We start from the raw sequence: 58,596 nt of genomic DNA on the forward strand, positions 1-58,596 counted from the left end.
TTTTGTATCTGGATTGTCTGGGTTTTTACTGGTGAAAGGTACCTTCTTGAATTCATGAATGATGCGTTTTTGAATCAGTTTATCACCTTTGGTGAGACCTGTAATTCCAGCCCCATCAGGATCTTGTAAAAATGGATTGTTTAAAGGATTCAACAACTCCAGATTTGATTTGAACATCCGATCTCGCCTTAAGAAATCGCTCTTCTTTTCAAACCAATCTCCCCAACCTTCCCTTAATGGCGAAACCCTATGCCCCACTGTCAACAGAAGTGCATCCTCGATCCCCTTCACTTCCGCTACTTTCCTCCTCACATTATCATCCAAAGCAACATCGTCCGAACTAAATGCCAGATTAATGCTGGTTGTACTACTATCCCAATTCGAATCGAAACTAGCATAATCTTCCCACTGATCGATCGACCTCTTATCAAAAGAGCGTCGAATCACACCCTGAACGTGATCGAAGTAGTATTTTGAAACCCTAGACTGATCATTTTCATCCTCGTCAGCATCTAGATTTCTGAGAATGTCCTCCTCATCCTGAACCCTAGAATCTGGATCTTCCTGTACGCCATCGTCTAGCTCGTCGATCCGGTCGTCGGAGGAGTTCCTATCATTAGGGTCGGCTTCTTCGAGGAGGGGATCGAAAGTTAGTTCGTTGGAGTTATGGTGTCGGGAATGATGGGAATGGCGATCGGTGCTGAGGCGATTGTAGAGAATAGAAACGGAGAGAAGTAGGAGGAAGGCTGCGATGAAGGCGCAGACATGGGTGCCGTAGCGGGGCCGCCGCCGTGATCGGAGTTTTCTCAACATTTTCTTAAGACGGCGGTGGACCGTGACATTGTCTGAATTTCCGTTAAAAGCTTCGTTTATCTCGTGTTTGATAATATGCCTTACAATTCTTTATCGTACTAAAATTGTTTATGCATGCCTTTTGAATATCTCATGACAATGAGTCAATAAATTTACAAAAGTATTTTGCATAAAACAAAGATAAACAAAAAAATATATGTATATAGAAGCCATGGTTTAATTAAAAAAAGTATATTGAAGCCATGGTTTAATTTTGTAATTGAGAAGAATGAGGATTGGCATGGAGTAGTGTCGGCATAGCAATTATCTTATGTAAAATCGTTTGATAATCAAAAACCAAGTTACTCATGATGACAATTGAAATAGCTAACAAAGATAATAAAAAGAAGATTATACTAGGACTTTTGATAAGTAAGTTGATCATTTGATGAGGTGCAAAAGAAAACTTTTTATCTGATTTTGGTTGGATCCGATTCGAAAACGGTTTAGCTCAAGAAAAGGTCATATAGAAACTATTAGAATAAAATGTCATTTCATCCGATTTTGGTTGATCATATATTTTTTGCTTTATATTGTTAGCATCTGTCATCCGTTTAATTGTTAGTATTTATGTTCATTACCGTATCTACTCAACAATCTTCATTCTTATTTATAACTTCAAAGCTTAAATATATATTTTTTTTCTTTAGTTACTCTAATATATATTTTTTTTCTTTAGTTACTCTATATTGTTTTTTTTTTTTTCTCAACTTGTGTGGTGACGTTTTTATATACATGATTTTCATGCGACATGAGCCTTCTTATCACCTTCTCCCTTTTGCTGGTTGTGTAGGAGACCATTCAAACGCATTATTATCTTTATTCTTTTTATTTATTTTCTTTATTTTTATTTTATGCATTATTATCTTTATTCTTTTTATTTATTTTCTTTATTTTTATTTTATGTTGAATGTCATCGATGGAAACATCCCCTCTTGGTAGAGTCTTGCATGAGTCCTAACCTTCCTCTTACCCTATTCATACGGTAATCGGGTTTTTTTTTAGTTTAGGGATTTAACATGATCATGTTCTAGATGTTCTGACGTAAATTGGGAGTGTAAAGTTGAAATTAGCTACGAATAAAGTATCAAAAAGTTCGTTGGTCAATTGTATTAAAAAAATTGCCCCGATGTAAACAAAACAAATAGATAAATATTACCCTCCTAAGTCATAAGTCATTTAGCAAAAACAACTTGATGTTACACATGTTCAAAATGAGGAAACTTTAAACGATTAGCTACCATATAGCTAAAACAACTTGACGTTACAAAAATTTTGTTCTAAACATAAGACCTAAGTGGGTTACTTTACATTTCTTGTCAACACAATAAAGTATGAAAAACACATCAACCTTTTAAAGTTCCCTCATGTCACAATGAAAGATCACTCATCGATCCAACCACACATCTTGTGCTCATATTTAGACAAAACTACCCACGCCATGTCATCAAAACCCCATATCTCTTCATGTTTTTCCGGATCTACTGCATTTCCATTTTGTTCAACTTGCAAACAACTTTCAATATTATCTTTCTGACCTTCAATCTTTTTCACACTTTCGCATGCTTTTCTTAAAGAGGAATCGTCTTTCAAAGGTACATTTTCATCATTAGAAACATTCGACTCTTTTTTAACAAAAACTGGTCTAACAAGTCTCCTGCGCTTACAACACATCCCCACATCCGAATCTGTCCCTGATGTGTTATTTTCTTTAAATTCATCATCAAGATTCTTCTTGTTTGTTCTCTTGCGACGTTTAAAATCCACAACCCTTGTTTCCTCAACTATATCTATTCCTTCACACTCTACCTTCACATCGGATTCCTTCTTTACAACCTCATAATCTACATTCTTATCATCTTGTTCAAAAGTTGATTCTTTTTCTTCTCTTACAACTTTCTCCAACATTGTAGATGCATCTAGCTCACTTTTTTCATCACTTTCATGTTCTTGTTTATGGATTAGTGGTTTTGGAGCCGAAATTAAGCGATCAAAAACACTAGCTTTACGCACATATTTTTTGCTTCTAGGTTTTCTAAAATGTGGTGGAATTGTTTCACTTGGATAAATTGAAGGATCACAAGATGTTAAATTCAGAAACTTGTGTTCATATGAGTTTTCGATATTGTTAGCTTCAAAAGGATTTTGAAAATGCTTGGATGCTTCAGAAACAGGGATAAAATCTGAAAGATTTTGGTTGACATTTTCAAAGTCAAATTCTTCATCAGAACAAAGTTTTATCCCAAAATCTTCCTCTCTTGGTTCAAATGGTGGTGTTCTTGGCTCATATTTAGGGTTTTGACAAACATCAGTAGTGAGAGTGACCCCTTTAGGGTGATTGGTCAACCTTCTTTGTTGACTTTCTACTGTTGGAAAAAACCATCCATCAACAATCTTTTGAGTTCCTTTGTTAGGGGTAATACCAAGGTTATTCAGTGCTGAATGATTTTGACTGAAATCATTAAGAACATGATATTCATCATGTACTCTATTGTAATCCCTAAAATATTTGTTTTTGTAGGCAATACCATCTTCCAAAATGTTTTCATTCCCATTATTTATATCACACTGAAAATGCAAACTTTCATCACTCACTCTTCTTAATCCCCTTAATGAATGATCAAGGCGTCTATCTAACTTCCTATAATCACGATAATCAAAATCATCGATTTCCTTCATACAATTTGTTAAGAACACCTCTTTGTTATCTTTTTGTGCTCTTTTCTTCATAAGAGTCTTATAGCCCTGATCATCTATTTCTTTAACTTCATCAATTTCAAAACCATGGCCATCTTCTTCTTCTATAAATTTCATCCTCTCTCTAACCTTTTTCCTATTATCTCCATATCTTGTGTCTCTCTTTCCTGAGTTATCATCATATCTCAAGCAAGTTCTGGGAGGGTAAGGGTTGTTTTTAGATATTCTTTTGGAACGGAATAATGCCATAAGTTTATATACCTGAAAAGTTTTATATCAAAAAGGATACACAAGATATGATAACATTTCTAGAATATATGTATATGAGTGAAAGAACATTACAATATGTAAGGGTAAAGAGACCTACCTGATCCTTGGACAAACCAAATTTGAACTTCTTCCATGAGAAGTAATTATCTCTAATAGCATCCTTGAATTCATGTTCATATAGTGGATAGCAATTCCATACAGAAGTAAAGGGAACCTGCATAATAATTGGCATCTACAAAATCAATGGCTTTATATTACTTTATTCACACCCTTATCCTTAACATAAAAGTCTTCTTTATATATAAAATACTGAATACATAAACCATGAAAATCATAATTAATTGTTAGCAGTGTAGAAAGTAGAAACCAGTACCTGAGCAGGAAAGCATTTTTGTGATGATCTAAATGCATGGGGTTCAATGTCGATTTCACCATTAGAGGTAGCACGAAATACACCATGTAATTGCCTCTTTTCAAACTCAAAAAGGAATAGAAACATTCCTTTTTTCACATGCAACACAAAATCAGACTGAGCTAAAGGTAGCCCAAATAACTTACGTTGGAAACACTCTTTCTTTGTTCCTGAATTTGACATGAATATTGCACCATAGCCAGGAAGCTCTCCTGGAACAATGTTACTTCTATACCCCATATCCTCAGTGAACTTCCTAAACATACAAAAATAGAAACAAAAGGCATGTAAAGTTTGTAAAATAGTAGTGCCTAATCAGATGATACTTAGAGTAAAGAATCATAATCAGAGAATGAGTTGATTAAAGCAAGATTCAGAGAATTTTACATTAATCGTAATGATTTTATACATAAAGAATCGGTTAATCAGAATTGAAACGAAGTTCTATGAAACCCCAAAAACAGTTCAAGTCAGTGCGATAATCACCTTACATGAACGTCCAAACACCAGAAGGAGTAATAAGCAACTTCGAACTTCAGTGGCTGAAGAAAAAAAGAATCTAAGTTCAGTATCGTACATTAGAATCGGACTCACAGTAAGAATTTTAGTAATCATCAACTAGGGTTAACCAGACTAAGACGTTATAATAATCAAACATGATAATCATGTCATAAGTTATGATAATTAAAAAAATATTTACAAAATATATAGCAAACGAAGACGGAAAATTTTTGAGAACAAATAAATCGAAAATCAAGCCATGTTCAGACTGAAACAGGAAAACAGTTATCTCGATCTTCAATCGGAGAAAGAATGCAATGTAAACACAAAAAAATGACGATTCGATCAATAAATGAAGAAGAATTAGGGTTTTGACCGATGAAAATACGAGACGCTGCCGTGATTTGGTGCTCGAGTTTACGAAGATTGTGGAAACTGTATCGTCGGCACCCTTTAATATACGTGGCGGGAGAGGAGATGACGCGATGGAATCGAATTTCAGTCAATTTAAGTATTAAAGGGAGACTGACCCACAACAAAAAGTTAAAACGAAAAAAAAAAAAAAAGACAATGATATTTGTATTTTTGAGAAATGAATAAAAAACAACTCAAAGAATTTCATAAGACTAACCGGAAAAAAAAAAATTGTCAAAAAAATCATTCTTAAGTTATTTGTGTTAAAAATATTTAAAAATCATTTTCATGGCAAAAGAAAAGAAAACGAGATTATAGTTTTGACCTAGCAAAAATGTTATAGTTTTTAAAGGGTTTTAAAATTATCATCTGCAAAATACTTTAATACCATCTTAAAACTCATTTTTATTTTCCTTTTTAAATAGACGAGCCTATTTTGTAGCCCATTTTGCAGCCAATAAGGATTTCTTACAATTTTTCATTATCTCGTTTGGTGATATCTCACGTGAACCGGTCACAACTTTTCATTGTCTCATAAGATTAAGGGTAAACATTTTGATCTTTGGATCATATCGGACCGTGAACCGGATCTGGACCAGCCTCAACGGCTCTAGTCCAAGGTTCATCAATTTCTGTAAAATCGGTCCAATCCAAAATACTCACCCCTAAAATCATAATAGATAAACTAACATTTTGTAGGCTTCGACGAGTTGTACCATATACACTCCGATCTGATAACGATACTGAGTATACAGAAGGTGTCTTCAAGGAATTTTGTGCTCAGAAAGAAAATTGCTAAATATTAGACAATCAGGAAAACACCACAGCAAAATGGGGTCGCATAGATGTTGAATCGCATATTGAGAGAGAGATCAATGTGTATGTGATCATATGTTGGTTTGGGCATAGAATGGTAGGCAGAGTCAGTTGCTACAACTTACTACATTATCAATCGGTCTCCTCATGTGTCTCTAGATGGATGTATACCCTATAAGGTATGGTCAGTGTAACATGCAGATTATGAGAAGCTCATAATCTTCGGGTGCACAACCTATTACCATGTTAGTGAGGGAAAACTTGAGGCAAGAGTCAATAAGGCAATTTTCTTTGGATATGCATCAGGTGTGAAAGGCTACCATCTTTGGTGTTTGGGAGATTCCAAGTTTATAATTAGTAGAGATGTTACCTTTGACGAGAACTCAAATGTAGCTTCTTCGAAAGCTACGATGTCAAATGGTGATGACATTGAGACGGTTAAGCATCAGGTAGTTGATATAGAACCTAAAGGATAACAAGGTTCTAGTCATGTTCACGAGGAAGAACATGGTGGTTTTCATGATGATATTAAACATGAGACGATTCAGCAATAAATGTACACGAACCAAAGAAACAAGAGCTCGAGGACAATTTAGTCTCTACTAGGCCGAGGCAAGCATATAAGAAATTTCATAAGTTGTGGTCTGATCAACCCTTGAAGCACTACGGGCAAGCAAATTTGGTTGAGTATGCACTCTCGATGGAGGAGGATGAGTCGATATCCTTCAAGGAAGCTATTCAAAATGGCAATAACGAGAGTTAGTTGGCTACAATGGAAGAAAGGATGGAGTCTCTTTAGAAGAACCAAACTTGGGAGGTGGTCTCATTGTACACAGGGAAGAAAGCTATTAGTTGTAAGTGGGTATACAAGAAAAAATAGGATCCTTCCGAACTCGGTGATATAAGGTATGAGGTAAGACTAGTAGCAAAAGGGTATGCACAAAAGTAGGGAGTAGACTATAATGATATATTTTCTCCGGTAGTGAAACACACTTCCATCTGGGTGTTGTTGAGTATTGTTGCTCAGGTGATTTGGAGTTGGAACAACTCGATGTAAAAATTGTTTTCTTGCATGGAGAAATGGACGAGAAAATTTATATGCATCGGCTTGAGGGATTCAAGGTTCTTGATAAGGAAAGTCAAGTATGTCGCTTGAGGAAATCACTATATGGATTGAAGCAATCTCCTTGACAGTGGAACAAGCGATTTGACTATTTCATGTTGAAGCATGGGTTCTCCAAAAGTTTGTATGATTGTTGTGTTTACATGCGGAAGCTTCATGGAGGTGATTAATATTTATCTTCTTTTGTATGTGGATGACATGCTTATTGCTTCGAAGAGCAAGGTGGAGACAAATAGACTAAAATCTCAACATGGTAAAGCGTTTGAGATGAAGAACATGGGAATTGCCAAGAGAATATTGGGTATGGAGATTAAAAAAAGGAGGTCGAACCATCAATTGTTCTTGAGCCATAAAGGCTACATTGAGAAGGTTATTGCGAGGTTCGGGATGCAAGATGTCAAGTCAGTGTTGAATCCATTGGCACCACATTTTAAGCTCTCTAATAGACAATCTCCCACTATAGCAAAAGATAAGACATTTATGGAGTGTGTGCCTTATGCCAGTGCAGTCGACAGTTTGATGTATGGCATGGTGTGTACACATCCAGATATTTCTCAGGCGGTCAGTGTGGTGAGTAGGTTCATGGAGAACCCGGGGAAGGCACATTAGGAAGTTGTGAAATGGGTCTTGAGGTATTTGAAAGGAACCACTGATATTGGTTTATGCTTTGGTGGAAATACATGTCGAATTATTGGATTTTTGGACTCAGATCATGTTGGTGATCTGGATAGATGTCGATCTATAGTTGGTTATGTGTTTAATGGTTCTCAAGTTAGTTGGTGATCGATACGACAAGCAACATTGACACTTTCTACTATAGATGATGAGTACATGGCTATAACAGAGGGTGTAAAAGGAAGCACCGTGGTTGTGGGGTTTTTTATATGATTTAAGGTTTGAGCAAGATTGTGTAGACTTGTGGTGTGATAGTCAAAGTGCAATTCACTTAGCTAATAATCAAGTTTATCATGCATGTACCAAACATATAAATGTCATATATCATTTTGTGTAGGATGTCATATAGGATGGTGATATATCTTTTATGAAGGTGCATACAGATTAGAACCCGATAAACATGTTAACCAAGGTGGTATCATGTGACAAGTTTAAGCATTGCTTGAAGTTGCTTAATATTTATCAGTGTTGATTGCCCTTAAGGCCAATGACCTTATAGGGCGGTGTCAGGGTGAGGTGGAGTTATTGTTGGATTAGTGTTTAAGTTCATAACTATTTTGGTATGTACTTGACCAGATGGTGCATGGTCCTTTTGGGTTGCCTTCACCAAAGCAACTTGATAGGATGAATTATGGAGAGAAAGGATTAAATATGATTTATTAATATATTATGAGAATAATATATTAAATGAGAAATCATATTGTGTGATTAATATTAGTCAATAATTAATTGGTAATTAGTTTTGTGACTAAAAGAGATTAATTAAACTTTAGGGGACTGGAATTGTAATTATAGGATGATTGCAATTTGGGCCATGGATTGCCTTGTATTAAGGAGTGGACGAATTCTATGGGGAAACCCATATGGAAATCGTCCAAGGCCTTAAGAAAAGGGATCCATGGGTTGCTTAGGGCTTAAGCATCCAAATTAGGGTTTCCTTGTTAGATTACCATAATAGCCTCCTATATATATAGACCCCTTAAGGACCAAAAACGTGGCCAAGCTTTATTCTAGGGTTTCACACGTTTTTGGGCAACCTCCATCCTCTCTCCTCTTCATCCTCTTGTTATGGTGTTTGTGAACCATTAGAGGAGTGACATTTGTGACTCTAAGTTTTCTAAAGTCAATACAAGCCAATAACGGCGGAAACGTTCTGGGGCGGAGGATGTCATGTAATTTATCACAACAATGCAAAGTAGTAAACAACCAACAACATCATCCATTGCATTAATAGTATAATTTTAAGTACATGTGAATTCTTTCATAGTATAGATCTACATAATGAATATTCAAAATAAAAGACGAGTCTTGACTGCTCTGTCTTCACAAAACCTAGTCGTCGTACCTGTCTATTTGTGACCTGAGAATACAAGTTAGTTTGAAAGCGAGTATCAACAATAAAGCTGGTGAGTTCATAAGTATTTATGTGACTTTGATTTGTAAAACTGTAAAGAAAGACCTGTAAATGTTTGAAGGAAAGTTTGTATCAATGAACATGTTTGTAAGTAGTTGTAAACATTTGAAAACCCTAGAAAATCTCATATTTCCTACTAGTATAAAAAGTAGCCTTCTACCAAGACCCGACTACTTTGAACGTTTACTTTTAGAAATCCAATATTTGTCCATAAGTGGGTGGTAGTTTAAAAGTCCCCCAAAACTGAAATGCAATAGTATTTTTCATGCCTAAAATAGTAGATTTATGTATGTATAAAATCACTAAGGCATTTGATAACCCCGTAAATCAACGTGTTTTTAATACTCCATGTGAGTTTTATAACCATACTAATGACCCAAACTGCCTGTAACAACGTTCTTCAGGCGTTGGAATGTTATGACGTTCGTCACCCCAGACCTGCCGGTCTAACTGTAGCTAACAGTTTAGGTGCGGGATTGTCAATCTCGTATAGATCTATACACAAGTATCACGCTTTCCTCCAAGAGATTATGGTTTATAATACAGGACTTGAAATGCATACTTGAGAGTACGTGAAGCTAAATGTCTCACAGATCTTAGTATTAAATAGATTTACATATGAAAGTCCATTTGTTTTTGTATATGAAAGTATTTTCTTGACATAGTACTTGTAGTATGTAAAATTTCATGAATATCTAGTAAACTATCTATGTATTTGTATCTTTTGTGATGTGTTTGTATTTCATATAGTCTGTAATGTATTAGTATAGACTCATGAATGAACTGACTCTTGTATGACTCCTTGTACTTGGAATAGTAAGTAGTATCTCCTAACTATACCTATTATATGTAACATCCCGAAATATCAAGAGTAGAGTAGAAGGGCTAAAAGAGTAATTTGGGAAAGAGTGACTCGGCGAGTCCATGGGTGGACTCGGCGAGTAGAGTCGCAACTGGGTCACGTGTTAAGTAGCCGACTCGGCAAGTCAGTAAGATGGACTCAGCGAGTAGGCGCTGAGTGGAGAAAACCCTAATTCTCGGGGTTGAGCCCTATATAAAGAACATAACAGCCCACTCTCAGCCTTTTTATTCATCCTCAAGTCCAGTATCCCTTAGCCTTCGTGTGTGAGTGATCATATCTCATTTGGGAGCTTGAAGGAGGTGTTTGTTAAAGGAATTTTGGGAGTTTGAAGGCTTGGGGCAAGGGGCTTTGCTTGGATTCGAGTTTCATTGCAGTTGGGGCGTTCCTTGGAGGTAATATCTCATTCTTGGGCTGTTGTTATGTTGTTTCTTCATTTTGGGGTTTGTGGGAACTTGTCTTTGGATGTAATTGGAGTCTAGAGGTTAGATCTGAGGTTGCTACCTCAGATCTGGAATGGAGAAGGATCAAAGAGCATGAAAGTCCCTGTGTTGGAGTGTTTTGTGGAGCCATCATGTCCCAAACCCTAGCCCAATGTGCAAATGGCCTAGATCTCTATGGATTCACGTAAAGTTTGCCACTTTACGTGATGGATGAGTTGTAGGAGGCTAGATCTATGTCTTGGAGCAATTGCATGGCCTGGAATGCTTCTGAATGGATTCAAATCGGTGGTACTCGGCGAGTCACATGGGTGTACTCGACGAGTTGCTTGAAGATGAACTGGGACTCGGCGAGTTGGAAGAACAACTCGGCGAGTTGGATGAAGATGGCCTGGAACTCGGCGAGTTGTATGAACAACTCGGCGAGTAGGTTGAAGATAGCCTTAGACTCGGCGAGTCTGTTCTTGGGCTCGATGAGTCTTGTCGAAGAGTTCCAATATTTGCTGGTCGGGTCGGGAATCGGTGAGTCAAGGGATGACTCGGTGAGTTTTGTGCGAGTGGGCTCGGAGTTGTTGAGCTCGACGAGTCTCGGGGTGACTCGGCGAGTTAGGTCGCGGATTGAGGGAAGTTCTGAGTATGGGGACTCGACGAGTCATCGGGTTGACTCGGCGAGTAGAGTCAGTCAGGGGTTGACTTTGACCTTGTCTTGGACCAAGAGTGGACCAGTGGTTTCCAGGGGCATTTTGGTAATTGTTGATTATTGTTTCGAGTTCAGTGCATTGGTAGTTTTCCAGCGGTGGAGATCGTATCAGGGATCGGAGCAGCTTGGGTTATCTGCTCAGTCGGCAGTTTCGAGGTGAGTTATCCTCACTATATCAATAGGGTTTAAGGCACCAAGGCCGACCCTTTATCGGATGGAAATCCGGGTAGTTGTCTGTTGTTATGATATTGCGGGATATGGGTCGAAAGACATTATGATATGGGCCGGAAGGCATTATATGTAGAGGGCCGGAAGGCATTATATGTTGTGGGCCGGAAGGCATTGTGATGTGGACCGGAAGGTCATGGCCTGGAAAGGCGTATGTGCGTAATTAGTATGTTGGCTGAGTCGTAGGGTGATGTTATGCTAGTGATCGGCTAGGTCGGTATCCTGGTTACGGTGATCATATGCTATGTGATCTGTTTGATCGATTTGCTGACTGTGAACTGTTATATGATTATATGTTATGTGCACACGGTTGCTTGGACTGGAGTTTGATCCGATATGCCTGGCTGTTCTATGTTCTGTATGCTTTTTATGTTATGGGCCGGAAGGCAATATGTTATGGGCCGGAAGGCAATATGTTAGGGGCCGGAAGGCAATACGATTTGGACCGGAAGGTCGTGGTCTGGAAGGGCGTATGTGTGGTTGGTATTTTGGGGATATCTCACTAAGCTTTCGGGCTTACAGTTGTGGTTTCATGTTTTTCAGGTTCTTCAGGAGGCTGTGGCAAGGCGAAGGCGTGATCGTGCCGCTCCTCATGATTTCATAGTATTGTGATTCTGGGAAACGTTAAATGTTTTGTATTGAAAACCTTTTTGTAAAGAATTAATGGAATCGAGATGTTTTTGAAAAAGTTAAAATTGGTTGTATTTTTCGGTCGTTACAAGTTACTAGTATTGTATGTGTATAACCGAGTATGCCTTTGCTACTCAAAGGTATTGAACCAACTGATGGAACTTATATAACTATACATATATAAGCATGCATTTGACAATATAAAAGTATAAAAGAAGTTTTGTAACACCTTTGAAAAGTTGAATAACTAAGAAATAATGACTTGAAAGCAGTTTGTTTGATAAGAACAGTTTTAAGTATAAGAAAACTTTTATTTGAAACACGATTCTAACAGCGTTTGAAAGGAAACATAAAGTATGTAAGACAGTTTGATAAAGAGTTTTAACATGTAAAAACGTTTGAGAAAGTCCTTTGAAGTAATATGTTTGGTGAAACAGCTAAACGTGTAGTAAATCCATTTGTATACTAGTCATAAATCGCATAAGATTGATTAAATAATAATATCGAATACATAGAAAAGGATAGATATTTTCACACGATAATAACCGGGTGTTTACTTGTATTCCCCCCCCCCCTTTAAAAGTATTTAAAAAGCATTTAAAATGTATTTAAAGTGTGTTTGTAGGGTATGAACTCACTTGATAGATTGAAGAAAGCGAGACGAAAACCGAGCAGAACTTCTACTCGAGAAAGCAGATTTCTCGGGATTTTTGGGAATCTCGGGAGCGTAAAACTTCCTTCCGAACTTTGGATATGAAAACCGGGACTTTGGGATGGCTCCGAGGGTTTAAACGCAAAGCTTCGGCGCGAGAAATGGAGGAAATGAGCAAAAATGGTCGACACACTCGCATCCTATTTATAGGGTGCTAAAAGAGGGATTACGCTGGGCGTAAATTCGGAGTACGTTGGGCGTACTTCGGTTACGTTGGGCGTTCGCATGAATCATGGCTTACCGCATCCTCGGATGGAGCATTGGAGCGATGTGGACGAACCGAGGCCTAGCACCCGAGTACGCTGGGCGTAAATCGTCTTAGTGTGTGTGCCTCAAACTTATAAAATTTGTAACTTTTGCATACGATCTCCGTTTTTGACGTTCTTTATATGCACGCGTAGGTGAGAATGTACTATATAACTCTCGTTTAGACTTCGTTGGTAAATTTTGACTTTATTTTTAATTATATATTTTTAATAGGCCGGGACACGAAAAGTCTGTTTAAAATCCATAACTTCTTCATCCGATGTCCGTTTCTGTCAGACTTTTTACCGTTGTGCTACCATTGACGAGATCTTCGATTCTCGATTAGGTTGTGTCGACCACAAATCACTCGATCACTGTTTCGAGTTTTTAGCTGTCTACTGCCACTTCGGAACTTAGAAAAATCATAACTTCCTCATGCGAAGTCAGATTTAGGCGTTCTTTTTATGCATGCTCACGGTTTAACGTAATCTACGACTTTCGTTTAGACACCTAAGGCTAATAATTATTGTAGTGAAACTTCGCGTTTTACGTTTACAAGTTTTGCCGGTTTTTACACAAATCTTCGGTTGGTCATAACTTATTCGTTATAACTCGGAGTCGAGTGATCTGGATATCCCTGAAAACCTTGAAACGATATCTATCATTTAGACAACCTAGTTGAGACTTTTTGAACATTTTATTTTCCAAGATATTTTATTAACTTAAAACGGGTTACCAGGTTCGACTGGGATTCGTTATATTGGCTAGAAATTTCAGGTTGTCACAGCTTGATCTCAAATGAGGGTATGTAGGACACCATGGTCAAATGGTTCATCTAGGTTGAGTTTTACATTTCAAGATTGTGTAATTTCTTCTTTGGTGTATCGTCCAAAACTTAAGGTCTATCAAATGTTGTTCAAGGTGGAGAATTTTTAGTGGTCAACCTAAGTGGTCTATCTAGTAAGATCGAGACAACTCTAGCGAGTTTGGGACGACTCTAGTAAGCTTGAAATAGCTCTAGTAACTTAAGTTTATGGACCAACTATTTTGGACCAAGTTAATAGGACAATGTATCCTTGTTATGTAATATTTAGTGAAGAAAGTTAGGGTTAGTGTGTTAGAAAAACATTACGTATGTTGTAGAGGGAAAAGCGAGGTCAATCTCTTAACCTAATACAAAAATGACTATCTCTTCTAGTGTGGATGTAAGCAATCGTGTTGAACCACGTAAATTTCTTGTTTGTTTCCTATTTACTTTCATTGCTTGGTTGTTCTCATTGTTTGCTTTTGGGTCCAAAAGCCAAGAACGGGAATCTCAAATATAGAAGGTTAGTTGTTGTTTTTCTTTTGATTTATGCATTGTTTTTGTTTGAACAACATTTTCTACCGATATTCACCTAAATACCATATTATGTAATCAATATCATAATATAACAATATTTTCTTAAGAAAATACAAGGGGCCATCTTTTTTAAAAGAATATGAATTTTATGAAGATCACTAACAATTTCTCAAATAAAGTTGTTTAAAAAAAAATCCTCTAATGCGTCTAAATTTTATGTTGATTTTTTTATATGGAGCATATTTGAAAATTGCTTATTTTGATATTTTTTTATCCGGTACATTTTTGACCAACGTAGTTTAAAATTTCGAAGATGACAAGAAAGAAGTGTGAATACTTATATATTTAATGGTGTTGTTTTTGTGGTTTCATGTGTACATTCCAAATTCTAAATTTCTTAGATAGCTATAGAAAAAATTCCATAAGTTATTTTTGTAGAATATCATCAGTTAATTTATCTAGTCACGTGGGAGTTGCATGCTAAGGATGTGCAATACATGGTATGAAAGAATGACCTATCGACTGTGACGATACTTCATATCAATAACAAAGTTATTAGAAAAAAAAGTCTTGTTGACAACTAAGTGATCATCAAATCAATAAAATGAAATTCAAGCACAAAAGAAAAACCAAGAAGCAATTTTTAAGAACATAATCTTGAACTATATAGACTTGATCTCAACGAGTTGAAGGTTATATTGAACTTGGAAATTGATTTCACAAAGTTTGGATTGAGTTCCAAACCCTAACTCGATCTAAGAGTAGAGATGAAGTAGTTTTCTATCTTGCAATGCTTCAATGGTGAAAACATAGATTTAATTCATTAGATAACACTCTGAGCCGACATTAATCTCCTTAGATATGAAGAAATAACCATCGAGAGCTTCCTCTTCCCTCTTTTATCGTTAATCGGTTAACGAGGACAACGATAAGCTTATTCAACCCGTTTAAGAGTTTTGACAACTAAAATCTCATCCTAAGTTTATTCTTTCAACTAAGTTGCTAGTTGACCTATATACTTGGTTAACACCTCATATGTTATAAACTAACCCCGTATCCATATAATTCTTGTCATCTTGGTCCGTATATTAAGTTAATACTAATTAACATAGGTTTGGCTAATTGTTAGTAAAACAAAAACCGAGTGATGTAATTTGAATATATTTATTGTATTCAAAGACATTGTTTTTTTTTTTTTTTTTGGATTTCATACTTTTGTAATCATTCCAGACATGTCCATTGAAGTCTAACTACCGAGAAACAAACACCTATTACATATTTGAAATGAAAACCCTATCCATTTAGGACAAGTTCTTTGGATTCCATACAAAGGCTCTTGTTTCATACTATTGTTTTTTCAAATTTAATCATATGATAAATGTAACGAAGATGTGCAAGCTAGAAAAAACTAAATCCTACATAAGAATCTCTTATGCATTTAAATCATGTTGGTTGTTGTTGAGAGAAGCTAAAATGATATTCCAGAATATAATGGGTACCATATTTCAGATTTTTTTTAAATAGAAGACCCTTAAACGGGTGAGTACAAATCAAATCGCGGATCCAAAATAACATATTTCTTATTCAATGGTTAAGTTTTGTAAGATGCAAAAGATGGGTTATTTTGTGTAAAGTGATAAATTATTGAATATCCTTGTTATATCCTAATTGATGGGCGAGTATATCATTAACTTTTTGTTTGTTTTGTCTTTTTCCTCATTTCTACATCAAACGGATTCACTCATTTACATTCGATCCCATCGTTTCGCCCCTTCTCCCTTCACGTATTTAAGGGTGCAGACGATACGGTTTCCATAATTTTCGTAAACTCAAGCACGAACTTCTGGCAGCGTCTCCGCCTTTTTTTCATCGGTGAAAACCCTAATTCTCTTACTTATTTGTTGATCGAATCATCAGTGTCGTATTTACATTGTATTCCATTTCCGATTGAAGACCGAGATTTGAGTTTTTTAGGTTTAAATCTGCATGATGGCTTGATTTTCGACTTATCTTTTCATATTTCCATCTTTCGTCATTTGCTATATGCTTAGTTAAAATCCTAGCTGACGATTACTAGATTTCTGTCTGTGCGTCGGGTTCTAATAGGTTTTTATGATACCGAGCTTAATTTTCCCCGCTTCACCCGGTATTATCTCTTCCTTTTCTGTCAATGGTTGCTCATTTGCCTTTGAAGTTGCTTATTACTACCTCGGTTCGTAGATTGATTTGTTATTTAATAAGTACATTTTCTCTTCTTTTATTTGCGACATGAACTATTTTTAGTGTTTGATCGAAATCTGTCCTAATTATGATTTCTGATTCTTTGTATTCAAGATCATTACGATTATTGTATAATTATCTAGCTCCTGCTTTAATTAACCCATTGTCTGATTTTGATCATTTATGTCCAAGTATTACTTTGATAAGGCACATAGAAACACCTCTAAGATGTCTTGAAAACCTGTACAAATTATGCAAACCTGTCGACCATTTCAATTTCTTAGAGGGTGTTTGGATGTGCATTTTCTGAGTATTGTCAATTATGACATGAATAATCAGTATAACTAGCTGATTGATTGTGACTAGGGCTTGTTATATAGTTTAACATATATTATTAGTATTCAGTTTCATACAACTACATTACATTGGTATCAAATTCAAGTTATCTGGACCTTAATGATACAAAAATGTAAACCAATATCTGCAATGCATTTCCCAAACACTTAAACATGGTTGCTCTTACATCTTATCACTATAGTCACTTTAGACGCACATACATGAAAGAACAAAAAACAAACCATTTAAAGAAATCATTCAAAAAAGAGTTGTTAGTATTTTCTTGAACAAATCAACATAGAAAATGTTGCATGTTTATGAGACAGAGGGAGCATTTGTTTTGTAACTAGTTGTATATATGACTTATGCATTACCATGGTACTTCTTATGCTCCTGAACAAATGCTTCACATATGTGCAAGGCACAAAATCACAGTATGATTTGGTTGCCTATTGATGATCATTTAGATTGACTTTGATTGAGATTATTCCTTTAGCTTTTGTATGACATGGTAAGTACACATATCTCAAACTGTTGGCTATGATAGATTAGAAAACGAATTAAATGTTCATGTTTAATCTGGAAACCAGTATCTGGGTTGACACTTGTATGTGGCCCTACTTTTGTTACTCCTATATACAGAAACATAATTAACCACACACATGTCTATTTGACTATTTGTGTTTTCTAGATTCAAGAACTTGGTTTTTTGGAACCTTTTCCTAGTTTTCTACACCACTACTTAACATGCCATGGTGTTCCCATTTTTGAATATCTTGGCAGTTTGCAGAGGATAAATGGGGTATAAAGGTAAAACTGATCCAGGAGATGTTCCAAGCTATGGTGCAATATTTATGTCAAATGCTGGAACAAAGAAAGAGTGTTTTCAACGTAAGTTGCTTGGGCTACCTTTAGCTCAATCTAATTTTGTGTTGAATGTGAAAAAAGGAATGATTCTGTTTCTTTTTGAGTTTGAGAGGAGGCAACTTCATGGTGTATTTCGTGCTACTTCTAATGGTGAAATCGACATTGAACCTAATGCTTTCAAATCATCAGGAAAAAGCTTTCCTGCTCAGGTATGTGTTTCCATTTCATTATTTGTATATGATTGTATGCTCTAAACAAGGCTCACAATTCGAATGCCACATGTTGATGTCATGTAAAGTTTAAATCTTTTGTTATGCAAGCATTCAAGAATCACAAAGGCTCTAACAATTATGATTCTTTATCTCTTATTTTTACTTCCACTAGATTTTATTTATTATGCAGGTTCGTTTTGCCCCTGTCTGGAAATGCAATCCTCTTTCTGAACATGAGTTCAAAGTTGCTATTAAAGAAAATTACTTCTCATGGAAGAAGTTCAATTTTGGGTTATCAAAAGATCAGGTATCTTTTATGCTCACATATTAATATATTCTAGAAATGTCTTCATATGCTTAATTTTCAAAATTTTCAGGTATATAAACTTGTAACTCTATTCCACTCCAAAAGAATCCCTAAAAAGCCCTCAGAGGGAGATGCTAGAAGATTTGGTGATTATAGGAATACCATTAGAGATAGGGTTAGAGAAGATGAAGTTAAAGAAATAGATGATCAGGGCTATAAGTATAATAGGATACAAGATGAATATAATGTTATAAATAGTTTTGATCGAGGGTATTTTGGTCATAATGAAAGAGAAGAAAGAACATTGACTGAACAACACCCGCAGTATGAACCAAGAGGGACAGATTATGATGAAGATTTTGGTTTTGGGGATGTTAATGTTACTTCTTTATCTCACATTAACCAAAATAATTCCGATTTTATCCCTATTCCTCAAGTATCATCAGAGCAATTTCAACACCCTTTTAACATTGGAAACACATATGCATCTTGTCTTCCTTATTTGACATCTGGTGATCCTTCAGTGATTACATTACATACCCCTTATAACCCTGAAGTTCCTGATTTTTGTCACAGACCTTATTATGATCCTGAAGTCCCTGAATTTTGCCATAAACCTTCCTATTTTACCCCTGGGAATCCTGTTGATATTGATAACCCTCCTCCATTTTATCCAGATTTTAAAAGTGAAACAGTTCCTTATCAATATCACGAGTCAGAAAAGAAAGGTTCAGATGTTGGATTTTTGAGAAGCCAAAAAAAGATGCGTAAAGTTAGTGTTTTTGATCGATTAACTAAAGCTCCAGAAGTAGTTTTTAATGAAGAAGAACATGAAAGAGATGAAAAAGATGATGAGCTGGATGCATCTGTTAACAAAGTGATGAAAATGTTGGAGAAGATTGTGAGTAGCCCAATAAAGAGAAGTGGAAAAAGACAATCGAGTTTCAAACATCATGATGATGATGATGATGATGATAACATAAGACCCAAAAAGATTGTAGATTATGATCTTCTTCCAAATACAAAAAAATCTATACAATTTGAAGAAGGTGATGATGAATCAGTTTTTGAAGAAACAAGAGTTGTGGATTTTAAACGTCGCAAGAAAATAAACAAAAATCTTGATGATGAATCCAAAAAATCTTGTAGCAAACGTAAGAAGTTGGTTAGGCCAGTTTTTGTTGAAAAAGAGTCATCAAACACAAATACACCTTTGAAAGATGATTGCTGTTTAAGAAAAATAGTAGGTGAAAAAAGAAAAAAAGCAGTTGAAAGCTCGGCGAAAGAAAATGGGAATGATGAAAAATGTGAAGTGTTGGAAGGGAAAGTTGGTGTTGATGACATGGCAGGAGGTGATTCGTTGAAAGATGAGAAGAAGTGTGGTTGGATTGAGGGTTGATATGCATGTAAACACTTGTCATTTGAGCAGAAGAAAAAAAAAGTTAACACATTTTTGGGTGTCTGATGCTGATTTCATTTTTGTATAGTTGTAAGTATTTGGTGATGTCTTGTTGTGGATGAGTTGGTGGTAGGCTGTGTTGTGTCTCATGTTTACATGATTATTGGTATTTGGTTTTAGTTTTTGAGTTAGAACTTGTTTTTAGGGACAAAGTAAAGTATGTTGAAATTTTATTATTTTGGGTTTGGATTCAGTAAAGTCCAAGCTAAATCAGGAAAATTCATGTTATATTTTTCTATATATAAGCATATATCATATTTTGCAAAGTGTGTTGAAAATAAAAATGCGTTTATCTCAAAATAAAGTAGAAAGAATGTTGTGAAAGAAGACTAATGTACAAGTATTGATACTAAACTAGACAAAGTATGTTTTACTTTTTTCGTGACATGAGTTTACCAAAACTAAACAGTAAGTAACGTCGTGTTATTTTTAAACTAAGGGCACATAAAAACTTTGATTATCTTTTTCCCTCTAAAACGCAGAACCCATGGCATGCTCTGTTCCACCTCTTTCTCTATTGGTTGTTGCCCTTCGTTGTATGCACCACAATTGACCACAAATACAAAAAACCGTGAAACGCCGGGGTGATGTGCACGAAGGTTTTTTGTGGCCACTTAAACCATGACCGGTTTCGTGGTCAGTATACTAGTCATATTTAGTTTCTCTTTACGGTTTAATCATTTCTAATTTTTCCAATAAAGCTATACCATATATATATTTTTTTTTTACAAATCAATATTTTAAAGTATATCAAAAGTTCCATCGGTGCTTTAGGCTTGTGGTTTATTTTTTTAATATATGGAGTTCTTTTGACTCAACCGATGAAACCTTCGCGATACGGACAGAGCAAAGGCTGACCAAGGCAACACACATTGGTATTTTGATGGTGTTGTTGAGGAGCTTTAGCTATCGTGGAATAAGAGTCATCAAGAAACACCACCATCACCTATTCCTCTAGCTTGTCACAATCATTACCAAGTGACACGTGCACTTGCACTAACAGTGGCACCGACACCGACACTAACATTGTTAGAGTTGTGGGTAGCATTAGTGGGGCTGGTCTGCAACTCGAGAACATAGCCTATTTACTAGAGATCCTTGATGCCGATTCTAAGTTGCCCAACAAGCATCTTTTCATTTACATGAAGAATGACCTATCTTCTCGATTCTGTTATGTTACTAGCATCACACAACATCGATCCCCGCTCCCTTCTTTTCAAGAGACTTCGTCTATGCTTTTGTTGGAATAACCTCTCTCTCGTCAACCCAATCTCCATCACAATTGACTTATGATGACAAGACGTGACAAAACCTGACACGACACGACAACCCAACATGAAATTAGCGGGTTTGGATAAGAGATTTTAACACGTTTAATTAAACGGGTTGACACGACGCGATATTGAAAGTAAATGGGTTGGGTTAGGATCAAGATTTTCAACTCGAAGATGACTCGAATATGACCTGTTTAATTTTATATAGCATTTTTATAAGTTTTATATTTCTATAAATATATTATATATTATAGACTTGTACTCAAGAAATGTTGGGAAACTTAGGGTTTGTTGTAGAGATCTGGATACCAACTTGGATCGTGATATCACTTTCCAAACTAATATTTCTACACTATGCTTAAGTTACAAGAAATTCGTCCTAGGATAATCCAAGTAGACACTTACGTTTCTAGGCACAAAAGACGTAAACCAATATGCTATAGGATTCTGTGAAAGTCTGATAAAAACGAGAGCTTAAGATCGTCCCTCTTCTGTAGAGGAAGAGTTGTTTATATATTAAACACGATTAGTGTTTCATTAGGGTTGGGCCGTCATTAGTTGTTTTGGAAGCAAGTAATGTTAATCCAGATTTAATGAGGATTTAGGGTTATCAAAAACTAACGAGTTTCGTTAGTTTTACCATAGTCACCCTCAAAAAATTGGAATTTTCATTATGTTCCCATATGTAAAATTCGGTGAGGTTTTGGGGCGCTGCCCCAAACCCCACGGGGCTCTGCCCCTTGACTCCGCCAAAGGGGCGCTGCCCCCGGACCCTCGACTAGTCGTCGAATCGGCTTCTGATTCGATCTTATACATGTGTGCACTCCGCACAACCCCGTACATATATTAGAGTACAAATCATGAAGCCTCTTAGCTCACATGTTAGTTCTAGTTACTTAAAATGACATGGTGACACTAAAATCACCAACAAGAAATTAAATTAAAGTTAAAATTTGGAATGGGAGAAGATAAATCAAATTAGGAGAAACGAAAAGTCTAAAAGTTCTTCAAGCTTTCAAAGTGACTTATCTCACTCCTCATCACCATCTATCCTCTTTGTTCCCAACTCCAACTCTTTACATTTTATCTACTAAACTTACAATGAATTTTGTCATTCCACTTCTCAACTATAGCATTTCACTTTTTTCTTTTCGCCTCCTCGTCTCCTACTTTCCAACTTTTTAAAAATGTTTCAACCCGATATGACACAACATATTTACAAGGTCTAAACATTAATCGGAAACCCGATACGAAAGTAAACGGGTTGACACGGCATGACACGCTAATTAAACAAGTAATGTCTTGACCCAACACGACACAACATGTTTTTCAAAGTATATTTTTCACAGTGGCGAAACCAAGAACTTTTAATATTAGTGGCACAAAAAAAATTCTGATATTTATCTATGTTGGACCTAATAGTAGTTACACAATAATTTTTGTAGTTGCACAATACTACAAAAAGAAAAAATATTTACTCTTTGTATACGAAATCAACTAGTGGCGTGGGACTCCTCGGGACACCTGCCCGTTCCACCATTGGTTTTTCATAATTACCTTTGAAATCATCATTTTTTTTATTTAAAATCATCTTTTATTTAAAGGATAAAATCAACATTTAATGTAGATTGATGGGTATTTTTAATAACTAGAAGAATCCAAATTCTATAAAGCCTTATGCTGATTTGATTTTATCTTCAAAAATATTCAAATTGCTTAGCGATTTAACTAACGTTCAAATACTCCAAACCCCAACAGAGTCGGCCAATAAATAGCAAATCATTTCGCCGCCATGAAAATTCAAATGGGTCAATCTCAATCCAACCCATTAACAGTGGGTTGAAAATCCGTTTCATTAAATGGATCAACTGAACCCGATTCAACAGAACAACTCCTTCCCCGCTCATTTCTCTGTTTATCACTTTATTCTCATTTAATTCTGCCATATTCCTTTTCTCCGGCGTACTATTTCCGATTCTCCGGCAAAATCCTTCGCTTAATGGCACAGGGACGAAGCTAATTTCCGGCAGAGGTCCTCTATTAGGTTCATTCAAGGTAACTTTTTTTCTATCCGTAGAATTCCAACGCCCAATTTCGTATGAAGCATTAATATGGTTATTTTGGTACGTTCATGCAATTGTTAGATCCTTAATTCATGTCTCCCCAATGATTAATATCTTCCTCTTTTTTTTTCATGATACGAACACCAGAAATTGCTTCACAGGTTATAGTTGTTGTGTAATCTTTGTTATTCTGAGCATTTTGATCAAACGTTAGTGGATTTGCGCTTAAATTCTCTCATTCTTAATCAGTAAATGAGATATGACTCGCAAAATCATCATTGCACAAAAGAATGCTACCCAAACTATTGCAAAAATAAGAAAAATTAGGTTAATGTCATAGAATTATATAATGCACTCCTCCTTGGTGTATCTCTTTTTGAAGTAAAAATTTAAGCAAAATAATCAAAACCTGTAAGGTCAAAATTAAAGCTTGGATGTTCTTCTTGTGATTTTGACACATGATGAACTCTTTAAGGGAAAAAAGTGCCACTCATCCCCCCTTCATTTCTCTGTTTACCCCACTTTATATTTTATTTTCCTATAATTTCATATGTAGTATGGTAATATTGTTATGTTCATCCATATCCTTCAACTAATTTCAGACAAATGACAAAAATGCCCCCACGAATCGCTCAAATCCGTCTTGTGAGCTCACACCCGCAAGTCTACGCGCCATGCGATGACTCATACGCGTTGGTAGACGCGCTACTAGCCGACCGCAAAAAATTAATAAACCACCGCCCAACAATTTGCATGGAAATCGGTTGCGGTAGTGGCTACATCATCACAAGCCTTGCCCTTATACTTAAATCCGAATCAAACTCCCACTCCCCTCATTTTTTCGCAACCGACGTCAATCCTCACGCCACAAACGTGACACGCGAAACCCTCGAAGCACACGGGGTCCACGCGGAGATCTTGACAACCAACATCACCTCCGGGCTTGAGAAACGCCTGGCGGGGATGGTGGATGTCATGGTGGTTAACCCGCCATACATGCCGACGCCCGAGGAAGAGGTGGGAGGCGGCGGGTTGTCGGCAGCGTGGGCGGGCGGTGAAAATGGGAGAAGTGTGATTGATAGGATTTTGCCGGTGGCGGATAATTTGTTGTCGGATAGAGGGTGGTTGTATATGTTGTTTCTTGCGGCGAATGATCCGTTGCAGATTTGTCTTGAAATGAGGGATAAAGGTTATGGTGCGAAGATTGTGGTTCAAAGGTCAACGGAGGAAGAGACTCTTCATGTGATTAAGTTTTGGCGGGAGTTTGATGGTCAGTTGGAGGGAAATGAAGCGGGGTCCACGCCGAAATCGGCTCCGCAAAGGGGGTGGGATTTTATATTTTCGCAGATTTCGCGATTATCATTTCGGGAGACAAAGTAGTGGAAAGTGAGATAGCAAAATTTATCTGTTTCAATGGAACAATCTGATGTTTGAATTGAATAATTGCATGAATTTTTTGATTAAATGAAGCATTTTTTAGTTGCTAACGAGTTATAAAAGACACTATATGCTTAATATTTGAAGAGTTTTTGTGTTTGCTTCTACCATTTCAGTTGAATTATGGTCTGTTTGTTATTATATAATAACATTGTAGTGTGTGGAGTAAATTTAATAATAATCTTGTCATTTCTGTATATGAAAAATAGAGTTCTTTTTGCTCTTGTGGTCCAATAGAGACGACAAGAAACATAATCGAATCGCATATCTAAAAAGAATGCATTGTTCAAGTTGAAAAGAAGGGGAAAATTGGATGAATTCATTGATCTTCTGTCTAAACATTAAAGCACTGAATGCAATCCTTAAATATACAGAACGAATACATCACAGAGAAGGCTAACTATACTGACAATAAGAAAAGACAAAAATGCCCTTAACTCACTAACTTATTTCACCCCCCCCCCTCAATCTGGAGGGTATGAAAATAACCCCAGATTGTGAACAACTTCTTGATGATGTGGACCCGACAATGACTTTGTAAACATATCAGCTAACTGTTTTCTAGTAGGACCATGAGCTAGTGAAATTAAACCCGATTGAAGTTTTTCGCGAACAAAGTGACAGTCAATTTCGATATGTTTGGTACGCTCATGGAAAACATGATTTTTTGCAATGTAGATGGAAGCAAGGTTATCGCACTTTAATGGAATTGGTGTGATATTTGGTACTTGTAGTTCATCAAATAAACGACATAGCCAAGCTAATTCTGAGCATACTCTTCACATAGATCTATATTCAACTTCAGCTGAAGATAGAAAGATTGTTTGTTGCTTCTTGGACTTCCATGCGATAGGATTACCTCCAAACAAGATGAAATAACCACTTACCGATCGTCTTGTTAATGGACATGCTGCCCAGTCAGCATCACAGAAAGCTTCAACTTTATAATCTTGTTCATTGTTAAAGAGTAAACCTTGGTGTATCGTGCCTTTAAGATATTTGAGCACATGAAGAGCAGCTTGATAATGATCCTCAATTGGTGTTTGATTGAATTGACTTAAAAACTGAACCGTGAAGGATAAATCTGGTTTAGTGTGTAACAAAAAATTCAGTTTTCCAACCAATTGTCTATACATAAAAGAATCTTCTAATATAGTACTTTTAGAATTAAAAAGAGATTGTTTTGATTGTAATGGTGCTGAAACATGTTTAGCATCTGTTAGAGAGTATGTTGCTAAGAGTTCTCTTATGTATTTTTGTTGATGGATCACCATTCCATTGCTTATGTCATTGAACTCCAATCCTAAGAAAAAGCTCAGCTTTCCTAAATCTTTGATTTTGAAAGTGGAATCCAGAAATGACTTGAGTTGTTGGATTTCTTCATTATCATCACCAGTGACTAAGATGTCATCAACATAAATAGCAACAATGACAATCTTGTCATTTTGGTTCTTAATGAACAATGAATGGTCATTTGATGAATGAGTATAACCTTTTTGATGTAGTGCATTTGATAGTTTTGCATACCATTGCCCTGAGGCTTGTTTTAAGCCCTAAAGTGACTTCTTTAATTTGCAAACCAATGAAGGGGAATCGATTTGAAATCCTGGAGGTATCTTCATGTAAGTCTCCATGCAAAAATGCATTATTGACATCAAGTTGTTGAATGTCCCACCTTCTTTTAACAGCAACTACAACTAGACACCTGATTGTACTGAACTTTAATACTGGGGAAAAAGTTTCATGATAATCTATCCCAACTTTTTGTGTGAACCCCTTAGCCACTAGTCTGGCTTTATACCTTTCTAAAGACCCATCTGCTGGATATTTCACTTTATAAACCCATTTGCAAGAAATTGGCTTCTTTCCTTTGGGTAAATGAACAATGTCCCAGGTGCCATTATCTTTAAGAGCAGTAAGTTCCTTCTGCATAGCTTCTTCCCATGAAGGATTACCTTTTGCCTCATGATAAAATGCGGGTTCAGAGATTGAAGCTTGTGTATGAAATGCAAGAGTTGCATTTGTGTAGGATCGAGCAATATTGGTGGATGTATCAACATTCTTGCACAAATCAGTAATTGTGTGATTACAAAAATGCATGGGATCTTGAAGGTAACCGTGATTACATATGTAATCTTGAAGGTGATTTGGTGGGTTAGAAGTTCTAGTATATCTTCTCAATATTGATGGATTAGGTAATGAATGTTCATTTGAGGGTTCATTTAATGAGTGAACAGATGAAACATCATCATGAATAGTATTGGATTGAACAGGAGAAGAATCATGACCATGTGTATCTAGGGAGTTCTTAGGTATGAAAGAATTTTGAAGAATAATGGGATTATCATTCTTCATGTTGTGTAATGGAAAAAAATCTTCAAAAAACTTCACATTTCTTATAACAAATATCTTTTTGGTATATAAATTCAATACTTTGTATGCCTTTTGGCCATGAGGATAACCAATGAAAATACAAGATTGAGCTCTTTCCATAAATTTGTCCCTTCCAACTGTGTTAGTACTTACATAACACAAACATCCAAAACTTTTCAGATAAGAAACATCAAGTTTGGTTTGATGAAGTATCTCAAAAGGAATTTGATTTTTAAGAACAGTTGAAGGCATTCTATTGATCAAATGAACCGTTGTTCTTATACATTCTCCCCAATATGCATTTCCTAATCCGGATTGGAAATATAATGCCCTTGCCACTTCAAGAATATGTTTGTGTTTTCTTTCTACGATCGCATTTTGCTGTGGTGTATAGGGTGTAGACTTTTGATGTATAATTCCTTGAGATGAATAAAATTGAACTCCTTGTTCACTTGATCCTAGTTCATAAGCATTGTCTGTTCTGATGACTTTAATGGTCTTGTTGAATTGAGTTTGTATTAACTTGATGAAAGCTTTGATAACAGACAATGTTGAGTTTTTATCAGACAACAGATGAATCCATGTATGTCTACTAAAATCATTTACAATAGTGATGAAATATCCGTATCCATCATGTGAAACATGTTTATAAGGTCCCCAAATGTCCATATGGACAAGATCAAATATTTCTTTTGAATGAGTTTTACTATGTGGAAATGGCAATTGATGCTGTTTAGATTGAACACAAACAATACAAGGATCAATAGAGGAGTTAAATGTACAACAGACAATTGTTGCGATTTTGACAAAGATACATGTCCAAATCTTCTATGCCATAACAGTACATCAGAATTAGGCATAAAAGTAACACTATTGTTTATTGAAGATGAAAAAACTAAAAAACTGAAAGACAAAGTTGTTATGATTGAACGATGATCAAAGACATACAAATCTTTGACTTTAGATCCAAGAACCCCAAGAGCAAGAGTACTCTTCTGTAAAGGGTCCTGCAATAAACATTTTGTGTCAGTGAACACAACAAATGTTTGTAACTGAGATGTAAGTTTAGTGATAGAAACAAGATTGTATTTGAAGGCTGGAACATACAAAACTCCATGGAGAGTTACAAGATCATGAAGTTGCACATCACCATAAAAGGAAACAGTGGTGTTGTGCCCATTAGGAAGACCAATCAGATGTGGTTGTTTGAATTTTATCAAAGAAGTGAACAAGGACTTATTAGAAACATATGTCAGTAGCTCCTGTATCTATTATCCAAGAATATTGTTCTTCAAGAACAGATGAAGATTTGTAGACATTTAAGGCAAAACTCTTGAAGGAAAAAAGTTTACCTTCTTTGTTCATGGCAAAATCAATGATTGAAACATTAGCTTGACTTCCACTAGTTGAACTAAGACCACTTTTACTTAGCAATTCCATGAGATTTTTATATTGTTCTTGAGAAATTCCACCATTTAAATTGTTTGTAGAAGTTGAAGTAGATGAAATAGAAGTGGAAATAACGTTCTGAGCACTTGATCTATTATCATCTCTTTTACTCTTTTGTGAATTTGAAATCAGCAGGGAATCCATGAAGTCTATAACATTGAGACTTAACATGTCCAAATTTCTTACATTGATTGCAAGTAACAGGTTTCTTTGTAACATGATTATTGTTATCAACTGATGAAACATGCATTGCTATTGCTTCAGAATCAAGATTCATGGATGTATGAATACCTCTTTGCCTTTCTTCTTGAAGAATTAACGAATATGTTGTAGAAAATGTAGGTAATGGCTTCATCATTAAGATCTAGCCACGAGTAACTTTGAAGGATTCATCTAATACCATGAGCATTTGAATAAGTCTTTGATCTTCAAGAAACTTCATGATTTCGACTCCAGCAGCACATGTACAAGAAGGAATAGCTTGAACCATTCGCAATTCATCCCAAACTCGAGCTAATTTGGTGAAATATGTGGCAAAGTCATCAGATCCTTGATTGATAGAATATAACTGTTGTTGAATTTGATAAATGAGCGCTCCATTCAGCTTGCTCATATCGTTGATTCAATTCCTTCCAGATATCACAAGCAGTTTGAAGAAACAATACACTTTCAGCTATGTTCTTGTGAAGAGAGTTCAAGATCCAACTGATCACCATCGAGTTGGCACGATACCAATCATAATATTTAGGTGAAGAAATAGAGGGTTGAGGGAGCGAGCCATTTATGAATCCAAGTTTGTTCTTTGCAGACAAAGAAATAGTCATTGATCTTTTCCAAGCAGTAAAACCTACTCCATTGAAGATGTTGGAGACAATATTGGAACTAGGGTTGTCAAACAGAGCAATGAACAAAGGATTAGATGAATTTAATCCAATTATCGAATCAGATCCAGATGATGAATTAGACATGATGAAATCATAAATTGAAATTGATTAAAAATTGAAGAACAATCAATGAATTTTGATCGGCAGCTCTGATACCATGTTCAAGTTGAAAAGAATGGGAAAGTTGGATGAATTCATTGATCTTTTGTCTAAACATTACAACACTTAATGCAATCCTTAAATATACAAAACGGATACATAACAGAGAAGGCCGACTATACTAACAATAAGAAAAGACAAAAATGCCCTTAACTCATTAACTTATTTCACATGCATGTTATTATATGTTTGCAGACAAAATTGCAAAATTGGTCCTTGTGGTTTGTAATTTTTTTTGATAGGATCTAAAAAGTTTTCAACTTGTATGGAAGGTCAAAAATCAAGAATTTTCTTTGGTTTTGGTACTTGAAAATTTGAAATTACTATTTTACCATTATTATTTATTTTTCACATTTTCTTTATTTGTTTTAATTGTTTTATTATTAAAAAGAAAGCAAAAGGAAAGAAAAAAAAGAAGGCAAGTCCACCCCACCCGATTTTTTTTTCTCTCTCTCTCTCTCACATACACACACACACACTCATCAGGTCGTCTTCCTCAACCCTGGTTTACTTCCTTCCAATTTGTCCGATCAATCTCATAGTCCCATTTTGAAGGTTAGTTTCATCTTTAATTCGAAACAATAACTGAATTCGCTACCATTATATTAAATATTTTCTTCTGAAGTTTCAAATTTCTTCATCTGGGTCGATTGAAAAGCAGTTGCAACTCAAATAAACAAAATCCACCTCCCCTGTTTAAATCTTAAATTTACAAGCCCTAAATTTACATTATTCATGGCAGTCAAGTCTAAACTGTGTTGGAATTCTTCTCTGGATTCGACGAGACGTGGTGGTGGAGACGATATGATTGGGGGTGCCGAACTGCGCGGGTCAACGGTGATAAGAACATGACTCTCTCAAAAAAACTTTACAATTTGACAGTTTTAACACTAACCTTCAATGAGAACAATGAGAACCCGAACCCATCCTAGACGACCCCGATACCCTATGATCGGAAGCTGCTTCGGACACCGACAACCATCTATTAACGCCCGATTTCTTTTGTATTGACCCTATCGGACTTGGGCAAGGGCTAGGGTTACGACTTGGGCTCTAAATCAGAGCTGGAATCACCGATTTGATCTTAGTCGATCTCAGAGAAGAAACTCGAGGTGAAGAAACACGAGGGGAAGAAGCGTAAGGTGAACAAATTGAAAATTCTTCACGGAGTGAAGTATTTGTGATGTTGTGTCTCGGATTTGTGGAAGATCCAACAAGATGGGTTGAAGATGAAGGGTGGGGAAGACGATATGAATGGAAAAGGTCATGCGTGTATGTATATGTGTGTGTGTGTGTGTGAGAGAGAGAGAGAGAGAGAGAGAGAGATCATGTGAGGTGACCCGTCGTATTTTTATTTTCTTTTGCTTTCTTTTTAATAATAAAACAATTAAAACAAATAAAGAAAAATTTAAAAATAAATAATAAGGGCAAAACAGTCCTTTTAAATTTTGAAGGACCAAAACAAAAAAAAAAATTCTTAATTTTGGACCTTCAATGCAAGCTGAAAACTTTTTGGACCCCATCTAAAGTTTTTTGCAAACCACAATGACAAATTTTACAGTTTTTTTTTTTTTTAATGTTTGCACAGTAACTTATTCGAGAAAAATGTATTTTTATTTGTTCTAATTCCTAAATGACCAGTGATTTTGGTTAAATTTATATAATCAGGCCAATTTTATAAAAGGAAAGCCTCTAGAATTTTCATGTTTATTCGGTTTGAGCATAAAAAAATATTTTCCCAATTAAAACTACAATTTATTTTTCTTCATTTGTTTTTTCTATCATCCGATTTGAGGTTAACTTACGTCAGACAAGTAAAATAGAAAATTTGGGAAAGGCTGTGTGTCTATTTGTAAAAAAAATTGGTTTAAACAAGAAAATCCTTAAATTTAATAGTCTTTTATATGTATCTACAACTTTCCCGAATGATCGATGTTTTACAAAAAAAAAAAAAAAACACTTGGCGTGTGCATCAAAAAATGATATATTTTATTACTTAATTATTTGATTTTAAAAGTAAAAAAGAAATAATATGTTTTTTTTTTTCAAGTCAATAAAAAAATACATAAATAGTAGATAATAGTAGAGGGGCACCATTTTGTTGATTTCTCTTATTCTAATTATTCTAAGTTGAATCCAAAAAGTTTCCAACATATATAAAACATATGTTAGAAGGGTTAAACACCATTTTGTTGATTTCTCTTATTCTAACTATGCACTTAATATCTAAGAGGGGTTAAACACTTTTTTGTTGATTTCTCTTATTCTAACTATGCACTTAACCTAAAGAGATAAATTTAAAAAAAATTAGCTAAAAGGACCATAAGGGGTCAAACTCCAAACTCCAAACTCCAAAATGACGTGGAAGGTATTTTAAACTTTTAAGGAAACAAATATGTGCAATAACATATTTGATATTTCTCTCTAAAAAATCAACCAATCCGATGCAAAGTACTCGCGATCCGGGTCAATTCAAATCAACCAATCAGATCACGCGTCAAAGTTCATATATAAAGTCAAGCTCCGTCCACATTCACACATCCCACAAACAGCAATCTTTCTCCCTCTAGAAATTCAGTCTCTCTTTCTTCTAAATTCAAATCCTTTCAATGGCGCCAAAAGCAGAGAAGAAGCCAGCCGAGAAGAAGCCCGCGGAAGAGAAGAAAGCCGCCGTTGCTGAAAAAGCTCCTGCCGAGAAAAAGCCAAAGGCCGGAAAGAAGCTTCCCAAGGAAGCTGGCGCCGGTGCCGCCGATAAGAAGAAGAAGAGAAGCAAGAAGAATGTGGAGACATACAAGATCTACATCTTTAAGGTGTTGAAGCAGGTCCATCCTGACATCGGGATCTCGTCCAAGGCTATGGGGATTATGAATTCGTTCATTAATGACATCTTCGAGAAGCTTGCTTCAGAATCATCGAAGCTTGCGAGGTACAACAAGAAGCCGACGATTACGTCGAGGGAAATTCAGACAGCGGTCAGGTTGGTTTTGCCCGGGGAGTTGGCAAAACATGCTGTCTCAGAAGGGACAAAGGCAGTTACCAAATTTACTAGCTCTTAGATTTGGGGGTTTAGGGTTTACTACTCATTGTAAAATTTCATCTTTCTCGATGAACTATGTAGGTATCAGATTATGAAATGGTGATATTTTGTTTTCAAACAGTTGAATCGAATATTTATGAAACTAATTTCATTCTTGATAATCGTCCTTCCAGATTTTACTTGGATTCATCTATATAATCGTACACCTGCATACCGATGAAGCTAAATAGTTATTTGAAAATGAAAAATCAGGTAACATCTACTTTCATTTTTTGTCTTATATAGCAACACACCTTCAATTTTACATTTTTTTTTTCGTATTTTGTACAATGAAAGCACAATGTTCTAATTGTATGTATGTGGAAGTAAATTCATTTGATTTTTAATTCTTTTGGTCTCATATTAGCAATGTATTGTACATTTAAGTATTGTACATTGATTTATATGTTTATTGGTGTCATTTTTAAAATTAATAAAAGTATGTTTTGCTGCTTTAGTTTGATTTATCTTTGAATAGTGTTTAGCATTTTACGATTATTAAAAAAAAAATAATAATGTTGTTTATTAAAAAGACTAATTTCTTTTATGATCATAAATCATGCTTTGTTTTTGTTGAAATTTTTTGTTGGTTGGTTGCTGATTTGGGAGTCATGAGTGAACATATGCTAAGAAATTGACTGAATTTTGTAACATCCACTTTACATGTAATCTTTTGGCTTTGGTTTGGCAATAACACATCTATTGATATGGTATTTGTTTCACTAGACTTTATATTTTTCACAAAAAAATCGTTGTGTATAAGTGTATTTAAATTAAAGATTTGGCATAATTAGATGTTGGTTTTTAACTGTAATTTGATATGTTTTAGATTTTTGCTTATATTTCAAAGTATGTACCCTTAAAAAGAGAATTTTTAATTTTTTAGTAGTACTCAATTAACATGACCCACGTCTGGTTCTTTTATTTGGATAAGCTTTTGCATTTAAATATCATGGTAATTTGTATATTCTTAATTTCTTATATAATAGTATTTCCATGGGTGTCATGAAAACTTTTAGTTTTTTTTTTTTTTGGAAAGGGAACTTCCCTAATGAGGGTTTTCGGGCCAGCTTTCGCGCACCGACTAATCCCCCGCTGCAAACATAAAGCTTTGCCTCATGCCCTGCAGTGAACCTCCATGGCCACAAGGGCTTAGTGGTACCAGGATTTGAACATGGGTCAATAGGTTATCTACCATATCTTCCACATGCCTTACCAAGTCACCACAACCCAAGTGGTGTGGGAATATGGTTTTGAACTTTGGAAAATACAACTAAGTTTTTGGGTGATGTAGATTTTCAAGTCATTTAAATTAACATATTTTTGTAACGTTTTATCTACAAGTGTGTTGATAAGACGCCAAAGATTTCTTGCCTTATGAAATAAGACAATACTATACTTCAATTAAAAATTCTAGAAAAAATAGAAATAAACTTGAAAGTTGTTATAATGAGAACAAATGAAAGTTGGATGCTATAAAAGAAAAGAAAATAAATACATTTTTTTACATTGGTCAACCCGGCCATCGGACGGGTATAACACTATGAAAAATAGCAATGTACTTAAAAATAAAATTTTATTATTAACACCAAATGTACTTGCTTCTAATGCATTGTCTATAAAAAAAAAACAACTTTAAATGAATGATATAACTATAAGCTTGTATGGGTACTTTGGGGAATACTTACTTGAGCTCGGCCGGTCGTGCACATCACACACTTTGTTCTTTCTTAAAACTCTTTACTTAGCATTTTAGAAAACATTTTCTTTTCCAAAATCTTTTAATCCCTCGATTTGAGTTCAGGCACCCCCGAAGGTGTGTCCGAATCCCTCAAACCAGGGCTCTAATACCAACTTGTAACATCCTAAAAATACGAGCCAAAAATTTCATTTTTAAAACATATACTTTGCAAAACATTAGAAATAAAACATTCACCGATCATTTCTTTTCATAAAAGATGTTGCGTGTCTGGAAACCATTTTATAAAACATAACAATGTCAGAGTACAAATCCCTAGGAAGATCTCATAGTGCGGAATACAAAGCATGTATGTGATGTGCCGCTACCGCGCCAGCTCCTTCCCCTTCGAAGAAGAGGTACCTGAAACCAAAACCGTAAACCGTAAGCACGAAGCTTAGTGAGTTCCCCCACTGTACCACATACCAAATAACCACACAACATACATATATTGTTAGACATTTCTGGGTGCCCGACCTACCCCTTCGGTCCTCTCGACCGGATATTGACTAGTATATCTGGGTGCTGGTCTCCCCTTCGGTCGTCTCGACCGGATGCTGACTCGCATACCTGGGAGCTGGTCTCCCTTACGGTCCTCTCGACCGGATGCTGGGGACTATTTCACCCCTACCACTACCACATAACACGGATCACATAATCTATCTAGCATGGTTGGGCATGACTGCCCCTTCGGCCCTATCAACCGGTAATCTGGGGATTATCTCCCCTACTGTCACTAGCACATAGCATCATATCATACTAGCACATAAACATAACACAAGTAGTAGCCACCCTAGATGAATATCACAGAGACAATAATCTAATCCTACAACTCCTACTAGTGGGTCGACATTGTGGCCTTAGACCCACTGCTACTGGAAGGTAACTCACCTCAAAATAGCTGCTGATCTGCGTGGCAACTGACTGCCTTCTGCTGCTGCTGCCCCGGAAATCCTCCGGTTATAATTCCCACAAAACACTTAGTCAAATACTGCTAATCGACCTCAGGGTAAAATGACCATCTACCCCTAACCAAGCCAAGAGTCAAAGTCAAAGTCAACTTCCAGTTGACCCGACTCACCGAGTTGGCTCGCCAACTCGTCGAGTCCCTATCCATTCGATTGACCATAATCCCGTCTCTACTCGTCGAGTTAGGCATTGACTCGACGAGTTTTCCTTCTAAACTGATGTCCAATAGTCCTTCATCCTACTCGCCGATTTGTATGAACAACTCGTCGAGTTCATCTTCATACGAAGAACATTCTATGCTGAGACTTGCCGAGTTGTATGAACAACTCGCCGAGTCTGTTCTTGAGGCAAGAAGATTGCCTTGGACTCGCCGAGTCAGGGCATTGACTCGCCGAGTTCCTTCCGACTCACTGAGGCACCCCCATGACTCACGACCCCACTCAGCAACACGAAAAGGGGAAAACTCGGGGACTCGCGACTCGACTCGCCGAGTCCGATGAACGACTCGCTGAGTCATTCACATGCAATTACTATATATACTCGATTTTGTTTGAATCCAGCTCATGCCATACATAGATCTGAGTTCTTAGGGCTTGATTAACATGTAAAGTTTCCAACTTTACGTGTAAATAAACACCAATGAAGGTTTTAGGGCTAAAAATGCACTAAAAGAGTAGATCTAGGGCTTTCATGCAATATGGCTCCAAAAAGGCAGTAAATCCGACCTCCTGGAGCTCAATCATGCCTAGATCTAAAGGTTAATCAACTTATCACAAACCCAAATTCATAAACAAGCTTGGAAATGGCTCAAGAGAGACTTTAATGGAGCTCTAAGGGACTCTTAGAATGAAAACAGAAGGAAACTGAGTTATACCTCAAGGAATCTCTGAAATAACACCAAGATGTTTGGCCTCCTTCTTCTCCTCTTGATCTACTCTCCTTTTTCTCTCAAAATCTTCAAGAAATCACACCAAAACACTTCAATCTCACAAGGAACGAGGTTAGGACGATATAGGGAGCTCTAAGGGTGAAGGGGGCGAGCTTGGGGGCGCATATGATAGTTTAAATAGGGTGCAAACCCTTGGAATTTAGGGTTTCATCAAACAACGTGGACTTGCCGAGTCTAGAATATGGACTCGTCGAGTTGCCAACTTAAACGTGCTCAAATTCAGGCTCTACTCGGCGAGTCGGGCCTACAACTCGCCGAGTCCAAGGCTAAAAAAAGCAAAATACTTAGATAAAAATTTCATACCAGGAACCAGGTGCTACACTTCAATCACATCACCATCATTTACAAAGTCAGCTTCACCTTCACTTTCAATCACATCACCATCATTTAGAACATCATTTACAAAGTCGGCTTCACCTTCATCAACATCAAGCTCATCTTTATTAAAGTCTTGATGCAAGAAATAACAATGATAATAAATTACCACCTCATATAAAGGGGAAAAACATATATTTAAAATTACAAGGTTAATAAATTACCATCTCAACTGGTGGAGTGTCATCAAGTTCAATTTCCAACCACCCCATGCTTTTAATTTCAGCCATGAAATATCATGCTTCAAGTAAGTTTGCTATTTCTTCAACACTTATATTGATTTTATCTAGGAGAAGATCTGATGCATGTCCTTCAGTGAATTCAGGTTCTGCACCACCTTTATTCACCAATGGAACATCAGATGCATCTGATGCATTTCCAGAACCAAGAATTTGATCAATTGCATCTCCAACTTCATCAAGACTTTGTTTTAGATCTTGGGTAACCTTTAATGGAACATCAAATGCTTCTTCTTCTAGCACCATAATGTCATCTTCCTCTTCTATCACCTTATTCACCAAAGGAACATCATTAACAGTAGGAACTTGAGCAACATTATTTGGAATATCATTAACAACTGAAACGATTTTGTTGACTTCATGAACTTCATTAACAACTGGATCTGGCACCTTCACTAACACCTTAGTTTCTTCCTCTTCTATCACCTCATTCACCAAAGGAACATCATTAAGAGTAGGAGCTTGAGAAACCTTATATGGAGTATCATTAACAACTGTGTAACACTCGTAGATCCGGGCTAGTCAATTTAGAGGCAATAAGTGTCGAAAATGACTTTTCAGCAAAAGATTATTTATAATAAATAGTCTTAACCAAGTTGTAGAATATGTCTCAAGGTTTCCGTACATATAAATAACGCCGAAATCCGAGTTATAACGAAGAAGCTATGGCTCGTCGAAGTTTTACGGCAAAACCGGCACGACACCGGGAAGCGTAAATAGTAATTTATGATGGAGCGACTTTTAGCCTTAGAAATCTAAACTAAAGCTGTAGTATATGTTAAACCGAGAACATACAAAAAAAAGAACGCTTAAATATGACTTCGTATGAGGAAGTTATGATTTTTCTAAGTTTGAAGGGTGATACGCGATAGGGGGTGAAGTGGCACCACCAGAATTGGACACATGGCACCACCAGAAGGCTGCCACATGCCCCAAATCGGTGAGTAGGTCCTCCTACTCGGCGAGTCCATCAGTCAGCACCCCTATAAATAGAGGTGTCGGGTTCCCTCACTTCCTCACACCTTCAAACCCTTCTTTCTCTCTCTAGTTTCTCTCTCTAAAGCCCCAAACCCCCCTTAAAGTCTAGGTAAACCCCCTAGCACCCGAAGGAAGCCCTGAGGCTCCCGAGGCCTCGAGAAAAGAGCCTTTCGGCTCAGAAATGCTGCTCCAACGAAGCCCGGTTCTCGAGAAAACCCGCTGTAAGTTAGTTATGCCTACCCTATCCTTAGTATAGCTTATGTTTCGATATAGTAATGTTATTAGGACCTTATAAGGAGTAGTTGGGCTATTATTATGGGTTATATAAGTATTGTTTAATGCTTATGTAATAGTAATAATAGTCAGACTATTAATTAGTCTCGACGAATATTAGACTAAACCCTAGTGATATTAATACTAGGTTTTGTCGAGGAAGTTGTTTTAAGAGTAACGAAGTGCTGTCCGAGTGCCGAGTCACCACATTACCAGTTGAGTGCACAGTTACTTTCATCTTACACATAAATATAAAGTATTTAATATAAATTACGTGCTATGTGTGCATATTGTCTGAATACTTGTTGTCTATGCTGGGTGAGAGATTTTTATATCTACAAAATATGTTGGGTAAAACATGGGTAGATGAAGGACGAAGGGTGAAAGCTGAAATAGAGGAATATTAGTGGTATGGACCTAGTGCCCCATAGGTGAACATTGGCAACAATGGACCTAGTACCCTATAGATGAGCACTAGCAGCTGCGCCACAACCTGTAGATGTTGTTGATCTACGATAAACATCCTAGCAGCTGCGCTCTAAGGATAATATCAGCAGTTGCGCCTAATAGAGAACATTATAACCTTGACAGTAGCGTCTAAAGGACAATACCGGCAGAAGCGCCTCATATAGAATGTCACAACTATGGCAGGTGCGCCTAAGTGATAGAACTAGCAGCTATGCTTGACAGCTGTGTCATTGACAACGATGGACTTCGTACCTATTCCCTAGGAAAATCCTTAGGAATGAATGAACGAGAAATAGCTGATTCTTAGGGCAGATCCTTAAGATTAAAGAAGATAATGGGGATGGATAATTGGGTTAACTGTTTGATGATTAAACATAATAATTATATTATTGTGGGTTGAAAACCCTATGTACTCACCAGGTTTCCCAACCTGACCCACTCAGTTTATTTATATCACAAGTGTTGATATGAAGTCACATTACACTGAGAGATTAAGGAGATATGAATTACTAGTGATAATGAATGTAAGTTCTATTTATGCTTATGTTTCTGTATTGACGATGACATCCCAAATGTTTTCAAAAGATTAAAAAAAATACTTTTCTTCGAAAATGCTTTGATAATGTAATTATCATGTTTTTCTGGGAATAAATTCCGCAACGTCTTTCTTAAAAAGAGATACTTCTGTCGTGAAAATTAAATATGATATTTATTGTGGGTTGAAAACCCTATATGCTCACCAGGCTCCCAAGCCTGACCCACTCAATTTTAAATTGTATTACAGGAAGTGGCGGAAGGGTATGAGATGGATGAACCATCAAGTTGTTTTGTTTACAAGTCTGCATATGTTTATATTTGTTATATGACTTGTAATGTATTCGTTTATGCTTATTGGTCTGTATCGGAACATGACACCCTGAGTTTTGATTATAATGAAAATACAGTTCTTTTATGAAATGCTTCAGTAAACATTGTTTTATCATGTTTTGTTTTTGGGAACAAATTCCGCAACTCTTTCAAATCAAAAGGATTTACTCTGAAAATATTTAAAAGCATAAATGAAAATCGGGCTTTTCTGGCCGAGATTTTGGGGATGTCACAATTAGCATTCCTTGAATTTATTCACTGAAAAGTAGTCACTAGTATATCCATATGGATTTTGATGGATATAATTAATGGCTGCTATGGCATGGACACAAGGGATTCCAGAAAGATCCCATAATCTGCAAGAACAAACCCTACCATCCAAATCTACCTTGTAACTAGCACATGCTCTTCTCACTTCAAATACATTTCCAAGTCTATGCACTACTAACCAAAGCCTGCATGAAGACAAAAGAGTATGTATTAGTCATTATATATAAATTGTAATGACAGTTAGAAAAAGAAATAGTTACCTAAAGTTCTTTCCAAAAAGATTCATCTTCTTAATCACCTCTGGACATATATTACCTTTTCCATTGACTGCATTCATCATCCATAAAGGAAAACTTGTCCATGATGTATATCCTTATCTCTTCAAGCATTGTAATCAAAGGTTTTTTCCTAGCTTCTACAATTATGGAGATGAAACACTCTGAAATACCATTCTCCATTGCCTCACAAGCAAACCCTAGACTTGGTTTGGATGGTTCGCCCTTGAAAGATTTTCTTTGGTCGAGTTTTTCCTTGATAGTACTTTGATATTGTTGGTTATTAATGACAACATAAAGCTTTTGAAAGATTGGTGTTTACATCCTATGTTTACAAGCTTTGTTGATATACATTCTTTTTTCATTCACTTTTACAAAGATAGACATATATAACATACTAACGTATCAGGAGAGGTAAACCAAAACTAATAAAACATCTCTTAATTTGATTTTGTTGGAATTTATGACCACATGATACCCATGTAATTACAACTAATTGGGTTTAGACATACACAAGATGCATCAGAGCTAAACTACAAAATTTAATAGAAATAACACTCTTTGATAAGCACGAATGCTTATATATAGCTACTTATCCATGAAATGAAAAATCACTCCTAGTCATTTAAGGCATAACCTATACATAATCTACCCACCTTACCATTTACTTATTTATACCATATACAAGCAACAAATGTAAACGAATTGAAGCTGTATAACCTAAAGCGGATAAGAAAGCAACTAACTTGTTTTAACTGTTTAAATTACACTTTTTTTTGTACATAAGAAAACAACTAACTTGTTTTAACTGTTTAAATTACACTAATATTACCGGCTAATACATGTTTTAACCGGTAACTCAAATTAAATCATTTAAAAGAAAAGGGGAAAATGACTTAGGAGGGTAACTACCTCTTATCTGTGTTCGCATATTGACAACTTTTTTTTTGTACATAAGAAAGAAACTAACTTGTTTTAACTGTTTAAAATACATCAATATTATTGGCTAATACATGTTTTAACCATTAACTCAAATTAACTCGATCTAGTGCCAGGTGCGGCCCCTATCGCCAAGGCACCATACCGATTAGCACCACCAGAGACGTAGGAGCTGTCATCACAACTGCAGGAACTGCTGGGCAAGCAGTTCATTCGTCAGAGCAGTTCTCCGTGGGGAGCACCGATACTTTTCGTGAAGAAGGATGGTTCGCACCGAATGTGTATAGATTACCGGGAGTTGAACAAATTAACAGTGAATAACCGTTATCCACTCCCGAGGATAGATGACCTATTTGATCAGTTGCAGGGAGCATCTTGGTTCTCCAAGATAGATTTGAGGTCTGGGTATCACCATGTTAGGGTGAGGGAGGAGAACGTGGAGAAAACCATGTTTCAGACTCGTTATGGGCATATTACGAGTTCGTGGTGATGCCATTTGTGCTCACCATGCGCCGACGGTATTCATGGACCTGATGAATCGGGTTTGCCGACCGATGCTTGATCGCTCGGTTATCATATTTATAGATTATATCTTGGTGTATTCCAAGACCCGAGAGCAGCATGAGGAGCATCTTTGGGAGTTATTGGGAGTTCAGAGGAGGGAACGACTTTATGCCAAGTTTTTTGAAGTGCGAGTTTTGGTTACGAAAGGTTCAGTTCATTGGACACCTCGTTAACCAGGAGAGGATTTTGGTGGATCCAGCCACATAACACCCTTTATATAATGAGGTGATGTGTAACATGCCACATAGATACCACGTATTATCTTGTGTATGTCACGTAATTTCTTTTAAATGAGTTAATTTGAGATACCGGTTAAAACAAATATTAGCCGGTAATATTGATGTAATTTAAACAGTTAAAACTAGTTGCTTTCTTATGTACACAAAAAAAAAAGTTGCCTATATGTGAACACGGATAAGAGGTAGTTACCCTCCTAAGTCATTTTCCCCATTTCTTTTAAATGAGTTAATTTGAGTTACCGGTTAAAACATATATTAGCCGATAATATTTGTGTAATTTAAACAGTTAAAACAAGTTAATTGCTTTCTTATGTACAAAAAAAAATTGCCAATATGTGAACACAAATAATAAGTAGTTACCATTTTAAGTCATTTTCCAAAAAAAAAAAAAATCCTTATTTTACCCACAAACGGTATCGTTTTTCTAGGTTCTACACCCAAGTAGATACCTATCACCTTTATATTCCCTAAACCCATATATATATATATATATATATATATATATATATATATATATATATATATATATATATATATATATATATATATATATATATATATATATATATTTCGAGAATCAAACGAAATATTACACCCCATCCAACACCTATTTATAAAAATCAAAAACAATTTGGTATATTCCACCAACCCACCAACCCTCAGTCGGTGATCCGGAAACAATAAAAAAACAAGACTAATGAGAGAAGTTGCACACCCACTCCCCAAAACACTTTCTTTCTTTAGTGTTTTATATTGGTTTTAGCACAAGAGAGAAAAGGGGGAATTGCTTGGTGAATCACTGAATCTGAATCATTCACAATACAAAAACGGCGATGGCATCGAGATTATGGGCATCAAAAGCTGCTTCATACCTCAAGATCTCCACATTCAACAGAGGTTTCGCTTCTGGTAATCAATCACCTCACCTTCGTCACCTTTACCTTTTTCTATTTCTCTGTTTCCAATTCCTTCGTTTGATCTGATGTTATATCGATTTTGATTCCTCTATTCGATTATCATTCTCTAGAAACGATGTTTAAATTGGATCATAGAAGGTGATATAGATAATAGATTATAGATCCTCTTTAGCTATTCAATTTGTCGGTTTTACATTTGGGCATTTGAAAATCATAAATCAAATCCGGAAATTCGATGATGTTCATTTCGATGAAATTTGTTTTCAGTTGTTAAGGATTTGAAGTACGCCGAGTCTCATGAATGGGTGAAGGTGGAGGGTAAATCTTGCACCATCGGTATCACGGACCATGCCCAGGATCACTTAGGAGACGTGGTGTATGTTGAGTTGCCGGAGGTTGGCGCCGCCGTGACTCAGGGCGGCAGTTTTGGTGCTGTTGAGAGTGTCAAAGCCACTAGTGATATTAACTCCCCTGTTTCCGGCAAGGTTGTTGAAGTAAATGAACAACTCACTGGTGAACCCGGTTTGGTAAGTCATCTAATGTTGCAACAATCAACTTAAAGATTGAATGGGATTATGATAAAAGATTGTTTACATTTTCAGGTGAATGGAAGTCCGTATGAGAATGGATGGATTATAAAAGTGGAGATAAGTGACACCAATGAAGTGAACTCTTTAATGGACTCTGAACAGTATTCAAAGTTCTGTGAAGAAGAAGATAAACACTAGAGTTGTTTTACATCGACTTGTATTTGCATGTTTTTTCGTGGTTTGCATTTGGGTTTTTTTGGCAATTGTTTGAAAATTTTGAATTTTGAAAGGGGTTTTGCTTACAAGTATGTCAAATGCATCCATCAAAAGTTTTTGAGATTCGACAATGTTATGAAATGATACATTTATTCTTGTAATGCAAAAAATGGCACAAATGTTGCTAAACTCTTAAGTAATAATTCAATAGCATAGTTTAGTGTATGAACTAAACCAACATTATTGGATATACAATTATCTAACACATCATAGTTATCTTTGGATCAACTTTACTACATACTTGAAAAATGAAAAGACATGCCCATTTTTGCAAATAAATGTTAGACTAAATTTATCATGTGAATAAACTTTACCTCAATTTTGCAAATAATAGTTGCCCATGATTTATAAACTTTGGTATGCTATAAGTTTATCATATATATGAACTTACCTCCAATTTTTGAAATTCTCTAATCACAACTTAAATCCCTCACCAAAATTGCTTAGGTGTTCTTGTCATCACCTAGATTAGGCTTGCATTCATATTATTTTGGTCTTGGATAATATAAAAAGACTATTTTGCGTTTTTAATTTCCTTTTTATATTACTATTACAGTTTAATAATTATAAAATAAGAATTAGACCTACCACACTCTCCAAAAAATGTTGTTACCGTTTAACAAAAACACATAAATTTCTAAAACATAATACATGACAAGCCAAAACAGGTTTATCATTTTATATTTTCAATAGAAACCATAAATGTATAATAATTATTCTAATTTTTTAACCAGACACAAAACCGTTGTTTTTTCAAAATATTTTGGTTTTTCTATTTCCAATTTTTTTAAGTTTACGTTATAATTTTTATTTTTTGCACATCCCTAAAAACCACTTACTTCATATTTACTTCAATCACAAGAAATGATACGGTGATATGAAATACCTTTTGGATTTTTTTTTTCAAAAAGGTTTTGATTTCAATTTATGAGGTATGTCAAATGCTTTGTGATTGAAGAGAATATGAAGATGATGGTTAACAAGGGTGTGCAAAAAAACCAAAACTAGGGGTGACAATCCTCGACCCAACTTGTAATCCGACACTGACCAAACACGAAAATAAACGAGTTTTGGTTGAGATTTTTGACCCGCCAATCCGCCAACCAATTTATTTCGTGGGTTGGGTTGGGTTACCTGTTAGTGTTCGCTAGGGGTGTAAGTGAGACAATCCAACTTGCGAGAAACTCGAGACCGACTTGGAAAATATTCGAAATCAACTCGACCTTAATCGAGCTGAGCTCGAGCTACTCGAGTACCTTATCGAGCCGAGCTCGAGTACAAAAATACTCAGCTCGTGAGCTTAGTGTAATTTACATATATGACATTTCTTTATAATTGTTTATTTATAAAATATATGTCATTTCTTTATAATTATTCATTTATGACATATATGGTTGATGTTATATTGATATTAGGTGATCAATAGTGGTTTTTTTGTTAGTTTGAAAATTTACATGTGGAATGTTTAATATTTTTTTACTCAATTTAGTGATTTTGATTTTTTTAAATATTAGTCGAGCCGAACCGAGGCGAGCTCGAGACTGTCGGGTATTTCACGAGCCCGAGCTCGAGCTTAAAATCAAGGCTCGAGTCGAGTTCGAGCCGAGTTTCGAGCTCAAGTATTTTAATCGAGCCGAGTTTCGAGCTTGATAGTATTCGGCTCGACTCGGCTCGTTTACACCCCTAGTGTTCGCGGGTCAACCTGCCAACCCGATTATATATATATATATATATATATATATATATATATATATATATATATTATGTTTAAAAAATATATTTATTTATTTATCAGTTTTGAATATTTGATTATCGTTTAATCGTTTTCCGTTTTCAAAACTACAAAACTTCTTCGAGTTGACTTAGCATACCCAAACCCCTAAGAAGCCCGTAATCAAAAAGAAATTCACTCTTCAGTCTCCAAATCACAACTCCGTGTCTCCCTTCTCCACCGATTGAGGCGTCGAGTCATCGACTGTCGCACACAATGTACACCACTCATCTTCTCGTCCTCCAATTGTCGCACACCACTCGTCGTCGTCACTACTGTTTATGACTTTATGTTTAATATTTAAGACCTTATGACTTCATTTTATTTGTATTTTTTAATTTCATTTTAAAATGTGTTGTTTATTAAATGGGTTATACGAGTAAGGTTCGACTCACTAACCCACGAACCCATACACTTATATATGTTATATGGGTTGGGTTGGATTGATGTTTTCAACCCGCCAACCCACCAACCCATATATTATATGGGTTGGGTTGGGTCAATATATTCTGACCTGCCAACCCGAACCTAACCCAATCGTCAAAAAGCGAAAAAAAATAAAACAAAAAGGCCAATTTGTTTTGAAAATGAAACAGTTTGATTTTTGGTTTTAGAAAATCGATTTTTTTGGTTCAGTTTGGTTTTATATATATAAAAACTAAAATAGTAAAATACCAAAAAACTATGTCATTTTATGTATATCTTTAATGGATTAATTGTCTTAGAAGTTAAAAAGAATGATTATGAATTTACGATTTATTGAAGATAAAATAATAAACATGTGTTAGTTACGCATTTTTATTACATTTTAGAAAATTAGGCATTTTTGTTAATTTTTAGCAACAATATTGACAGATAAAGCAACGGAAATAGGAAAAACAAAACGAGAAACTAAAACCAAAAAAACTCATGGTTTGATATTTCCACGATGAAAAACCAAATCTTTTTATTCGGTTTTGATTTTAGTAAAAAATAAAACCATTCTCGCTGTAACTATTAACAAACTATGTAATATTTTTCAAAAATTACTATGTATTCAGAAGAAAAAAAATCTTCAAATAATGTTAAAAAAAATAATAATATGAATGACTAAAATTTCCCTTTTAATAACTCTCTAAAATTAAGTTATTAACTTAAGTAGTCAATAGTCATCTTCATGTGAAGACACAAGTTCTTTAAACCCTTGATAAACCTCACCAGGACCGAATTGCGACCCATTTTCTTTCAACACGGAAATTCGTTTGGTGATCAAATCCGAGCAAAGAATCGACGCATGTCTTCATCTCTCTTATCTCCTCCTCCGCTGTTCACCCATCCGGTATCTTGTTCGCTCCATGTGTGTTGTTTCTTCTTTCTGTCTTATTCTTACTGTACTCATACGTGCCCGCAGTTATAATCCACCTTCTGATGCAGCAATTTACTCAATAATATCGTTTAATTTTACATCAATTCGGATTCTTTTTCTGTAAATGGATTATCGCATTCTAATTGTGGAATCGGGATTTGGTGTATAATTTTAGGTTTCCTGAGGTTTTTGACTTGTGTTTTTATTTTTATTTTTTCAAATAAATATTGAAGCAAGGGTCTGGAAAACAAAGCTTTTGTGGAGTATTATGGAGAAGGAAGCAGGTTTTAACAAAGAGAATGGTAGTGGTTAAAGCAGGAGCAAAACGAGTTTCTTTCGATAAAAAATGCAGAGAAGGTTTAGTTGCTGGTATAGATAAACTCGCTGATGCTGTTTCTGTCACTTTAGGACCAAAAGGTATATCACATCTCCATCTTACATCAATAGTTATCATAAATTCATAATCTTACTTATGGTGATTGATCTATACAGGCCGAAATGTTGTTCTTTCTGAATCTGGTACACTCAAAGTTATCAACGATGGTGTCACCATTGCTAAAGCCATAGAGCTTCCTGATTCAATTGAAAACGCAGGAGCAGTGCTTATCCAAGAGGTATTCCTGCTAATCAGACATTAATTAGTAATTACCTTCTGTATTCAGTAACAATATTCAATTTATTTTTGTAGGTTGCAACTAAAACAAATGATTTAGCTGGTGATGGAACCACCACTGCAATTGTTCTTGCAAGAGAAATGATCAAATCTGGATTATTGGCTGTAGCTTTTGGAGCAAATCCCATTTCTTTAAAGAAAGGAATGGAGAAGACTGTAAAAGAATTGATCAAAGTTTTGAAAAAGAAATCGATTCCAGTCAGCAAAAGAGATGATATCAAAGGTAAATTTCTTTTCTTTTTAGTGTTTTCTTCCATGAGATTCTCTAAACTCTAAAGATTCTTTTCTTCCTGTTCACAGCCATAGCTTCCATCTCTGCTGGAAATGATGAATTTATTGGAAACTTAATTGCTGAAGCCATTGATAAAACTGGTCATGATGGAATAATCTCCATTGAATCTTCTTCATCAAGTGAAACTTCAGTGATTGTTGAAGAAGGAATGAAGGTATCAAGTGAAATACATCTTGTGATATTTTATTCATACATTCTTTTTATCTTTTTCATTTTCATATTTTAATGTCTATTCAGGAATACTTTCCCTACAGATCGACAAAGGATACATGTCTCCTCATTTTGTCACAAATCAGAACAATTTATCTGTGGAATTTGAAAATGCTAAAGTCTTGATAACTGATCAAAAGATATCATCTGTGAAAGAAATTGTCCCATTGCTAGAAAAGTGTACACAATTAAGTGTCCCTTTGCTCATTTTTGCTGAAGACATCTCAATCTCAGTTCTTGAAACCCTAATTGTTAACAAAAATCAAGGTTTACTTAGGGTTGCTGTTGTGAAATGTCCTGGTGTTGGGGAACGAAAGAAAGCTTTACTTCAAGATATTGCCCTCATGACAGGTAATTCTTTTAACAATTTAAATATTTCATATATTACATTTTAAAGACTTGTTTTTATTTCTTATATGCCACCTTTCTGCTGACATTTATCATGTTAAAATAGGAGCTGATTTTTTATCTGGAGATTTGGGTTTATCTCTAGAATATGCAACCTCTGATCAGCTTGGAATTGCACAAAAAGTAACTATAACAAGTAATTACACAACTATTGTAGCTGATTCATCCATGAAAGCTGAAATCAAAGCAAGAATTTCACAAATAAAGAAAGATCTTTCAGAAACAGATAGTTCTTATCTCTCTAAAAAGCTCAGTGAACGAATTGCAAAACTCTCTGGTGGTGTTGCCATTATCAAGGTCAGTTTATTTATTTATTACATTTGTGAGAAAGTGATTATATAATTAAATAATTTATATAGAATGAAGTGAAAGAATTTTGGTTATAGGTAGGGGCCCACACTGAGATGGAATTAGAAGATCGAAAGCTAAGAATTGAGGATGCAAAAAATGCCACGTATGCAGCCATGGATGAGGGTATTGTGCCAGGTGGTGGGGCCACATATATTCATCTTCTGGAGGAAATTCCCTCCATTAAAAAGTTAATGGAAGATCCAGATGAAGAAAGTGGTGTCAACATCATAGCATCCGTATGTTTCTGTTTCCTATGTTCTTTCTGCATTAAGTCAAAAAGTCAAAAAGATAACCGATATAGCTTACTAGATTAAGTTACTTACTAATCATGTATTACAGGGACCAAAACTGTTAACTAATGCAAATTAATAAACTACAGGGACTGAAACTGTAGTTATTGAAATTAAACACTGCAGGGGCCAGAACTGTAATTAATACAAATTCAAATTTCAGCGACTAAAACTAAAACTATCTTAAATTAATAACTACAGGGTTCAAAAGTGTAACTCATGCAAATTATAAACTACAGGGACTGAAACTGTAGTTATTAAAATTAAATACCACAGGGGCCAAAACCGTAAGTAATACAAATTCAAAACTACAGGGACTAAAACTATACCCATCTTAAATTAATAACTACAGGGATCAAAACTGTGAATTAATGCAAATTATACACTACAGGTACTGAAACTGTAACTATTGAAATTAAAAACTAAAGGGGCCAAAACTGTAATTAATACAAATTCAAAACTACATGGACTAAAACTATAACTATCTTAAATTAATAAATACATGGATCAAAATTGTAAGTCTGTAACTATTGCAAATTATAAACTATAGGTACCAAAACTGTAATTATTGAAATTTAAAACTAGAGGGGTCAAATCTATAGTTATTTTGAAACTAAAAGTTACATGGAGTCGGGAACCAAAACTATAATTAATAAATATTAAAAACTATATAAAAACTACAGGGACTAAACATGTAATTATTCCATTAATCCAGGGGCTGTTTTTGTAAATTTCATTATTAGCATATATCCACGCCAGCAATTGTATAGTATATTAGTATATATATAGTAATAGTAAATATATGAGGAAGGGTAAAATGGTGATTTACACATGCATGATGGATTTACAGGCGTTGCAAGCTCCTGCAAAACTGATAGCAGCAAATGCAGGGGTGGATGGTGATGTGGTGGTTGAGAAGATGAAGAAACTTGAATGGGAATTTGGGTATAATGCAATGACAGATACATATGAAGATCTTGTTGTAGCAGGAGTCATTGACCCTTGTAGGGTTTCAAGGTGTGCCCTTCAAAATGCAGTTTCAATTGCTGCTATCATTCTCACTACCCAAGCCATTTTAGTTGAGAAAATAAAAGAGAAAAAACCACCCGTACCTCTTCTTCCTGGAATACATCCTTGAATTATGAATATGAGAGGATTGAGTTTGTGGAACTCTGTTTGACTTTTTTTGGTCAAACTTAAAAAGGTCAGTTGCCGAGTTTCAGTTTCTTACATGTAGACCTGCCCGGAAGGTCAAAACCGGTTCGGGCAGGGGGTGTGTAAGTTGTGGGCAGGAGATGGAATGGGCATTGATGGCGGTTCTTTTGGTTGAAATGGAGTTGTAATGATATATTTAGAATACAAAGGAATTAGTGGAAAGAATCTTTTATTTTGTTTTTGTTAAACATGAATTAACTCATGGTGCTTGATTCAAAATAGATGAAAATACATCAATGTTTGTTTTAATATCACAATTAATTTTTAATTATTTATATACAAATTATTTGTTTGGTTATATGTAATATTTTTTAATAATATACATTTTAAAGTTATTGTAACAATTCTTTTAGATAAATTTGTAAAAAGCTAGTAAATTGAAAGGGAATTTATGAAATTCTAAAAAGGTTTTTTAAAGAAAAGAACTAATAATATATAATATACATGAATTCCTTAGATAATATTGCAAATCGTAAAATGTCAACTAATAATATATAATTTGCTCTCTCATTTATATTTTAATTGTATTTAGTAGGTTACTTAATTTTTCCATTAGAATGAATTTCAATCGGATAATTCTGTATTATTAAATGTCACATTGAATGCATTGTTGTCACATTGAAAGCAATCGTCCTCTAGAAGGTTGATGCCATACAAAGACAACGAATAATATACAATTTGTTCTTTTAAATTATTTGTAGTTTAATTGTATTTAATAGGTCACTAATTATTTATTATTATTATTACTACTTTTATTTTGTGTTTTCATCACACCATTAGAGTGCATTTCAGTCATATAATTTTGTAATATTAGATGTCACATTTTACACAATATCATGTCATACTGTAATGATGACATTGTAAATATAATTAAAAGATAGGTGGCTTAAATATCAAACTGTTTAATATTGGTTGTTATTTTGTGACCTTAACCCATATGTAAATTATCAAACAATATTAAATTTTAAAATATTTTTTGAAACAATTATTACATTTAAAATATAACAATATTATTATATTAATTTTAAAATTCAAAAAAAAAAAAAAAACACAATAAGAATAAACTACAAACATAAATTTAAACTTGAACAACCAAATATAACAACTAAACTTCAACATTATTTCAGATATAAATAACTAATATTACTTTAAATTTGGAATAATGTCATTCTTACCGATGTTGATGTAAAAAATAAAATTGAGTTGGAGATGGTTAAAACCAAATTTATACATAAAAAATGATAGTAACTTCAAAATAAAGTTGGGTTGGAAATGCCTAACACATTTTGAAGTGTGACATCCTTGTAATTCCGTTGTAAATATAAAAGTTTATGATAGATAGTACTCTAATAATTAGATAAGCAAGGATTATTAAATAAAAATGTGTATTTGTAGCATATACAACAAATCAAATCACATCCAACTTTATTTACCAATTGTTAGAGAATCAACAAAATAAATCCTTTTTAGTTCATATTTGATCCATTTAATATAACTTATTCTTTAAAATTTAATAGGTTATAATATTATTATTTCATCTCTAATACAACTTTATATTTTAATCAGTACAACCCATTAAATTGTAACAAGTTCAATTAGCAAACTTAAAAATTGAAATATCTATATGTTTAAAAATCATTTTAGAATGATATTTCTAGGTAATATATGATCATAAATTGTCATACTAACAACAACTTGATCCAATATATTATTTATAAAAATTTGATTTTTGATAAATATTTATAACTCTTGTAATTAATTGAAAATATCACACTAACAACTCTGTGAACTAACCACTTTAGCTTTATCCATGATTAATGGTAAGATTTGTGACCATTACTCACATACTTAGGATTATGTCAAAGAAATAATTATGTATCCAACTCATGTTCCATCATGCAAGTAGGAGTTAGTATTAACACATATAGAAACAACTACGTACATTGGTTCTATATATGATTTCAAGCCTTGAAGATTGGGTAGACTCATGGATGTAGAAGAGTTATAGGATTGTATCGGTACTTTCTCAAAGGAAAAGTAAAAGGTCAAATACTTATAACTATAGGACATATTGACATAATGCTAATAGCAAGTTTTATCTAGTTTATTAGGTCATTATGGACATTGATAATTTATCCAACCAATTTCAGCCATGACCCCATGGGCACTTTTTTTTTATCGACTTTATATACGTATTTTCACTACGATCAGGCTTTCAATTGACAAAACATTGGTCTTATTCAACTTCCATTATAAATGTCATTAGTTGAGGTTATTTTATAAGATGATCTTGTTTTAGAGTCGTTAAAACCTTTGTCAAGAAGATTTTAGTATGAGACCTTATCTTGCTTAACTTGTGGGGACTCATGTTTCTTTCATCATTTGTCAATTTCATAACTTACGGCCATTTTTTTTAGACAGGTGCTTTCACTTGTCTTGTAATGTTTGTTATATGATCTTTGGTTTAAATGTAATTTATTAAAGATGTTTGATTAGTACGTACGTCTATAAGATATCATTTGATATGAATAGAAATGTAAGAAACTTATTAGCCAAATCAAAGTGATCATTTTCTTATGAAATTACTAAACGTTATCTAAAAAGAAACAGAGAATTAACAAAACTCAAAAAAAGACTCTTATTCCTTCTCTCAAAAACTACAACGACAAATTTTATTTATTTTGTCATCTTCAAAATATAATCTAGATATTAAATCGATACTAATTAAAATATTTGTTTTTTTAGAAGAGAAGTTGAGGAATAAGTTGATCAGTTGACAACTTGACATTCAAACATATTATAATTCTTGTTTAATAAACAAGTTAATATGTTATATAAGATTATTTTAAAAATAATCATTAAAATATAATTATCGGGGTAGATCCACTCTTGTTACTTTTGTTCTTGGACCCTTGAGGACGCATTATTTTTCAATGTTCTTGATGCCGGTCCAGGTTAAAAAACACATCTAGAAGAGTTACGGGTATAACTCTTTTGGGGTGGTTTTAAGTCTAAAAGAAAATTTCATTGGGAGGAACTTGGTTTTGGCAACTAAGAAGAAGGGTGAGTTGAGTTTGGGCTCTTTGAAAGCTCTTATGCTGCGCTTTTACAAAAGTAGAGATGACGATATGTAAATGAAATGAATGTCTTATGGGTTAAACTCATAAATGCTATCCATGGAGTTCAAATTGGAGATCGGTTCAGTGGGTGTTGCTCTCGTGGTCAAGGATTTTGGTCTAGAATAGTTTGGTCAATTAATACGAGCATAAGAAATATTTAGTCAAGCATTCCACGATCTATAGATGTGTAGGTAGATGAGATCAAACTAATTTTTAGTTTGATATCTGGGTGATAGGCTCATAGCCTCCCTCCCTTTCATTGAGTTTATCGTCCTTTTTATCTGGATTGAAATCCTTATTATCAGTCTCTGATGGAGATAACAATACTTCTTGATTTGGTATCTCTAACGGAGGAACAATATATATATATATATATATATATATATATATATATATATATATATGTGTGTGTGTGTGTGTGTGTGTGTGTGTGTGTGTGTGTGTGTAACGGTGGTCTTTAAATGATAATTTGGAGTTTATTGTTAAACATATTAGGCAGTGGCGATGTCAGAAATTTTGATACGGAAATACAAACATTGTCAATATATATTCAGTGTAATTATCATATCTTAGGCATTAAAAAACATGGTACAATCTCTTTAGCTGATGGTATAATAACAATAGAGTATGTTTACAAATAATATATATATATATATATATATATATATATATATATATATATATATATATATATTGTAACGCTCCATTTCTGGTATGAGATTTAAATAAATGTAATTTTCATTTCTTAAGGGGTACTCGACGAGTCAGTAGCCTGACTCGTCGAGTAGAGACGAGATTTGCACGCGGTTTAAGTTGGCTACTCGACGAGTCCATATTCTGGGACTCGGCGAGTCTGCCTATCTGGATGAAACCCTAATTTCAAGGGTTCTCACCCTATTTAAACTTCATTATCGCCCCAAGCCAGCCCCCTTCACTCCCAAGAGACCTATTCCCGAAACCTTAGCCTCCTTGAAGTATGTGTGAGTGATTTTGCTTTGTGAAGGAACTTTTGGTACATTTTTGGAGCAAGAAGAAGAAGGAGAAGGTTGAAGAGCTCAAGGAAGAAGAAGTAGATCCAGAATACACTCCTCTTTGGTCACCCCTTCTGGTAATAAAGTTTCCATCTTGCTTATTGTGCTAATAAATCTAGTTTCTCCCCAAATTGTTGGTTTTAAGCTCAAAAACCCCAAATCCTTTGGGATAAAGCCTTATGACCGAGTCATATCTCAGATCTAGCCTCTCTTGAGCTCCAGAAGCTCAAGGAGATCACCTTTTTGGCAACCATGGCTTTGTTTTGGCTTATTAACCCCATAATAGTAAAGTTTGAGTGTTATTGCTTCATTACATCTTAGTTACACGTAAAGTTAGCAACCTTACGTGTTCAGATAGTCCCATGAGCTTAGATCTACGGGTTGGATGCACTGAAGTGGATTAGAATCGACTGTAAGGGATCTGCATGCTTGGGACTCGGCGAGTTGTTCTTCAGACTCGGCGAGTCGAGTCGCAAGTCCCCGGTTTTTCCCCGATTTGAGAGTTTAGGGTGAATCAGTGAGTGGGAATGGACTCAGTGAGTTAGAGTTCAGGTCTAGTGACGGAGGGACTCGGCGAGTCTATGCCTTGACTCGACGAGTCTGGTCAACTGAAAGTTGACTTTGACCTGAAAGTTGACTTTGAACAGGAAGTTGACTTTGACCGGGGGTAAAAGAGTCATTTTACCCTGAGGAGAATTATCAATACGTGATCTAGTGTTTTTGGGATTTGTAGCCGGTGAGTTCCGGAGCAGCAGCCAGCCAGTTTTAGAGTCAGTATCTCAGCAGCTAGCTTTACAAGGTGAGTTTCCTTTCAGTAGGAACGGGTCTACGACCACAATGCCGGCCCGTTTAGTTAGCAGTAGTTCCAGACTTCGGTTCGACGCAGTAGTTCAGTGTGCTTGATGTCTTTGTGATTCAAGCATGTCTTTGTGTTATGTTTCCAGACTTCGGTCCGATGTAGTATGCAGTATATGTGTTCATGCTAGTTGATATGTTTATGCTATGCTATGTTCAGTCAGTTTCCGGACTTCGGTCCGATGCAAGGGACAAGGTCCCAGTCAGTTCCGAACTTCGGTCCGATGCAGTTAGTTCCGGACTTCAGTCCGATGCATGAGAAGGGGTCCCAGTTAGTTTTGGACTTCGGTCCGATGCAGTTTCCAGACTTCGGTCCGATGCAGAGGGCAAGGCCCTGGTTAGTTCCGGACTTCGGTCCGAAGCAGTTTCCGGACTTCGGTCCGATGCAGTGGGCAAGGCCCAATAGTTGTTTATATGTTATTGTACGGTATGTGATAGTTTGGGGGAGCTCACCAAGCTTCGTGCTTACAGTTTCAGTTTTGGTTTCAGGTACTTCCACTAGCAAAGGGAAGAGCTCGGGTTGATGGCATCGCACACACCACAACTTCAGTTTTATCCTGAGAGTTTTATTCAAACATTTTGATATGATTGATACAACTTTTGTTTTGACACAGTTACTATGACTTTTGAGTTACTCATTTTATGGTTCTTATTATATATGACATTCGATGATGTGATTTTTAGTAATATTAAAACAAAAATTTTTGGGTTGTAAATTATGGATGTTACATATATATATATATATATATATATATATATATATATATATATATATATATAACAATGTTTTTGGGGATGTTATAGTACCTCCAACGCCTCATGTAGCTCTGTCACTAATATTAGGGGTTATATTGATGTTTTGAACCTTCCAACATGTGAAGTAGATACAACACGGAGTCGTATGTGTCACGGAATATTAACATCTTCATTTGGAGAGCTCGTCTAGATCTTTTGCCTACTAGGCTTAATCTCTCGAAGAACGGTTTGAAAATTTCTAACATTATGTGCCATGTATGCTCTTCTCTTTTGGAAATATGGAAAATTTATTTGTCAAATGTGAAGTGGCAGCTAAAACTTGAAATCTTTCAATGACTTGACATTCAGATTTCGGAATAGCAAACTTTTTTGGATATTTTTTTCTTGGGTGGATTCGGACATGATTCAAAGTAGCAAAAGAATTATTTTAAACAAATTTCTAAAGTATTTTCTCAAAATCGACACAACTTTAGAAATGATCTATTATAAAGAATTACAAAAACAATTTTCATCTAATACAAAATTACAAAATGGTTTCGATTTTGAGAAAATACTTTAGAAATTAGTCCAAATAGCCTAATAAGTCACATAAATTGACATAGGCCATTTCTCATATTTTACTATTCATTGACATAGTTTTATAAGTAGTAATCAAGTTGTAAAATGTTATACACAGAATAGTAATTGTAATTTATCAAATCATAGCAAATATTTGTAATAAAATTTATCTTAAATTAACATATACATACATATAGAAAGATAGAGATCTTGCGAAAAAAATAACATCCTTTGTGCCAAAAAATAGTCCAAAAAACTCTTTTTTTCCAAAAATAACAAATGAGTCTTCATAGAGGGATGTGGGAATCGTCCTTACTTCGTATGGCTTCTGCGAATTCAACATTTTCAAAAATATATAAACTCTAAAAATTTTACCATTTTTTTTCCATTTCCTCTTTATGAATATTTCAAAAACGTGCTCAAGGAATCTATAATAATGGTTGAGGATCAAAACCCGATTAAATAATTTTTATGTTTTATATGTTTGTATAATGGTTTTTTGTTAAACAACCATGAAGAATGAGTATGACAAAAACTATGGTAGTGTTTTCTAAAGACTCATTCCTTGAGTTTTACTCTTCATCAATAATCAAAGTAACCAATGATATGATATTACCAAAGGGAAATTGTCATAAAAGTCATTAACTTTTCCAAAATGTGTCGGTTTTTACCCTTGGATGAGTTTTGGGGGTAATAAAGTCGGATACTTTCACTAAATGTTTCAAATATCTCATTTAATAGGTTGCACCCTTAGTATTCGTTTACCCATGTGCTGATTTGGCACTTAATTGAGGAGTTGGCATGGACGTTACATCTGTTTACGTGGAGCAGTGTACCCATCACCTTACCTCAACCTTTTGCATGTAAACGTACACTTTCTCAGAATCCTTCAGAAAATCGACATCATTCATCACAAATTTAGGGCTTTTTAAAGAACATTAGGTTATTAGGAGAAGAAGATTAGGTTATTGGAAAGTCGATTTCACAAGGTATGTGTAATTTCTTTGAAGATTATGTTATAGTTCTTTGTTCTTCCGAGGTTAACGAATAACGATAATGTATGTTTTTTCAAGTTGTTTTGATGGATTGGGATTCAGAAGACGAAGGCAACACAGACCCATTTTTTTGGTTTACGCGAGCCTTTCTCTGGTCTTAATGAGATGGATTTTGAGCTTCATGGCATCTACATGGATCATGAACCAGACAAAGAGTTCATTACTCCACTGGACAAGTGTAAGGATGCATTTCTTAATGTGTCACTAACTGATGAAAATGTTAGAAACTCTAGTTTGACTAATGATGTAAGAGTACAAGTGTATCATGGTGATGACTTGCAAAGTGATGAAGATGAAGAAGAGCAAGAATAGGTGAAAAACAAGTACATAATACATGATCCAAAAACAAGATGGGATAAAATGGAACCAAAACTTGGTGACATTTTTGAGAATGTTACATAGTTGAAGTTTTGTATCCAAAATTACGCAGTCCACAATGGGTATCAGCTATACTTTGAGAAGTGTGACAGTAACAAAATACTTGTAAGACGTGGGAAAAGAAATGAGGATAATGGTTGCCCTTTTAGACTATATGCCTCATGGATGTTCAATGAAAGATCTACTCAACTCAAGAATTTAGAAGCTACTCATGTTTGTGGTAGGAAGTTCAAACTTGGCTCTATGGTTACTCTTGAATGGATAGGTAGACACTACATAACTGGAATTGCAAATAAACCTAAGGTGAAGCTTAAAGATATATTACTGACATCAGACAAAGGTTTATGTGTGATGTGTCTATAGACCAATGTCGTAGGGAAAAGAAATGGGCCAAGGATCCAACCGAAGGTAAATCAACTGAACATTATGCCAAAATATGGGATTATGCACAAGAGTTGTTAAGATCCAATCCAGGCTCTACATGTAAGGTGCGTGTAACTGCCAATCCAGATGGGATAAAATATTTTCATATGTTTTATATTGATTTCAAAGCTATATGTGAAGGCTGGAAAAGAGGGTGTAGAAGAGTTATTGGTTTGAATGGGTGCTTTTTAAAGGGAGCAGTAAAGGGTGAGTTGTTGACAGCCATAGGTAGAGATGCCAATAATCAGGTCTACCTAATTGATTGGGCTGTTGTGGATGTTGAGAATAAGCCTAACTAGACATGGTTCCTTGAGCTTCTAAGGGATGATTTAGATCTTGATAGTGGAAGAGGTTTGATAGTGATATCAGATTAGCACAAGGTAAAAGTTTACATACTTGTCCTCTATATAATTGCATAATTATCTTATTACATATATGTCCTATATTAAACAAATTAAATCATTATCTTGTAGGGTCTGCTTGAATGTGTGAAATATATATTGCCTCATGTTGAACACAAGAATTATGCTAGGCATATTTATGCCAACTTTAG

General features: G+C 35.2%; 6 protein-coding genes and 1 pseudogene across 9 annotated transcripts in view; 5 read left to right on the plus strand and 2 right to left on the minus strand.

The window, feature by feature from the left end:
• The window catches only part of LOC145086969 (alpha 1,4-glycosyltransferase family protein), a 2,452-nt gene extending 1,531 nt beyond the window's left edge, over positions 1-921 (minus strand). Inside the window, exon 1 of the mRNA XM_079024846.1 lies at positions 1-921. This exon is cut by the window's left edge and continues 416 nt beyond it. Coding sequence (XP_078880972.1) covers positions 1-813 — 813 coding nt within the window. The 5' untranslated portion in view covers positions 814-921.
• Positions 922-2,051: 1,130 nt separating this feature from the next.
• Positions 2,052-5,190, minus strand: LOC145086970 (uncharacterized). Its single transcript, XM_079024847.1, has 5 exons — positions 5,109-5,190; positions 4,718-4,773; positions 4,193-4,487; positions 3,917-4,033; positions 2,052-3,810 (listed from the first exon to the last, which is right to left on the minus strand). The coding sequence occupies exons 3-5, from the start codon at positions 4,469-4,471 to the stop codon at positions 2,236-2,238; spliced, it is 1,971 nt and encodes a 656-aa protein (XP_078880973.1). The 5' UTR covers positions 4,472-4,487; positions 4,718-4,773; positions 5,109-5,190; the 3' UTR covers positions 2,052-2,235.
• Positions 5,191-16,038: 10,848 nt separating this feature from the next.
• Positions 16,039-19,951, plus strand: LOC145086971 (DCD (Development and Cell Death) domain protein). The gene is made up of 4 exons (XM_079024848.1): positions 16,039-16,203; positions 17,671-17,963; positions 18,157-18,273; positions 18,344-19,951. Exons 2-4 carry the CDS (start codon positions 17,685-17,687, stop codon positions 19,670-19,672), a joined length of 1,725 nt encoding a protein of 574 aa, XP_078880974.1. The 5' UTR covers positions 16,039-16,203; positions 17,671-17,684; the 3' UTR covers positions 19,673-19,951.
• Positions 19,952-22,734: 2,783 nt separating this feature from the next.
• LOC145090490 (uncharacterized) lies at positions 22,735-24,584 on the plus strand (annotated as a pseudogene). Its single transcript, XR_013701611.1, has 2 exons — positions 22,735-23,061; positions 23,672-24,584. The product of XR_013701611.1 is annotated as an uncharacterized LOC145090490 (transcript).
• Positions 24,585-31,895: 7,311 nt separating this feature from the next.
• Positions 31,896-32,794, plus strand: LOC145086972 (putative histone H2B.1). The gene is made up of 2 exons (XM_079024850.1): positions 31,896-32,485; positions 32,582-32,794. Exon 1 carries the CDS (start codon positions 31,981-31,983, stop codon positions 32,425-32,427), a length of 447 nt encoding a protein of 148 aa, XP_078880976.1. The 5' UTR covers positions 31,896-31,980; the 3' UTR covers positions 32,428-32,485; positions 32,582-32,794.
• Positions 32,795-42,281: 9,487 nt separating this feature from the next.
• LOC145086974 (Single hybrid motif superfamily protein) lies at positions 42,282-43,456 on the plus strand. Its single transcript, XM_079024854.1, has 3 exons — positions 42,282-42,499; positions 42,775-43,034; positions 43,110-43,456. The coding sequence occupies exons 1-3, from the start codon at positions 42,424-42,426 to the stop codon at positions 43,233-43,235; spliced, it is 462 nt and encodes a 153-aa protein (XP_078880980.1). The 5' UTR covers positions 42,282-42,423; the 3' UTR covers positions 43,236-43,456.
• Positions 43,457-46,237: 2,781 nt separating this feature from the next.
• LOC145086973 (chaperonin 60 subunit alpha 2, chloroplastic-like) lies at positions 46,238-50,166 on the plus strand. 3 transcript variants are annotated; one of them, XM_079024851.1, is made up of 9 exons: positions 46,238-46,420; positions 46,663-46,846; positions 46,922-47,043; positions 47,118-47,325; positions 47,403-47,548; positions 47,649-47,955; positions 48,059-48,309; positions 48,399-48,599; positions 49,504-50,166. In XM_079024851.1, exons 1-9 carry the CDS (start codon positions 46,358-46,360, stop codon positions 49,789-49,791), a joined length of 1,770 nt encoding a protein of 589 aa, XP_078880977.1. In that variant the 5' UTR covers positions 46,238-46,357; the 3' UTR covers positions 49,792-50,166. The 3 variants fall into 3 exon arrangements, with proteins under 3 accessions (XP_078880977.1, XP_078880978.1, XP_078880979.1); XM_079024852.1 differs by having other exon boundaries at positions 46,238-46,402; XM_079024853.1 differs by having other exon boundaries at positions 46,238-46,402; positions 46,667-46,846.
• Positions 50,167-58,596: the final 8,430 nt, after the last annotated feature.

The sequence above is a fragment of the Lactuca serriola genome, chromosome 2 (assembly GCF_051521515.1).
Source record: "Lactuca serriola cultivar US96UC23 chromosome 2, Lser_US96UC23_V15, whole genome shotgun sequence".
NCBI classification, from domain to species: domain Eukaryota; kingdom Viridiplantae; phylum Streptophyta; class Magnoliopsida; order Asterales; family Asteraceae; genus Lactuca; species Lactuca serriola.

Coding starts and splice junctions, on each gene's coding strand:
- LOC145086970 (XM_079024847.1), bottom strand. CDS start 4,471: ATGGGGTATAGAAGTAACATTGTTCCAGGAGAGCTTCCTGGCTATGGT. Junction 4,034..4,192: donor AAAAATGCTTTCCTGCTCAG/GTACTGGTTTCT, acceptor ATTATTATGCAG/GTTCCCTTTACTTCTGTATG. Junction 3,811..3,916: donor TTGGTTTGTCCAAGGATCAG/GTAGGTCTCTTT, acceptor AAAACTTTTCAG/GTATATAAACTTATGGCATT.
- LOC145086971 (XM_079024848.1), top strand. CDS start 17,685: ATGGGGTATAAAGGTAAAACTGATCCAGGAGATGTTCCAAGCTATGGT. Junction 17,964..18,156: donor GAAAAAGCTTTCCTGCTCAG/GTATGTGTTTCC, acceptor TTTATTATGCAG/GTTCGTTTTGCCCCTGTCTG. Junction 18,274..18,343: donor TTGGGTTATCAAAAGATCAG/GTATCTTTTATG, acceptor CAAAATTTTCAG/GTATATAAACTTGTAACTCT.
- LOC145086972 (XM_079024850.1), top strand. CDS start 31,981: ATGGCGCCAAAAGCAGAGAAGAAGCCAGCCGAGAAGAAGCCCGCGGAA.
- LOC145086974 (XM_079024854.1), top strand. CDS start 42,424: ATGGCATCGAGATTATGGGCATCAAAAGCTGCTTCATACCTCAAGATC. Junction 42,500..42,774: donor CAACAGAGGTTTCGCTTCTG/GTAATCAATCAC, acceptor ATTTGTTTTCAG/TTGTTAAGGATTTGAAGTAC. Junction 43,035..43,109: donor TCACTGGTGAACCCGGTTTG/GTAAGTCATCTA, acceptor TTACATTTTCAG/GTGAATGGAAGTCCGTATGA.
- LOC145086973 (XM_079024851.1), top strand. CDS start 46,358: ATGTCTTCATCTCTCTTATCTCCTCCTCCGCTGTTCACCCATCCGGTA. Junction 46,847..46,921: donor TGTCACTTTAGGACCAAAAG/GTATATCACATC, acceptor TGATCTATACAG/GCCGAAATGTTGTTCTTTCT. Junction 47,044..47,117: donor GAGCAGTGCTTATCCAAGAG/GTATTCCTGCTA, acceptor TTATTTTTGTAG/GTTGCAACTAAAACAAATGA.